Raw genomic sequence first — 72089 nt, forward strand, 5'->3', positions numbered from 1 at the left:
GCTATGTTCACGTGGAGCCAAGTTATGTATCCCCTGCCTGCCTTCCAACCTGGCACAGCAGTCAGCACTAGGGTGCAGCTGGGAGGAGTGGGGGACCCGCTCTGCCTCCTGTCCTGCCTTTCCCAGAGGCCAGATGCTGAGGATGGGGCTTGCAGAAAATCTTCCTGCCTGCTGTCTGGCAACAAACCTTTCTGCAAAGCACTGCAACCATGATAGCTCATGCGTGCACAGTTCACAGAATCACAGAATGACTGGGTGGGAAGAGACCTCCAAGACCACCGAGTCCAACCCATGCCCTAACACCTCAGCTAAACCATGGCACTGAGTGCCACATCCCCTCTTTTTTTAAAACACATCCAGGGATGGTGACATGAGTCCATCCTCATTCCTCGGGGTCTCATACAAGTTCTGTTTTTGGCTTACCCCTTCTCTTTTCTTCACCGTTTAAGAGTATAATGTATGATATTTACCTTTCTCCTCTCTTCCTATAGGCAGTTGTGAGGCCAATGGCTGAAACCACTAGTTAAGATAAAAATACTTGGAGATAAAAAACTTACCACACGCATTAACTATTCTTAAATAGGCTGGATATGTATTTTGCAAGCCTCGTGACATTGATTATTTATAACTAATGACTATTTGACAGTTTAGAAATATGAAAGACAATTTGCTCCCTATGTTCAGGGACTTTGAGTTCACGTGAGTCAATCTCAATCTGAAGTCTAAAAAAGGTCACTTTGCAATCTGTAAGCAGCTTTAAAGCCTTCATGGGCCTTAAAGCATCAGGCTTAGCCAGTGGGGAAAAAACTTTCCTGGAACAAGGTAGCTCTGACAGCAGAGCTGTTTAGAAAAGGGAAAGAGCTGATAAGAGCCAGTTCCTGCTCTTGATGCAGGTAGAGGAAGAAGAGCAGGTTTTCTAGAGGCAAAGCATACATTCCTCATTTGTTACTGCTTCAGCTAATAATTCTCACATTTATTTATTCCAGGCTCATCTTCACTTGATCAAATGCAAAGCATGACATTGCCTTATGGATACATGAAATAGTCAAACCTGTGAGTAGTCCTAGCTCCACAGAGCCTTGTAGTCTGTCCTGTCTCTGTCATTGTGGTCTACGTTTCCTACCATTCAGCCACCAGCACCTGTTTGCTGCTGCTTTTCACTCAGCCTAAACACGCTACAGAAATTCTTTAAATTCAGATTTTCATTCCATCCAAACCTCCAGTATCCACCCATGCATAAAGGTGAGAGCCCAGTTTTCTCCTGTAACACAGAAAATGCCAGAAACACATTGAGATGTCTCTCAACACACATGAACCCCCTTCCTTTTCCCCATACTGAAAAGTGCAAGCATTTCACTTTTGTACAGAAGGTGCCTGAAAACACAGTCCCTCCCCAGGACCAGCTGCCCTGTGGAAAATGTGGGCAGACACCCCTTTTGCAATCAATGCAAAAAGTTACTGCCTCCTGACTTCCCGCAGCAGCAGCTCTCCACGTGCTCAAAGTAAGCTTCCCCTTGCTCTGTTTGGGTTGAAGCAGCAGGAGTGGTTCCATGAGATGCTCAGCTGCAGGATGAGCCCCAAGGCCAAGGCTGGGGTGAATGGCAAGTCATGGGGCAAAGCTGGAGGCAGGTCAGTCTCCTTGGATCAGCACTTGGCTCCAGGGTGAAAAAGCTCATCCCTGTTCATTTGACATAACCACCTTGGCTTATACATCTCCTACTAGTTCCCTTCAAGTGGGGTTTCTCACCATGCTGCCTTGCATATATAAGATGATTTGAGACAAAATGTCACCTTGCCACCTCCCTCCTGGTTACCCATCCTTCCTTTAAATGCCTTGCCTGGTTGCAAAGCTGGTGCCAGGTGTCAGCATTGTACTGTGACTAATGTTCATTTTCTTGCACAACAGAATGCTCGGCTTCTTGTTACCCAACTTTGGTCTTTCTGGCATCTTCTCATTTTCCCATTTATTTCATACATCCATTGCGAGTGATTAGCTCTTAGAAGTAGGATTTGCTAGTCTGGTTTCCTCAGCAAATAGGGTGATCATGTTCTGTACATCCTCACATAACTGTTGAACACACCAGTTGATTTAATTTGGCTGCTGGAGAGTGGGCTCAAAGCAAATTGAATTCCTGCAAGTTCTGTGCAAGCAAGCAGCCACCTGGAGCAGAGAGGAACCCTGGAGTCACATGCCAGAAAGAAAAGTAGCAGATACATTTTATCTTAGTAGATACCAAAAAATTCATAAGAGAGATACAGTAGTTAGGCACCAAAAAAAGTGCCTCAGTTTGTACTTCCAAATAATCATGAGAGACAAACCCTTAAGAAACCTGGACTCTTCTAGTGTTTATTAAGTTACTTATAGGTTGTTTACACTGTGATTGGGACAATAGTTTTAGATCCCTGAAAGGGACTTTTAATGTGTTACTACAGACCATGTAAAAAATAACTGTAATAATACTGATAAAGGCAGACAAAGGAAATCTAATCACCAAAGGTTCATCTGGCAACTGCAGGGCACAAAATCTCACCCCACAGTTTTGGGTAGGTTTTTTTTTTTTTGGGGGGGGGGGGGTTGGTTTTTGTTTTGTTTTGTTTTTTGGGGTTTTTTTGGGGTTTTTTTTGCTGGCAGCAGATTTTTAGCCCTCACCCCCTCCATTCCCCTTCCATGGACAACCTTAAAATTAGTCAGATGATGTGTAGACATGTGCAATCCCACAAGAACTGAGCTGGCTTGAAAATAGCAAGTGCTGCATCTAAACCTGGCTCCAGGTTTCCAGCTCCTGACTGCTTACACAGCAAAGAAGATAAGGACAGTACTGAAATCAGTGTGATGTTTTGCATAGTGACACATGCCTGCCCAGAAGTGGACAAAAGGGAGGATTTAATCACAGATTATCTCTTTTTTTTTTTTCTATAAAAATGCACTTCTCCATTGTAAGGCAATTCCATAAAAATGAAAATGAATAAAAATGAAAAGGCTTGTGCAGCAGTTTGCTGACAGGTTTCATGCAGTAGTGCCATGTTACAGAGATAAACATCAGTGCTTAGCTTACAGATTGTCTCAACACCTGGCAGGCTGTTATAGAGACAGGTTTAATAATTAATTGCTATTTCTCTGAGACAATGTACCCTGGATCTCTTAAGGTGCATATTGCACACCAGGTAACAGGAGGAGTAGGCAAAAGAGACAAAAGCATTAGAAAAGATAAAAAAACTGAGATCAAATAACATTATTCCTCATGTCATGGTGGAAATGGGTCTATACTCAGCTGATCCTGCATGGAGGTTGCCTGGAGGTGTTTTGATATACTTGAGGTCAAAATACTTGTATTCCAAAGCTGCTTTTAAGTAAATGATTCTCATACAGCTGGTGGCAGGAAAGAAGATGGAAACAGATAAATTTCTTGATATGACTGTGCTGGGTTTATGTCATGTCACCATGCACAGCTGAAGATATTGAGGAGTTTTATAACCAGAAAAATATGATATCTGGAAATGATGTTGAAAGGTCCTCACAGGTTTTCTATATGTAGTATATATTTTTCTTATCTATGTTTAGCAGTACATTTTTCTGTGCAAGCTATAAACCCAGTGAAATTGAATGCTACAGTGAAGGGAGAAATAAGGAAAAATATTAACCTGCTGGGATCCTTAATGGCCATGACCAAAACCACAAACCTGGACTGTATTCTGGCAGCAGATGAGCACTTACACCAATTTCTATCTGTGCCCCAGGCACCTCCCCATGTCAGTTGCCATCACTTACTACATACTGGGGACCTGTGTGTTAACATAGGGGTACTGAGAGCAAAAGTAATGGCAGCTGATGGCACAGAGCTGCACGTTCTGGAAGCAGTGAAACTCCAGTACAGAGTGTAATCTCATCATACAAGCTTATTTGACCAAATGTGTATGCTTACTGATGTGAACATTCTCATCTTAATGAAATTGATGAAATGAGGGAAATTATGAACACATCTAAGGTGTCTACAAGGACAGGACTAACTGTTGATGCCTGCTGTGCTGGGTTTAGGCTGCCAGTGATCAGTGTGTCTTTTGTCATTAGGCAAATCCCATTGACATCCTGGGCAAGATGCAAATCCTCTCTTTCCCCAGGTTTTTATTGCTGAGGAGGATCTTGATTTCAGTGAGTCAGATAAGTGTTCTTTTGTGAACATGTCGGCTCAGATGGCTTTGAAAAATATGTTTCCTTATGAATTGAAGCTGGCTCTCAAGCTTCTTTGGTAAGCATAGTGCACAAATTGAAATACTAATCATGGATCTGTGTAGTTAAACTACTTGTACAGATGGGTCTGATGCTGTTGGTTGCATTTTCCCATTGCTACTGCAAAAGGAATGAACTCCTGAGCTGGAACAGGGGTTTAATAGACGAAATTATTTGGGATTGAAACGTCCTCTCTAAGAGACGGTTGCTGAGGAGAAGCTCTGTTGGCAAGCTTCTTCTTGGTTTGTGTCCAGATCCTCAAGTCATCCAAAACCAACTGAAGAGTACTTTTATGCTACCTGAGTTTCTTATTTCTTACCCTGTGCTTCATAATCATTTCTGGAAGTGTTCATCAGTTAATGTGCAAAGAAAAACCATCTTAAGCTGAAAACCAGCATTTATAAAATACCTTTGTTAAATCTGTTTTCCATAAGACTTTTGAACTAATTTATTTTGCCTGGCATAGAGATTTTAAAATATGTAATGGCAAGTTGTATGTGAAGAAGCAGTAGAAGCAAGATTGAAGTGTGTTTGTGGAGGTCAGGGAGTCAGTCTCCTAGTTTAGAAAAGCAGCAAATAGGTTGTGTGATTTCATAGTGCATGGGGTTTTAAGCAAGTTCTGGAACATGCAATTGTGAAAATTTGTAAAAAATCGAACCCATTTCAATTTTGGTTCCATCTCAATTAACAGATTTTTTCTATCTCGCCCTTAGCTAAAAGAGCTGGCACTCTTACTATCCACCACTTTTCCAGCACTAGTGATAACAATCAGCATTTGCTGAGTACTTTACATATTTCTCCTGCTGGAAAAATATTAGCTCATTAAATCTTACAGTATTTCTGCAATAAGAGCAGTCATTGGAATTGGCTTTGCTTTATGGGCAAGAATATGGGAGAATGGAGAGTTTAAGTGACCTAACCATAGCAAATTAGTGGCAAAATTTGGATGGTGCTCTTGATTTCTGTATATTCTCTAAAAACTCATGAAAATTATATTCCTTACTCATTCAGCTGAATATCTGAATAGCTGAATAATCTTGAGCTTTCTCTCTCTCTCTCTCTCAAAAAAAAAAAAAAAAAGAGGAGGATTCATGTGGACTTGGATCTCATGGGTAGTGGGATACCAAGTTTCTGGAACTGATGTTTTTTTCTTCAAAACCCTTTGACACGAACTGTGAGGCACTGGAAGAATGTTAAAGCTGTTGAGTTTTCTAATGTCTAATTTTGCTAACTCTTGAACGTAGTAGTAAATCCACACCAGAAGGAGTTATGGGTCTTTGCATATCAGTGTTTGTAAAGCACACTATTCCTGATGGAGCAATGGGGGCAGCTGCTCCGTGGTGTGGCTGCTTTCCCATTGAGTCACACAGTGTATGTGCTGTGCCCAGTGGTGCTAACAGCATGGGAAGGGGAGTATGGACCTCCTCAGTCCTGGCAAATCCACCCCTCTACACTGAGCCTCGTGGATGGGAGCACTTAGGACAAACCAGCTTGGTGTTCATTCATTGCCCTCACCATTCCTACCAGATGGTGGCTTTGTGTCATACATGTCCTTGGGAGGTGGCTTTTAATAGGTGCCAGACTCAAAGCAAAGGCTAGATTGGATTTTGTGTTGTCACTCATCTGACTCAGCCATTGGCATGTGACTACTCATCTCCCTTAACTAAATTACAGTTGCCCTGGGTGGGCTCCTCCTTGCATCCTGAAACAACTGGTAACTATATTGAAACAAAAAAATGCTTCAAAGTGTGGGGGTAACCTTTTCCAACTACCCAGCTTAATGTTTTCTGTGAAACACTAACTTTTAAAGTTTAATTGCTACTCCAAGGCTATCTGTATTTCACATGGAGGCCTGTGCAATGATTCACTTTTTACTTGGTTGTTGCTGGTAAGAAAGGAATCTCTTTAGAATTTTATTTCCTCTGTGGAGTTTTCTAGGAACTGGAGGTTGGGTGAATAATTTTATTGGGACAGTAAATTCTAAAGGAGAGACTATGTCATTCTTCAACAGTACTGCTTTCTGAGATGACAGCACAATAAATTACAGGTGTACAGCAAATTCCTAAATGCAATCAGGTGTACAGCAAATTCCTAAATGCAATCAGTTGACTCATTGTGCTGGGTGGATGGAATAAGAGCAGTGGCAAAGGGTTGGGTCACTGAAGTCACGTGGAAGCTTCACCACTGCCTTAAGTCAGGACTGGGTGATCTACTTTTGAAGAACAGTTGAAACTAAAAGCTCCCACTGAAAAAAAAATTTTCTTTTGTCAAAGAACTCTCTGATTTTGACAAAGAACTCTTCCAACCTACTGTATTTATAAAGTTTACCTCGCATGATCAAGCCATTCGCCTGTTAAATTTTTCATTCCTTTAGTGATAGGACAAGGGAAAATGGCTTTAAACTGAAAGAGGGCAGATTTAGATTGGATTTTAGGAAGAAATTATTTATTATGAGGGTGGAGAGGTACTGGAACAGGTTGCCCAGAGAAGCTATGGATGCCCAGTCCCTCAAGTATTCAGAGTAAGGTTGGATGAGGCTCTGAGCAACTTGGTTTAGTGGAAGGTGTCCCTGCCCATGGCAGGGGTCTGGAACTCAATGATGTTTAAGGTCCCTCCCAAACCAAACCATTCTGTGATTCAGACTTGAATAATGGTCAGTGTCTGAGGCTTCAAAGAAAAGAAGGGAAAAAAGATTTTTAAAAGCCAAAAAAGATAGCACAAGAGATCCCAAATGTTTGCTACTTATGTAATGATAGGGAGAGGAAAATTCTGTTCTGACCCTTGATTTTTTAATTCCATATTCAAGATTTGCTTATTCCTACATTTGAGACCAAAATTGAGACCATGTATTCTTGCATAATAAAATTATGTAGCCTCTTCCATTGCCTTTCTGTGCCCTCTACCCCAGCAGCTATTATTGATGGAATATTTCATCAGGGATGCTTGGGAGCTGCTTCGTAGCAGAGGAAGCAGGAGCTGGAGTCGGTAATCACACTATGTCCCACTGCATTTATCCCCTGTCATACATTAATTCATGGATATTAAGTCCAGCAAGGACTGTTATGATCATCTATGCTGAACTTCTCCTTATGTTGTATAATTTAACCTTTTTTTCCTGAACTGGACTGAACAACCTGTGACTGCACAATTATGCATTTTTAGAAACACCATTAATCTTGATTTAATCATTTCACATCATCAAGAATTCTGAAAAACTCCCCCGCCCCCCCCCCCCCCAGCTTTGGAAAGCTATTCATGGGATTTTTCTAAATGTAACCAGGAGATAATTACTGTGCCCAGAGTGATGCTGGAAGTTATTAGTTAAGTCCAGGGAACAGAACCAGGTAAGCACACTCCCAGCCTGTGCCATCAGTATAAAAAAATCCTTCCACTCCAACGTCCATAGGATGTTCTCAATCAAATTGCATTACACAACTTGTCTTTCTTAAACCACTGGGTGTTAGTTTAATTAAGTGCTCCTGTATGTGAGCCTTCACTCTGGGGTCTTTTACTGTCCTGGACTGTGTTCTGAGGTGAAAAGATGTTCTTTAGAGAACTGACACCTAGTGCAAGACTAGGGTTCAGAAATACTTAACTGGTTTTGCTGTCCTTTAAGGGGCTGAACAATTAAGTAGCTGTGCTGCAGTCTTCTTTAACATGAGGCATTTTGAAAGAGGCAGGGGACACAGCTGCTGGCTTCTAGGCTTGACTCCCTAGCTTGTACTATTTATACTTTTGACAGAATGTCCTGGGTTGAAGTATATTCTATCACCATCTTCATGAACTGTTGAAACCAGGTGAGGCAGTGCTCCCTGCCTCCTCCACTCTGGCTTATCTTCTGTTAATGGGCCATCAGCACCTTTGCTACACAGCTCACAGATAACCCCCTCCTGGACTACCTCCTGTTAATGGGCCCATCAGGCCTTATCACATGACTCACCATCCCATTGTGAGATGCTCCGCCCAGAGGGAGAAACCAAGCATTCCAGCCTGGATATAAGCTGAGACTCTGAACACCAGAGTGGCGCTTACCCACTGGATTCCCAGAGGACCCGAGCTACCAGACCTTTCTACAGGATCACTCCTTCAGGAAGACCACCTCATCTGGACTGCTTCCATCACTACGCTCAAGTTGTATTCTGACTCTGTCAGTGGTCTTTTGTATTATTGCATCGACTTTATTTTACTTTCTTTCCTTTTTTTTTTTTCTATTAAATTGTATCTCTGACTTAGAGCCTCTCATTTGTTTTGCCTTCAAACTACTACACAGAATTAACCATCATAAGGCAAGTTGAATGCAGGGCAGGTACTGATCAGAAAACAAATCTATTGGAACTCTCTCTTAATCAAGCAGATTTCCACTGTTTCTTATGCAAATCCATCATAATTCAGCCCATTGGCTGTGCTTTCTAATCAAATGTAAACAAACAGACACACTCCTCTCTGTCCTTTTAAGGGGATATAATGTGTGTTCTTAAGAATTTGGGCCACAGGTTTTGAAGAGAAAATCTGCTTAGTGGCCTAGATATTCATAAAGCTGCTCGCAAATATAAAGAGATGGAGATGAGTGACAGATGTGCAGATGCAGTTAGGAGGAATTGTTACAGGCATGAGAGTTGTTTGTCACTGAGTGTGTTCCCCTGTTCACTCAACCCACATGCAGTGTGCACTCTGTAGGGTTTCATGGGGAGTGAATGAATTTATTCTGAAGCCCAAGTAACAAGTGTTACAGGGTGAAGCTCTTTGATACCAAAGCTAACAAGAAAAGGAAGGGAGAAGGAATGCAAGGAAGAGGTATCAAAGTCTCCATGTATTTATTATAATCCTGGCTTGAGAACCACTGATCTGGAGCCTTCCCTAACCCTGCCACTGAGGTCTCCTTGACATAGCTACAGAAGCAGCCAACATGTTATGGTTGTGAGCACTTAGTTTCTCAGACCCTGAGGCAGTTCTGGTGTCTTAAGGCAGGTATAGTATTTTAGCAATTTAACAAAACCAAAAAAAAACCCACAACGTTAAAGCAAACTAACAAAAACCCAGCCAACCAACCCCCCTAACCCCCCCCCAAAAACAACCCCAACCCCCCCCAAAACCAACCAAATAAAGAAAACACAAAATAAGCAAACAAAAAAAAAACCCACAACCAAACCCCAAAAACCCCTAAACAACTTAACTCATGATTTTACTGATTAATTACTGGTTAAAAGTCTTTGTCCAAAGCACCACCTGAGGCGCTCATTGTAAACCCCAAATGTTTTTCACACTTACGTGTTTGAGACTAGACTAGCCCACCATCTTTTATACATGGGGAAGGTTCTTTAATTAATTTTTTAACCTCACTGTTTGAACATTGAAATATGCATTATTTCTTTATGCTAGCTTTATCTTCTGGTAATGACACTGGCATAGTCTTTTCACAGTTCTTGAGTGTTTGCTGCAGATAAACCTATTCTGAACCTTTTTTTTCCTTCTTGGCTTCTTTATGGTTACTTATTAGGTTAAATCAGAAGAGAAAAAAATCTTTCCCATACTTAATGGACTTTGATGAGCCATAAATTTAGACTCACATCATGCTTTCAATGTACTGAGCATGAGGACTGATATGGGCAAGGGACTGTGAGCCACAAGTTTCCTTTGCCTGGATTAATACTGATAGTAACACAGAGATCACTACTGAAAAAATAAACATTCTTAAAAGTAAGCCATCATACAAAATGCATTATCCCTATAAAATAACACTAAAATAACATGCATTATCCCTATAAAATAACACTAATTCAGTCACATCAGACTGTATGAAATGGGTTTTTTTTCAGAGACTGCCTCTAGACTATAAAAAATTCACTGTATTTATCTGATTACAGTTCTCTCTAGGAGCAAGTAATTTATTGTATTGTAAATCTGGCCACCTACCAGCAATGAAAGCCTGTACTTAGAGGAGCTCAGCTGGCATGATAGTTCTGACTAGGGTAGAGTATTGGCCTTCCTTGGAATTAGACCATATGATCAAATTTTATTTTTGTTTCATCTGATGAAGCAATATAGAGCACAAAGATTGTGAAGCAAGTATGTTTAGTAATTTAACAAGCTGCAAATTTATTGCAGGATTTGATCCAAACCCCACTGTAGTCCATGGAGAGGATTGGTTTCTCAAACACAGCTTGAATGAGAGAGGGAGAAATAAAACCAGCGGAGAACTTTAGGAAAAGAAGAGCAAAGCAAAAAAAGCAGAATAAAGTCATGGGCCAATCAGTGCCACAGTGTCACAGCTTTCCCTCTTAAATCCCAATGTATGGTGGACACTATTTATATTATTTTTTTCATGTATTCTCTATGGCAAGGCCACAGCTGGGAGCTTACCTGTTTCTGGAAGAGAAGCCCCCTGCACTAAGAGCTTGGCCAGCTGGGTGTAAGGTTCTCCTGTCCACACCAAACCATGACAGAAAGATTTGCTTTTGCCCTACCTCAGACTTCCCTTGATAGGCAACAAGGGAATAGGGATGCCTCTGCCTCCCTTTGGGCCTGCCCCTATCAGTCCCCTCCCAGGATTGTAGGCTCTTCACTTGTCTGCTGTTGTGCCACAAAACCTCCCTTTTGTCCTCTTCTCATTGAGGATTCAGTCATGGCTCAGAAACAGAGACCAACCTCTTTCTCTAGGTGTTCAGAACTAATCTTAACTTAATCTGTTTCCATGAAAAAAATAACTTCCTTGAATGAGACTGAATAAAAATTAATGTGAATTCTTATCTGATAAAGTACCTTTTTTTTTTTTTTTTTTTTTTTTTTTTTTTTTTTTTTTTTTTATGGAATTATTCTTCAAGTCTTTGCATGTTCTCCATTTCCCTTTTTAGCTGAAATTCAATCCAGGTCAAATAATTTTAACCTCTGTTACAATCACCAAACTTTTAATTCACTGAACTTTCTTGCTTGAAGCCAAAGCTAGTTTTGTGTTTCAGTCCATTTTATTTGCTGCTCCAGTCAAATGTACCAGATCTTCTTCAAGTACACAAAACATTTATTTGGTCCACTGTGAAGCCAGTCATTAACGGTCAGGGAATTGCTCATTGACAAGATGGGTGTTGGCGAGAGAAAATGCTATTGGGAAAAGCAGAATGTTACTTTGTTACTTGAGCAAATCCCTTTTCAGGAGGTCAGGCTGCTAAGCCGCTGGAAAAGTGGGGTATTCAGCAACAGAGAAGCTTTTGTGGGAGCTATGTGTGATCTGCCAATTTCACATCAAAGTCAGTTGATCAATAGGTCCCTGTGCCTCTCCCCCAAAGAAATATTTCTTTGCTGGAAAAAGAACCAAGTAAATGATGAAAAAATGCATGTTGCTGTGGCTGGGATGAGATGCCTTGTGGTTTTATATTATGTTTTGTGAGTTAAGGGCTCTTGGCAGGTGAGAAGATGTGTGGCTCCACATAAATCTGAAATTGCAGCTGCAAAGATGGAAAAGGGACATTGGAACATCTCATTTAGGAATACCAAAGGGTAAACATGGTGCTGTTTTGCCAGGCTGACCTGTGCTGCTCAGGTTGATAACAGTGCAGACCACGAGCCAGCCATGAGACACGGCCCCCGTGTCGGGACTGTCGTTAACCCAGGCACTCTATGAGGAGATGCAAATCTTCCACTTGCCCAGGCTCTTTCCCTAGTTTGTCTTCAGGTGCCCTACAGCTCTGAAAACACAGCTCCACCTCTGTGGGTGTGTGTGCTTCAGAGGTGTGCCATAAATGGGAAGTTCAGCCAGGGCCTCATTCACGTGGGTTTTGTGTCCCCTCCTCTCTCCCACACTGGAGCAGAGCTGAGCCACTGGGGCGTTATGGCTCGCATGCAGAAGCTCAGGGCAGGGAAATGGGAGGTTATGTATTCATGTTTGGAGGAGACTGGGGTTTTTTAAATCTGTTGTTCAAACACTCAGTAAACATTCATAAACCTCATATTCTCAAAATTATTTATTATTACTTTTTATTAATTATAGGAACTGCCGTTGCTTTGCCACATGGGAAGTAAACAACTGCTTTGACTAACTAAATATTTAAATCAGGTTGGAGAAGGTTTTCGTTAATTTCATTAATTACACTGGCTGTTTATTGCTGTTTGTGTGATGCAAAAAAGCAGAAATGGCTGTTCTTAAGCATGAGACTGCAGCCATGCTGCTTCCTTCGAGACAGCTAAAAAAGGTGTTCTGCCCATGTCTTGAAATATGTAATGACAGGTGTACTTTTTATAAGTTAGAGTTCTTAGAGTTTAACACCACTAATACCTGGTATACCATTTTCTGGGGACACATACCTTCCACTGCAGCAGAATGAGTTATGTGATTTAGAGAGGCAAGTTAAACGTTTGGGGTGAAATGAGAATTCTAAATGTACTGTGAATGTACTATGGTATGTCCTGTTCTTATCTATCAAAGGTTGAAAAGGACAGAAATATCAGAATTTGAGACTGGATTAATGAATGCACAGAAAAGAAGGAAAGAAAAATCCCTTACCCAACTCTGAAAGTAGTTTCCCAGCAAAAATACCATAAGGCACTCTCAAAAATCTAAACCCATGTGTTTAACTCCAATCTGCTGTAAAATTAATGAAATCTGGTATAGTAAGAGGGTAGAAAAAAAAATCCAATGCATTGTATATTGATTGATTGCAAGTAATTTGAGAAACATATTTTATAACTTTAAAAGATGAGAGAATTAATCCACAGATCTAGACAGATATAAGAAGTATATGTAATGCCCACAAAAAATCTGGCTTCCATCAATGTATGTAAACCCTATTGGGCCAGCTCCTCAGCAGCATAAACGATGGTAATCACTCTAAAATCAATGACCCAAACTCTGACAATTTGGACTGGCTACAGGTCTGCCTGTACTCAATTTTCATATGATAAATACAGAAAGGGCAATGGTAAGACTGCTTGCCATGCAGAGCAATTGCTTATCAACCCCGATCAAAAGGGATAATTCTCAGATCAGAGTCAGATGATTAATCTGTGCACATTGTTCAGTCCAGGGTCTTTGTATTGTGGTCAGCAGCCCATGAAAAACCTGAGTGGGATGGAATGCCACCTCCTCTCCCCTTGGCTGCCAGGCAGTAACAACTTTCTGTCACTACTCACCCAGTCCAGATTCACTCAGTGGCCTGGAGCTAAAAGATGTCTAACAACTAATGAATCTTTGGAATTGCATAGTTCCTACTTCTACACTTGAATTATACAATTAAGGCTATTTACCGAAATTACACAGTATTCTTTGAAGACTAAAGTTTCTGCTTTTCACAAGCATATTTTTTTATGTCCTCTCTTGGAAAATTGCGGGTGGATTATGTAACTGTTATGGGTGTTTATTATTATCTGTACTGGGAAATCAATTGGTGCTGCAGAGGATAACAGCAAACACTTAGAGCACAGAGGAGATAATACTCTCCTGTGGTGATACAGATGACGATGATAGATGGTAAATAGCTGGTCAGAGAAAAGCCTACTGTTAGCCTGGCAGGGTTGACCTTAAAAGGCCATGTAGGCTTATATATATTTTGTTTTCAGCCTGCCAGCAAGGCAAAAGTGATGGGTGCAATACACATGAAGGCTGTGTGCCAGCAACAAAATTGCATTTGCATCACTTTTGTTTGTGTTTAGAAAAAATGCTTTTGGGTCTGTTTGCTTGAGTAGTGAAGCAAGAATTTCATTATTTCAATGTGAGGCTCTGGCCTGAAGTGGATTATTAGCCACTAGTCCTTCCCTGGTTTTGCAGGCAAAAAAATAATACAAAAATATATCTAAGTGTTTGACTTTCTCATGGTCCTCTGAAAACCTCTGAAAACTCTGTCTATTTAGTATCCCATGATTGAAGGCACATTCCAATACTCTACTGCACTCCTGGTTCCTGGTTCAGCCTTTCAGTTTGTCCTTTCTGTAGCATTAAGTGCTGGTGGCAGGGATCTCTCCAAGGATTACCATCACATAAAGTCTTACAGAGGTCATGGTGACACAACAGACTCTTTGCCAGACACAGTACAAACGCATCATGAGCTGCAATACCTGCCTGGAGTGAGGCACAAACCCTATCTGTGGCCAGCAGGAAGCCCCCGGTGCTTTCTGTAATAAAGATACAATGCCTAGTTTAATTCCAGCTTGGCTATTTATGTTGTCCAGTCACATTTGCCGGTGGTATCACCAGGATACAGCATTGTGCATTTCCTTCTTTGACTGCTGCTTAACAAACTGTTCAGCTGTCACACTGTTAGCTGGTACTGACAGCATGGTCATGGGCATTCTCATGTCTGGGAAAGAGCTGATTGAACTGGTCCACATCAAACTACAGAATTAATTGCACCTCAGAGAAAAATTAGGTTTCTCTTTTACTTAGTGTAGGCCTAAATCTACCTCCTCTGAATTCAGTAATAAACTGTGACTGATTCTGGGGCAAATCTGGCTCCAGTCCTTCATTAGCAGATGGACTTTGGATATCAGTGAGTGAAACTTGCACTGTATAAGATAGTATTGATCTTCTATGGGGCCTAATAAATAAGTTTCTGTTACTTCTTCAGGTTTTAGCCTTGCCAATTATCAAAACTTGTCATTGTTTTCTGAAGGGCAGCATTACCATTGTTGGGGAAAGCTAGCAACATTCATGTGAAAGAAAAATAATTAAAATGCGGTAGACTATTAGAAATGCAAGGCCAAATTACTACTGTCTGCTGGGGAAAATTAATTTGAATGTGCCTAATGGCATCCTTTAGAAAGTGATACTCAGCTAAGAAGATATATTGTCATTTGTATTGATAATCTGCTATATTAATGCTTGAAAATAGTTTAACTTTGGCAATAAAAACATGTTAAGGGGTCTGCATTTAAAGATCCAGTGGAGTATCAAAGTGACAGACATTTCTTTTCCATTGAGATTTCAGATATTCTTAGAGATCATGGTACCAAAAAAATGGCAAATGAATATGAAAGCCTAAAAGGAAGAATGCTTAACACTCTTAATTGAGATGACAACCAAAGTAACAGATGTCAGAATAAATATGTTATAATGCTAGTGAAAAATAAACTGAAATAAAGCAGATTTCATTCTGGCCTTATTAAAATTTGATATAGTTTAAGGCAAGTTGAACAGTCCCTGTCCAACCATAGCTATGAAAAAGTCAAATTAGATTATACCACTCTGGATATGGGGTTAGCTCATATAGTGCTGAATGGGATTTAACTTCATCTCTGATAACTGTTCAGTTGTGGTCAGCACATTCTAACAAATTCACCTTGATTTTCCATAACTGTATTTAAAGCAAGGTAACATCTGGCTGGGTAGACAAGGTTTTAGTTTGCACTTGAAAGCTTTGTGTTTTGTAGGGTGATTTTTATGACATAACTACTTCAACAAAAGCCCTTGCATAGACACAATAGCACCAGGGGGAAAAAAAAAAAGAAAAAAGAAGTGGTGGTTTTGATGTTATGGCTTATATCATTTGCCAGACTGGAATGGAACTTATAGGCAAAAAGCCTCTAATTATGTAGGAGGAGTTTACTGGCAGAACTCTACCAGCACAATAAAACTTTCAAGTGTAAATGGGAGCTAAGTGCTTATTTAAGTCAGTGTGTCTTCCAACCACTTAACAAAGCATAATTTGTTTTCCAAAACCTCCCCTTCCCCAGCCACACAGTGGGTCTGACTCTTACCCAGTTCAGAAGTCAGCAGAAGGACACTAGCCCACCTGAGAGGGAGGATCAGGCCTGATCTTTTAGAGAAAGGCTGCATTAATGGGATTCTCCCACTAGCAGAGGGTGGTATAATGAGATAAGCAACACCCTGGGAAGTACAAAAACATGCAAAAAATTAGTCCTGCTTGTCCTTGTCCTACTTACTTACACATTTACGTGACTTTCCACCCTCCTGCATAACTCATGCCAGCTCAAACTTCCTTACTAATGGGTGCACAGGTGCAGCTGGGATTTTAGAGACATTACAGGACACCAGGCAGGCTGTGCCCTGAATGGAGCAGGTTCTCCCTTGCCCCATACAGCTGCTGGCTCTGGCTGCCATAACCAGCTGCAGGAGATTCTTTTCTTGTCTGTGGATGGGCTGCTGTGCCTCGACTGCATCTGTGTGATGCTGTGTGAGGAAGCCTTACCAGCTCAGGTTGTCAATAGCTTGGCTCATTCTTCCAATTCACAGAGCAGATGTACCCAGGAAGGCTGGCCGGGAGGTCAGATTTAAAGGATTACAGCAACTGAGCAGTGCTGTACCTGCCTGTTCTATTTCTGACTGTTGACATCACTAATTTAGTAAGTCCTGCCTGTACCCTTTCCACTCTTCCCCCATCCAAAAAAACCCAACATCAAATCAGACATGGAAACACCTATTTTGTACTTTCTCTTGCATTTGGGTTGAAAAGGGTAAAGAAAAAAAAAAAAAAAAAGAAAGAGAGAGAAAACTGTAAGATCGCATTCCAGAAATATTTTGAAAATCCACAGGCTTAATGAGAGAAAAGAACTAAATGCATGAATGTTGTCACTGGCAAGCCATCTGGAACATGCAAGTGAAAAATGCTTTCAAAATCTTAAAAGTAAATGATCATGCAAAAGCATGGATAGTCTGCACTTGAGGCAAAAGGTGTTTAATTAGAATGGGAATAGTCTTTGTTCTAAGTAATTAAAGGTAAAATTCCAGAGTAGATGAGAGAAATCCAAACTCCTTAAACATTTGACAGTTTTAAAGAGAAATCTTCAAGGGTTCAGGCATAAACCCACACAAGGAGAGGCAGAGGAGGAGCGGGCCAGACTGCTTAGGCAGCTCTACTGAGGTATTGCAAGGGCTGAGAAGTCAGTCCCTGTCCATGTAGGGTGATTCAAAGCACTCAAGTCAGGCATACAGACATTCCCAGCAACCACAGAGTAGAATAAGCAGCCTCCAAATGGTGATGAAAAATCCCATGTGCTCATCAGCCAGCTGCCTTGAATTAGTCAGGCACCTCAGCTTTGGTCCTTACTCTCGGAGCTGTTAATGGATTTTATAGTAGATGGCATCTACTTTACATAGGACACAAATAATCCTGGCATCAGGGACAAGCAATACAGCCAAAGGAATGATAAATTCAAGGAACCTCATGAAACAGAGGTGTTGGAGTACCAGTACTGCCTGTGCTTGGACCACACCTGGTTGCTCAGAAACAGGACTGCAAGCACATGGAGGATGTCACAAATCTGAGATTCACCAACCAAAGCCCTCATTTGGAGGTTGGTAGGACAACTATGGGCATTATGGTTTTGGAATTTGGCATGGCCAGAAGGAACTGTCAAAGGAGTGAGGCACCACCATAATTTTGGAGGTCTAACTAAAAAGATGCACATACTACACTGACTGTTTAACATGAAAAAAGGTTTTATATGGCATGGTCCAATTTTCTAAGTAAAAAAAAAAACCAGCAACAACAAAAAAATAAACTGGAAAAAATGCTTAATGTACTGTGAGCTGAAAATGTTCTTTTTCTTTTTCATTTGTTCTGCATACACCAAAGTTAGGTATTAGTAGTATAATCTTTTGATTCCAATTGTTTCAAATAAAATCCACACTTTGCAACAAGTTTTGCTGAATGAATGTCATGACTAAGCTTTGAATAATTCGGGTTCTATTACATTTTTAATAGCATTTTCCAGTTTAGTGCTTTCTCCTTCTCTGTAATGGTTGCCATTACAAGTTTATAAGCAGATTTCCCAGCAAGAGGATTTGTTATCACTCAGAGCTTTCCTATGGAGACACTCATCAATATCAGCAACCATTTTTTGAATTATGACACAATTATACAGCTATGAAATGCACTGCACTTCTCCTCATTAACAAGATCAGTCATTAAATTTATTTTTTTTTAATTTTTGGATATAAGAGGACACTGTCAAAAGCTGTATTTTTTCTCAGTGTTGGCCAAGACAAAAGCTTTCAGATTCTATTCCAAATTCTGACTAGCACATGTGAACAAACTCATCATCTGCTTTGAAGCCTGAACCATTTTCTAGCTACATATTTTAAAAGGGCTTTCCAGAAGTGGAAGTAGGATTACCCAGGACTATGTTGTGCAAGCAAACCATCTAAAGCAGGTATCAAATGGTATGAAAAATACACAGATGGTTACCAGGAATCTTTCTTTCCTGGTGGAACAGAAGAGCTAATTTATACACTAGCAAACAGAAAGTAATTGCTCTCGGAAGAAAAAAAGACAAATGTGTTATTGTTATTGAGTGTTATTGAAGATACTACGGCCATGTTTCTGACTCTCAAGAAGGAGTTAAAACTACCCAGGTGTGGCTGAAATCCTGTTATTTAACCAGCCAATTACAGTTTACTTAGATCAGAAAGCACTCTTACTTTAATGGATGAGCACATGAGATTTTAACTCTGTCACACTAATTTTTCTGGTCATTTAATTGGAAAAAAGATGCTCAAGGTTCCTGGGGACAATCCCGAAAAAAGGAGCTCAGCTTTGAATGAGGGATTTACACTGCTTAGCTCTGACACTCAGCTTGTGCAGAGTGTTGTTTTTAGAGCATCAAACTCTGCAAGGACTACACATACCACAGGTGCCACAACTGCCTGCACTGTAGTACATACCTATCATGTCCAGTGCACAAACAGAAGTGTCCTACCCAGCCCTGCTGTGTTAAACACAGGGAAAGTTCTTGGGGAAAAGTAACAGCTTTTTTGCTGGTTTGTTGTTTACTGTGTTGGTTTGGGTTGGGTTGGGGTTTTTTTGCTAGCAATGTCAGTGCTCTTCCTTTTTTTTCTATGTATCTCAATGCTTTCTTGTTGCCTCAGTGTTTTGGTTTCTGAATGTCCTCATTCAATGACCCAGCTGCTTCTGTTCCCAGGTACAAACTTTTTTTTGGGATCCCTACAGGGGCAGAGGACTACAATGCTTGTCACATGTTTGGCTTTGGATCTTACACAAAATGGAGCACTGCCCTTTTTTCTTTTACCCCCATGAAAGTCATGGAAGTGTTTGTAAGAAAATGTTTTCTCTTCCACTTGTGATAGAGACTTAGTAGATCAGCTGAAATTGCCTGGATGTTCTAAACTTATAAGCATCATCCCACCAGAGATGTGTTCTTGAATGTTAAATTTAGGCTAATTGGAGGCATATCCTTTAATTTAGCAAGCTGAGGTTACTAATACAGATCAAGAGCTAAAAATTAACAGTGGAGTTGATGTATGCTAAATGCCTAAGTGATATCTTAACCTATAATTATACAAGTTCTGTTAATAGTGAATAATTTAAATCTTCAGGGATTTCAATAGTCTAATGGGCTGTAGTTTTTTCCAATTTACATTATGGTTGCTAGGTTTCATTAAAATGAGCAAAAGGCTGCATAGCGTAGCAGAAGAAAATTGGTGTTTGAAGTTATCACCCAGAAATCAAAACATGAAATTTAAATTAGAAGGTGTCCAAGCAACACAATGACACCAAAGCCTCGCACTGATAATGAAAGTAGGAAGACAGGGAGTTTGCAGGAATTATTAAAGGAAGACAGCACTACTAGCAACACGCTCCGGAACAGCGATACCTTAAATTCTGCACTACTGTATGCAAGGAGTTCAAAACATATTACAAACCTCTATTAAGCCTTGCTACATTCTTCTGAATTATTTAAATTTTGTTATCACTGATTTGCAGGTGGCAGGCTGAGACAGGATAAGACACAAGGCTTATCTGGAGTCCTGGGATGACTCAGTAGGATGCAGGAGCTGTAGCTGGGGGCTGTAGCCTCCCTGCTAGCCTACTGATGCTACAGCTACCCCACACCATCGCTCTGGGGGGCTGCTCAGACAGCCCCCTCCTCCACCAGCCACTGCCAGTTTCCGCCTCATACTACAGACTTCAGTCTTCAGCTGGACTGAGACACGTGTCTCTGGGAGGTTGCTGTACACCAGATCACCCAGAGAAACATGGGTTAAAGCTACTGCTTTCCAGAGAGCCAGAGGGAGCTGTTAATCATCTGGATCACTGCAGACACCTGACCTGCAGTGCAGTCCCACAAACACATCAGCACGGTGCAAGGATGGCAAATCACAGTGGGGAGGGAGAGCAGGAGCTTGGAATGACCACCTCAGCCAGAGCTGGGACCAGGGAAAGCACAGCATGGCCAGCCATGGCCACGTGTGTTGCTGTGTACCTGGGATACACTTTTGGGAGACCATGGTGTACAATCCCAAACCCAAATGACAGCTATGGCCTCCTCTGAATCAAGTCTAGCCAGGTTTGAGAGTAAGGCCAGGTTTTGCTGACTCAAGGCTTAAACCTGTCAGTGTGACTCATTGCTGAGGTCTCACCTATCTCCTGTCCTTCTGAGCCATACTGTATGCAAGTGAACTATTTTTGGAACAACAGGGTTAAATTAGATTACTTAACAGATAATAAAAATGCTGCATAATTTAGTAGGAATGGGAAGTGCTAGTTACAAATTGGTAGAAGTCAAGCTGTCTGACACATTTTGATATCTAAATTTGACTTTAAATTCCTTTATAATTCTTCTGGAGTGTACTTTAAATATAGAGTGTCTCTGCTTCTTATGAGCAGATTAACAACTAAAATAAGTGCTCTTTTCTACCTAACGATTAGCTATTTCCTTAATGTTTAGTTAGTTGTTCATGCTGCTTTTCAAAATTCAGGCTCAAATTCCCCATTTGTATATAATTTCAGTTTCTGAATCTACATTTAAATATCTGAATTTCTCTAAAGAGACAGAAGTACAGAGTGGTTTTGTTTGGTCTTTTTTTTTTTTATAATTTAAACACTTTGAAGCTCTGCAGTTTCTATGTTAGAGAATAAGCCGTGGGATAAAGAGTTATAATTAAATAGTTATTTCTTTATAAAATAGGTCTTTCCAACAATTTCTTTTTATTTTCTTCTGAATCAAAGTAACCTCTTACATCTCAGTCTGAAATAGACATATCCATTTTGCAACATATTGCTAAATATCTCTAATTTACATAAGAAGCAACAGCCAAACTTCACATACATTATGTTAGTTAAATTGTTATTATTAATATTATTATGTAATTACATAATGGAGAAATAGCAAATTCAAACTCTTAAAATGCTGATCATAAAGTATATTAAATTATAGCATTGCCTCAACTGCAGGGCAGGTGTGCTCAGTGACACACCCTCCATCATGCAGAGGATGGGAAAAACTGGAGCACAACACAGCTCTTCTCCAGGAAACTGAAGGAGATATTGCAGGCCTTTGCTGCATCCTGAACCAGGACTAGAACCCCTTTGGGGCTCATGGCTGTAGGTCTAAGGAGAAGCAATACCTAGTGATTCACCGTAAATACGTATTTCACCAAGTCGTGAATTAATGTGTTTTTGTGGGAACGTTCCTCCTGAAACTGCAGGTAAAAAGAAATCCTTCCCAAACCTGTTTTTATGTGCAGCAGAGAACAGAAAGACAGCAGGGGCAGATTTGGCTCAGGAACGCATGGTGCATCCATCAGTGACTGTGATGCCCAAAACCCCCCCCTTAGCCTTACCCTGCAAGCTATGAGTACTCTTGAGCAAACCACATCAGCCTCTCAGCAGTCCAACAGAACAGTGAGAACCTGTAAGAGTCACATACTTGAATAAATCACTGGCTGGAAAACACTTTAGGATTGACAGATGCCTTGTTACTAGAGTGATGTTAAGCAATAACAACACAAATCAATAAAAATCATCAAATAATTAAGAATCTTCATTCACTTAACACCCACCGCAACTGCCATTAGCAAGAAGTTTGAGGGCTGTTCATAAATCCCTTTAACAAATTATAAATTCCCCATAGTGCACTCAGATGCCCCAGCTATGGTGATTTATGCTGCATCCACTGCAATCCTGTCCCTGTGCTGTTAACTGTAATGGTTTCACATTTAAAAATTGTGTCCTGGGAATATGGCTGAGGACACAGCACACTGGAGACACATTAGCGAGAAGAGACGTAGACAGACAGAGCATGCAGGAGACCAGACTGTGACTCACCACATAACCCGGAGCAACTTATTTACCTTCTCATTTTAAGTGTAACCCTCAGTTTAAGAAATGTGTGTCAAAATTTAATCACTTCATGGACTGTTATGTAGTCTGATTAATGATATTTAGAGAGCACTTGGAGATCCCTGGATAAAGGATGGGCTTGTAGTCAATCTGTTATTTCTGCCTTCAGAGCTTTCATTTCTTGTGTCAGGTCCCAGAGTTTAAGGGGTTCTTTCTAACTCTCTGCATGCACTTTGTGAAACTGGCTGCTGGTGTCAAATGCCAGCATATTCACAGGGTGTAAACCATCCGTTTTTGCTGAAACTAAATATTCTCATGTTTACTGAGGAAAATAGATGCAGACACTTTCAGTTCTTGCAGCTGTTCCTTCCTGGGAAAGAGTAGAAGATTTTTTCCTCTCCAAAGCAGAGGAATAGTAAGCTTGATTGACATCCTGCAAACTGCAGATCTTGCAGGCCCAAATTATTTTCCTTGTTTTGCTTCAGAAGTCCTTCCCCCTTCCTCGCTTGGGGAGTAACACCTCAGCAAGTGTTGTGTATTTCTCAGAGTTTGTGGGCAGTAGGACAGGCTGTCACGGGAACTGAGATTGTATCACATGCTAATAAATATAATTTAGAGAAAATAAATCAAAACAATGCTTCTCACACTTTTAAATAGTTCTGACACAGAGAGATGAAGTAACCTGTGATGGATAACCCTGGTTATGCTTCACCTTGTCCTTAATTTGCATGAAGCTCTTGGGAGGCTCTCTCCTGCCTTCCAGGTTCTCTAACCCACCTAGGAGCAGTTGGGATAGGGCAGGGAGAGCTGCTCTTTTTTTAAAACTAAGATTTTCAACATAGGTCTTACTTACTGTATCTATTCTCATTTTTTAACTGTTTCAGCATTGGTTTTGGACATAAACAATCTGTTTTCTGGGAACACCTAGACCTGCCCTGCCCTGCCTTTTAAATATGCATAAAAGGCAATGATGGCATAACTACATTCACAGAAATCAAGGGTCGGTATTAATCTACAAAACAATCTTGTTCGTCAAAAAATACTATTGCCAAAGCAATGATGAGTATGGCATTTGCGTCTCAATCAAAGATCTTATGATGTATTTCAACCAAAAACTATATTAAGGGAGACAGACCACTGAATGATTGGGGCATTCATTGGACACAGACACAGACTCGAGTGCCTGGGCCAGTGGGTGTTTAGCTGTTAATACAAAGCATTGCAGTTCCAAGCAGAGATACCAAGAGAATCAGTATGTATGCAGGAGTTCAGAGAAGAGTTTTTCACATCCTTGCTATGTGCCTCCAAATGCAAACCACTGGCTAGTTTGGGACTCTCCTCCTTAGTTTGTGAGAAAGGTTGAGAAAATCTTGGGTTTAGTTCAGTGTAGAAGAATAATTATTTTATTTTTACATCTTAAAACGTTATAACAAAAACAAACTATTTAAGCAGTTTTAGTGCAAATACTGAGAAACAAAAAAGGGTCATAAAGTACTACAGAGTGGGATCTGTTGGTTTTTCTTCTTCTTCTATCTCTTAATCTAAGCTTTTTTGACAAAATAGGGATAAATTATCAGCAGATTTTCTTTATTTTGAGATTGCCCTAATACATTTTCTTATCATTCCTGACTAAAGAGATGGGATCTATAAATATTTTTGTAAACAAACTCTCCTAAGGAAATACACTGTCAACTGGATCACTAATTTCTGTTTCAAGTAAGCAACTGGAAAAGGGCACTGAGGAGGCAGCAGTGGTTTAGCTATTGCCACTCAGGGAGGATATGCTCCTAATTACACACTGGAAAACTAACCACATGGCTCCTACTGGCCTCTCCCTCCCATCCACATAAGAGCTGCAGTCAGCCCTGAGTTACAGTCTGCCAAGGTGAAAAAGTGCATTAGAAACGAGCTATAGTGATGGGATAATGCTGGAAAATACTGCCATGTACAGTCTACCTGGTAACTGACAACAGACCTAGGAGGGCAATGAATGGTTTTTGAAAGTTACAAAGTTATTTATGTAGTAAATAACATAAAAGTGTACATAGTGCACTAAATTTAATGTGCAGTGAGTAGCAGAAGTTCTGTCTGAACCAACATAAGGTTACCAGGAAAGAGTAGGTAACAGCAGAGACGCTGAGTCAGTGCTCTGTAGCTGGGGAAGCAACTCTCAAACTCCCAGCAACAGCGGCCTAAGTAAGAACTCGTGTCTACACAGTCATAGTTTAGGGAATGACATTCACTAACACATAGTTGTTTTGCCATTTTCTTTGGAAATGTCTGTCTTTCAGATCTGACAAACTGTGCAGAAGAGCACTGCAAATTAAAGGACACCTTGAGACAGCACGTGGATAAGGAGAGGAATGTTGACACATGGAGTATTTAGGGTAAATGACACCGAGACCAAGTAGGGGAAAGTTAAGAGCAAAGCCATCTTGGTGGACATGAGAGGAATCTCAAAATAACTGAAAGACAATTTAGAAAGGTGAGCATTATTAATGAGATTTTGTCAAGGCATCAGTCCAGTTTCCCCTTGTACTTGAATCACCAGTTAGCTCTCTTTGGTGCATGGTATAATGCCAAAAAATTACTGAACATCTACCTTTGATCAAAGAAAATGTTTTCATTAATTATTTCTTTCCATATTGCAGAGGACAATGAGCCTCATTCTCTGATCTTTTAGTTCTCTTTTCTGTACTTGGATTATGCCAATAGGACATGCTAAGTTTTAACCCACTGAGAGAGAAACCCACGTTTTTGTGTTCCTGCTCAAGCTACAAAGAAAGGGGAGTGCAAACTTTACAGGGTTATGCAGCACAGTGAGGGGACCTTCCACCCAATTGACAACCCAGGTACAGCTGGGCAGTAGCTGTCACCCAGGCACGTTCCAAATAAAACAAGACACTGGCACAGAATCTACATGGAAAGAAATGAGCTATTTTTTTTTTTTTCAGCTTGTTCTTTTTCATAGCATCTCTGCTAATACTAAATTATTTTGTTGTTATGATATGCTGCTGAATTGTTTCTGGAACGTGCTGACATGCCTAGTAAAAACAGTTGTTAGGGGATTGTTTTGCTCAGTGTACCTGAAAGTTTATCATCCTGTGGAGTTTGGGAAGATGTCTTAATTATATTTTTATGCCACGGTGAAAACTAATTTCATATCCCCATTTAATTATCAATGCAGAATGTTCTGCGATAATATATTCTTATGTCTGAACCTGATGTTGTGATGGCTTAAAATAGCCTCCGGGGCAGTTCAGTTGTGTGAAACGAAACTGGGACAATTCCTAAAAGCTCAAGAGGGACTGCAGATCTATTAGTTTTGGCAGCAATAAAGTAGCTGGGATAAGGATGAACTTTTTTAAAGTGGAATAATTACTTTTCCTAGTTTAAGCAAAAATGAAAGAAAAACATTTTAGGATTTTTTTTTAAATTTAGATTTCCAATACTAGCAGAATTTGAAAAATAAGAAAGGGTAGTTGTATGTGCTATCATGAGCAGATGAGTTGAAATTTTATTTTCATATGTCCTGCCTACCTGTGTAGGCATTTCAAAAGAGTGTTCTTTCACCTGTCTCAACACCTAGCATCATCTGATACCTAATCATGGCCCCACCTTGTCCTAATTGCTTTTGTTTTGCTCATACTCATTTTCTTCTAATCAAGGGATAAAAAATTGGGTTTCGACATTATATAAGGTGGCAGGATTTTGGTGGCTTGTAGAGACTGACGGAAAAATTCAAGTTCAAGCTCCCAGAGGTAAGTTTCTACATCAACATCTATATTTAGTCATATAAAGGAGAGGTCTGGTTTTTTCTAAAACATCTGCACTTTGTTACTTTGTCAACATACATGCAGTTATCTGCTCTCCCAGTTCACAGGGAGTTTTCACCACCTACATTTTAAAGCACTTCTCTGTCCATCCAAGGCAAGCATCTGCTGACAGAAGTATGTAAACATGTCTTTAGAGAGCTCATCTAAAAAAAAAAAAAGTTCCTGAAATCACCAAAAAAGTACTGTTAGCAGGTCCAGCCGCAGTGAAACACGAACCGCAGAGATTTCTCTGACAACTGCGTTACAAGAGCGCTGTAAGGAGCACAGCTCGTCACACCAGTTATGACAGGGGTTTTTTAATTCTTTTTAACAAACTGGGAGATCGCACAGGAGCGGTGCCAGCAGGCGGAGGGGTGACCCTCGGGCGGCTCCCGGGGCCGGTTTTCCTGCCTGCTGTCCGCGCTCAGCGCTGCCGACGCCGCCGCGACACGGCGGGCAGCGGGGCACGGCCGGGCCGCCCCGCGCCTGCGCCACCCAGCCCGCCGCGCCTGCGCGCTGCCGGGGCGCGGAGCGGCGGCGGCGGGCGAGGCGGCACATGCGCCCTGGCGGCTGCTGAGGAGGGGAGGAGGCGCGGGGAGGAGCGGTGGCCGCGTTCTCCCATTTAGCTGCGAGGGAGCCGGAGAAGCCGGGCGGCCGCCGGGGACCGCCGGAGGGGGGGTGGGGGGAGCCACTGTCGCTGCGGCCGCCGCTCCCCTGCTCCTCCTCCTCCGTGGAGCGCCCTCCACCCCGCCCTCTCCCCGCCCGGGACTGAGTCTGTTGGCCACAAAATGGCGGACGGGGAGCTGAACGTGGACAGCCTCATCACCCGGCTGCTGGAAGGTGAGCGGGACACCGCGGGGAGCCGGAGGGCACCGCCGCCGCTCCCCGCGCGAAGAGCCGGGGCTGCCGGCGCCGTGCGGGGCCAGCGGGGCCAGCGCCTTCCCTGCGCCGATGGCCCGGGGTGGCGGCTGGGAGCGGGCTCGGCTCGGCTCGGCTCGGCGCGTCCCGCCGGTGCCCCGAGCCCCGGCCCTGCGGCCCCGCCGAGGGAGGGAGGAGGGGCTGGTGTGCGCGGGGGGTGCCCGCCCTGTCTGGCTGCCTTCCTATTTATTAGGGAAAAAAAAAAAAAAAAAAAAAAGCCTCGTTTTCCATCTTCCCTTCTTCACCCCGCTGCAGCTGCCTGGCTGAGGGGCGAGCTGGGGACGCCTCGCTCGCTGAGCTCTTGAGCGGCCTTTTCCCCCCGCCCCTCCGGTCGGGTTATAGTCGCAGTCCTCCGTGTGTAAAATTCCGTCTGCGCGCCGCGCTAGGTGTGGGGCTGTGTGTACGTGAGTGTCGCTGGGAGCAGAGGGATTTAGTGCGCTGACATTCCTCAGCCTGCTTGCGGGGCAGTCTCCAGAAGTGGCTCTCATGGGTGGCTGATAAAGGCTGTGAAGGGTTTTCTGTGTATTAAATAGTGAGTCTGTCCTTTAGAGTAAGGAAGAAGCTCACTTATTGCCTGCTTTTGGAGAAGCTGAGGAATTATTGCTAGCGCTTTCTTTTTATTTAAGTTATGTCATGAATGTTTAGTCTTCTTAGGCCTCTCTTTCCATTAATCTTTCATTCCACATTCAACAAATACCTGGTATGCTGGAGATGAGAGTACTTGCATGGGTATGCGCAGTTCATTTATTTGGTTGCTGTACTCCTTAGATAGTTGGATCACATTGCAGAAGGCTTATAGAAAGGAATTTATGGAGCATGTATAGTCCGGGAAGTGAAATAAGTTTTGCAAAGCTGTGTTTTGTTCAGCCGAGTTCCTACAAAGCAGGAGGTTTGGGGCTTTAAGGACTTCTTAGTAGCTGCTGTCTCATCTTTTTTCGATATGAAAATTAAGAGCAGCAAAATCAGTATTTAAAAATACATAAAATGTATTTCACGTGAAAATACATGAAGTCTTTGAACGGTTGTTTATGTTTGTGATTTAAAGTGTGCAGTGTAATATGGTATGAAGAAACAAGTATCAGTTGAAGTTTCTCTTAGATCGCTAATGCAGATAAATCTCCCTTTTTCTAGATGTTGAAACACAGATTAATAGGTAGGTTTTTAAGACAAGCTAAATAATAACCTAGTAAATGTTGACATTTTAGGGGAGATTTTTTCGGGGGGGACACTAGGATACGTGTATATTTATGGTTCTGGGGCTTTTGAGACACTTTAGGTAATATATTTGAAAGATACTTGTTCCACAATAGTGTAGTAATTTAAATATAGATTGCTTTAAGAGGAGGGGATTCTGCAGTGTTTTGGCATGCAACCTGTTGGATCGTTCTGTTCCCTCTTAAATGTCAGTCTGCTTTTCTTTCTTTTTCCTGAAGACTTTTAAAATACGTCTTCCACACAGTTTACATACGCCATACATACTTGCATTATAACTTTGTAGCTTTTTGGGTTGTGATTCTAGCCTTGTGTTTCAGCAGCCTGACCTGTGCTTTTTGTCTTCCATAGCACTTGAACCTTTAGGGATATATGTACGTGCAACTTCTGAACCAAGCCTTGCTTGTCATTTTTCTTTTCTGTTTCTGAGTCTGTTTTTAATTCTGAGCAGAGATTATGAAGATTCTTAAGGGGAATGGGGTGCTTGCTTTCTGCACGTCATCTGCTAACATTAGAGGAGTGCCTTGTAAAACATCTTGTATCTGTAACAGACTAGGTCATTCTTACAGGTTTTCTTTGAAAAAAATGACAGCAATTAAAGGAATGCATTGTGTGTCAAAAATTTTGCTTTCTTTTTAACACCTTTTATTTGTTGCACTGCTAGCCTGTAGCATTCTAACCTGTGGTTACTGCTGTTTAGCAGTGTTCCACAATGAAGCGTGCTTCTTTTTTTTGGTTTGTTTTTTTTTTGGGTACAATTGGCAGCTGACATTCTGGAGCTCCTGCTGTTGCTTAGCTGACCTGTTCTGGTAAAGCGAGTGTGAATCCCTCCCCGCGCTGGTTGTGCAGAAAAATTTCTGTTAACTCCTATCTCCAGCTGAATTGTTCAAAGCCAAGTTGTTTGCCTCCATTGCTCACACTTCAACTTTGACGGAAAAGGAGAAGGAAACATGGCTTTTGTGGTGTGAGTGTCAGCACAGTGAAATAATAAAAGTACATTTTCATTAAATGTTGTCATGCAGTACATATTTAGTCCTTTTGGTCGCTTTAAGTGAAATGTATGGCTTTAACAGCCTACAGTTGTTTCTCAGTGGCTGCTGCGTGTAATTTTTCAGGGGTGGCAAATACGTATCAAAAGCCACAGCAGTAGGAAACTTACTGCTGTCACTGGGTTGCTGGGTGGTGGCACCTGTTTCTAGGCTGTGATATTAACTGTCAGGAGTTCTTGCTCCTACTTTAATTAGGCTACTCTGACTGTTTTTATCTTTGTTGCTTCTGGGTTATATGACACATTAACTTGCCTTTTGATTGGTATTACCTGCTTAAATTGTCTTGCTTTCTTTGTGTTTAATTGTGATTTTGGTTTCTTTTTGAAATATCACTATGAAGTGGCCTACAGCTGGTCTGCTTGGGAGAATTCAAGAACATCTTCCCAGTCCCCAGGGAGTGTTGCCCACATGTTTATCTGGAATGTATACTTTCTTACTTTGAAGATCTTTTGAGTGCTGAAAGCCAGGCCGATTAACTCTTGAGTAAAATTTAGAGATAGTTTTCACAGACTCACCTGAGCAAGGATGTAATGGATGTTAATAGTCTTCTAGGACATTAGCTTTTAATTTCCATGTTCTTTTGCATATACCAAGTTCTTATCCTCTTTTCATTGCTTAAGTGGTGAATTTAGGAATGCTGAGATCTCATTTGGAATTGACTTTCTCTTGCAATGTGTCTAGTACTTGGCCACTAGTTAGTGATACCTTATAAAGAGCTACTGTTTGGAAATGGTCAGAAGGTAAAAACTCAAGTATGTACATAAAGTCTGAACATAGCAACGTTTTCTTTTCGTTTATGTCCGTCTGCCAGATTTAAATTGTCATTCCTGTTCTTTACTGGAAGAATGAGGGGGATGCTGGCGCTCTGACACGTGTGCCTCACTATCTTGGAGACACTTGGAGTTTTATTGTCTGTTGGGAGTGAATGTGCAGAGATTTACAAGTCATTTAAATACAGAATTCCACAGCTTTGCTAAAAGACTCTTAGAGTGATCCGTGACCGTGGAAGTGAATAAGCTAAATGCATTGAAAGAGTGTTTCCTTCTTGTGCTGGTGTGCAGAATCACAGGTCAGCCTTAGCTGTGTTACAGTACACGAAGATGGTGGTCTTATTTTTGCTTCAATGTGTGCACTTATTTCATGTTTTGGTTTTTTTTTTTTCCTTCCTACCATCCTAGCTATGCCATCTGGTGGATAGATTTTTTTTTCCCAGTCTGCTCTAGCTGTGGACAGCACAGGAATAGGCACCCGTGAGACTGCCATGAGCACATCAGGTGTGGACTACAGAACCATAACGTGGTTTGGGTTGGAAGGAGCTTGTCAAGGTCACCTGGTACAACCCCTCTCCAGGGAGAGGGATGGCTTCAACTAGATCAGGTTGCTTAGAGCCCTGTCCAGTGTGATCTTAAATGTTTCCAGGAATGGAGCATCCACCACCTCTCTGGGCAACCTGTTCAGTGTTTTATCACTGTCACTGGGAAAGAATTTCATCCATATATCTAGTCTTAACCTCTTTTTTTTTATTTTTAGTATAAATCCGTTCCTTTTGTCTGATCGCAGCAAGCCCTATTAGAAACTCTGTCCCCTTTTTTATAAGCCCTCTTTAAGTATTGGAAAGCTGTGATTCAAGAGTCTCCTTGAATCCTACTGTCCAATGTGAACAGAGAAGTTTTTTCTCCATGTAGTTTTTTTCTCGGGGGCACTGCAACTGAATTGCTACTTGTGTTTTGCCTCATCTGGGAATACCATGTATCCCTCTGTGGGAAATGCCCTGAAATTTGCAACAATGCTGAGCTAAATGGTTGCACCAGGTCTACATTTAAGCCAAATTCTGAGCTAATTTAAATTTAGTGATGTGTGGAAAAGGTTGCCTCTATATCAAAGCAAAGATACTGGAATAGGTGTAACCTTGACTTGTAAAGAGTGCTGTGAATGGTGTTAAGTAAGGTTTCCATATTTCTGTCAGGGTGTTGGGCTTCCTGTTTCTGTTCTGTCTCTTAAAATTTCTGGATATAAGGCAGCCCAGCTGGAATGAATTTCTGCTCTTTTAAATTGATAGGTGTCTGTCTTAGTAAACACTAGGGAGTTTACCATAGGGAACAGAGGAAGTACTTGGGGAAACCTAGACACAGTAACCTTGGGTACAAGATGACTTTAAAGTGGCTTCATTTATATTGCTGTGCAAACAAATTTGCCTTGTCTAGGCAAGACACCTTACTTGCCCAAATCTAGCTGTCCTAATTAAAGTTAACAATTTGAATCAATCTGGCTGAACTTAATGTGGATCTTTTCTAAACAAATGTATTTTTGGTGAGGCGGAGGGCTACTAGTTCTGGTAGTACCAATGCACCAGTGAAGCTGGGAAATAGTTATCCAAGAAGAGACTTACTGGACCACCAGTAGATGTAGGGAATTGTCATTGCTTCAATGTTCAGCTGAAAGGGTGATTTTTATGATTGCTTTGATAAGGCTGATTGCATGGTGTTCTTGCTGTGTCATGTGATGTCTTCTAAGAAAGCTGCATGCTTCATTTTCTTGTGATTTTGGGGGTCTTACAAGTTGTGATTAAACAGAAATTTGAATATTGCTTGGCTTTATAAATGGAAGTTGTATTTTAAATTCTTAGGAAATAATTGAGATTTTTCCTTATTAGTTTTAAATGATATAGAGCATACTGGTCAAATGTGCTTGGTCAATACCATTTCTTATTTTGTAACTGTCCTAACTAATTAATATATCCAACCAGCTGGATGGAGTGGTTTTATGGTATGATAGTAGTGCTTGCAGGTCCAGGCTCTGTAACTAATGCTGAAAAAGAGAGGCAGTTGTAGAGAAATAAAATAGACCTTAATGATCTGTTGCAAAACAAAATAAACAAACTGTGGAGGTGAATCCTGAACAAACAAGAGTTATTACCTGACTTGGTGTGAAATCATTGGATGATTTGCTACTAGAAAAATAAGAATAACTTTAAAAGGAGTTGCTTGCAAAGGATTTTTTTCTTTTAATATTCTTAGTCTTTAAAAAGAGGAAGAAAATAGGCAGTTTTGGTATGCTTCTAGGAGAGCTAGGTATTAACCAGAGAGGAGGGAGGGAAGAATGAAGTTTGTTTCTGGGTTTGTGCGGCAGTGCAGATATCAGCCACTTCATCTTTAGCTTTATAAGTGCATGAGGAATGGAATGGTTGGCTTGGAAAGCTGCACAGGAGGCCAAGAGCCCGGCATCAGGCCGTGTGCTGGGGCTCTTGCTTCTGTCGGGCTCTTTGGCCACTTGAAGGCTCCATGTTTCAGTAACTGTTCCATTTAGATACTCTGCGGCACAGGTTTTACTTGAGTCATTCAGTGTCTTGCTCACTGCACAGCTTACTCGGAGTATAAGAGGAGAAAAACATTGTTCTTATTTAAGATAAGTGTTAAGTGTTAAAATTTCTCTTAAATGCTTATTAGTTAGCACCAAAAGTAGTAATGTGACTTTTTAAAAAAGAAACTACAGTGCTAAACCATAGGCTGTGGTGAGGGCAGCATGCTCTGTTTGGCTGTTACTCACCGAGGTCGGAAGCAGAACTCGGTGAAGGGGGAGGTGTGAGGGAATGCACTCTTCACTACAGCCTGACGTGCCTCTGCAGATAATGGGTATCTGGTTTATAATCTGGACATTGAAATGAACCGTCTGTTATGTGATTTGTCTTAGTACATTGATTAGGACATCTTAGTTTCACAGTATCATCTTTTCTGGGGTTTGGGGGGGGATTTTGCGTTTGTTTTTTTGTTGGGTTGGTTGGGGTTTTTTTATACCAAGCTTGATAAAGCTTTTGATACAAGACTTTTTGTGTATATATCCCATGTAACTGTACTGATGTGCAGGAGTTACAGTCAGCTTTTTGTATCATAACTTCAGTAACTTCTCTTCTTGGTACTTCTCCGAAGTTATGAAGTAACTTTGTAATTTATCTTTGCATTCTTTGAATTTTAGGAATTTTATTAGCACTGCTTTAGAGGAAAAGAGAGTCAGCCTTTGAGAAGGAAGATGAAATTCTTTGTTTCATGAAATTTTTATGCTAGGTTAGCTTTCCAAGTAGGCTAGGACTGGAATTACTATCACTGTATAGTGGAGCATTGTGAGAGGCTTCCACCTTGGGTTTTGCTGGTTGCTTGATTTTTAGGTTCAAGTGTACTTAAGCAAACAGTAAATACAGAACATGTAATCTTGTCCTTCAGCATTGAATTCAGCAATTCTTGGAGCCATATATGATACAGAATGACTGAGACATGAGTTAGGTTATGGAACTTCCGTGTAAGGAAGCAGGTGGTCCATGAAAAGCCAAAGGAATGGGTAAAGGTTGTGTGTTTCCATGGGCTTACTGGAGCATCCCCTGAAGCAATTTTACATGGTCATTTCTAATAAAGCCTCTTCTCCATGAGTATTCATTTTGCTGGATTGTATGTGTTTAAAGAATGTAAATTCAGGTTTAGGTAGATCACCACCACTTCATTGTTAAGGGTTTTTTTTTTTTTCCGATTAAAGGCTTGGGCAGTCTCCTACTTTGCAGTGAATTTGTGACTGATGTTAAATAAGCCTGCTAAAATGAGTTCACAAGCAATCACTGTTCTTCAGCAAAATACTTAATATCAAGGTCATCTAGTGAAGGCAGTTTTAGAAAGACTTTAAGTTACTTGGATATAAAAGCACAGTTTTTCAGGGGGAAAAAACCTCCCTGGAAGACTGATTATTCTATTTTTAGTGAGAAATTTGGGTGGTGTGCCCTAGGAAAGGTGCAGGCATTTGCTGGGTACGCTGCAGAAAGCTGTATGTTCAGCGATATGTTCTTGCTGAATTGAGCAAAGCTCTAACAGGTTCATTTATATTTATTGTTGTCCACCAGTGTAACTCGTGAATGAGAGCTATTCTAAGCTGAGTTCTGTAACAGCAGTTCTGAAAACTTAAAACTTGTGTTGCTGGCTTAACTCTCTGTTTTGCTGCAAAGCAGGAAGTGGTTGCTTCTGGATGGCAGCTGAACAAGTTAAATAACAGAAGATATTCTGAGGGAGTAGAAGTTTTGCTTTTAAAATTGAGAGTTGCTTTTAAAATCCAGTATAGGATTCTTGACTTCAACTCATGAAAGTATGTAATTTGGATTTAAAAAATACTGAGAGCAGATAACTTCAGAGCATATTTCCAAAATCAACCCGGGGTCTGCTTGTTTTTTTCCCCAAGTCATAGGTAATGCCACCTTTGGCTTTCAAATCTGTTCTGCTCCTACTATTGACAGGCTGTTCAACATTTGCCAAATTCTCCAAAGTACTTCTAAGTACGGAGAAAAAAAAAGTTAAATGTTGGAGTTGTAAATCACCAGTGATTAAACATCCCATAGAATGTGGGGGGAGGGTAAGCTCAAGGGAATTGCTTGTGTGCAATTTGTAAAATTGCATGCTTGCAATATTGTGTTGTAGTTTGGGGTTTTTTTTAGATCTGCTCTGGCAAGATTGATTTCTAAAGACATAATTTCAGACATAAGCTTGGCTAGAGCTACTGTGGAAAGAAGCAGCTTCTTATTCTTTCACTAGCCCTGTCTCAGGTTCGTAGGGGATGTGTTCTTCAGCTTGGGGAACTATTTAGATTACATTTTTGATTTGTTCTAGGAAGAAAATATCAGTTCGCTGATGCAGTTTACTGTGTGGCCATATAAATGAATGTCTGCAAAAAAAAAAAAAAAAAAAAAAACCGAGTGAAGGGAGAGTGCTTATTAGCAATAATGCTGACCCAATTTTTAATGATACCTAGGGAGAAGTCCCTGGGTTTTGATGTTATGATAAAACTGGGAGTGTTATGTCCAGTAAATGGGACACTGCGGTCTTGGAAACCTACACCAGGTAAATGCTCAGGGTAGCTGTACATACCACAGCTGACTTAGTAATTGAAGAAACGATTAGTGATGCCACAAAATGAGCAGCTTAGTTGCTTAGAGAAGCACACCAGAGGCAGTGTGACAGGACAGGTTAAATACATTTTTTCTATTTCATGAAAGGCTATGGAAAAAAGCGATGCAAGTGGAACTTGGAACAGCCAATTCTTGACCCACTTTCCTTTTCCTTTCCAGTATTGCCTTACATAATCTACTACTCTCTGGCATGAGTGTGGAGGGATTAAAAAAATTATTTTTTGCTGAAGTTTTTCTTACCTGCCACTTTGCAGCTTATGTCCTGGATTGCTAATTACTGTTACTGAACTTCCTAAGGTTGCTTCCCAATGATTGTGTAGATGCAGAGATTATTCTAATATCAATTAGAGTAGCTTTTGGGTGACTGTAGGATCTGTTGTGCTAAATTAAGTCTCAGTGTTCAGTGCATATATTTGCTTCTATTTTTTTTTTTTTTCTGTGCTGTGTCACTCTGCTTGACACTCACTGGAGGGAAGGCTTGTTCTGTCAAAGCACTATGCGCGTGAGTTTGTGTATTACAACAGGAATTGCTGTCCCTACTATCTCTATTGAAAGGCTAATTTATGTAAATCAAAGCTTGTTTGCACCATCTGCATTTTAGATGAAAGAGAATTAATTTACCTTTAATGTTGATATGGTATTTCTGCTCTGGGTAACTGACAGCTGTTAAAAATAATGGTGTTCCCAGTACTATGAAAGGCTGTTTGTGAGCTACACATTTTGCAATGTGTGAAGCTATGACTTGAGTGCTTAGCTATAGTAATTCGTAAATGAGTCAGAAAAATATCTCTTACACTCTTGATCTGGTTCTTAGAACCTCCCCTTCAATCTGTTCTTGGGGATTTGGCTTTTGAAAAACGAAGTGCAGTGTTGTTTACAGTCCATACAAAGCTCAGCTGAGTCAAGGGAACTTGAACAAAATTCTGGTTGTAATGTAAGCTGCTGAAATAAGTGCTTAGTCTTACTTGTGTGCTTGTACCACAGCTGTGGCATGTCTGTTCCAGATGACTACTTGGCAAACCTTTCAATGTCTTTGTGAATCCAGTGGAGTGCTGAGCCTTTCAGGGTCACAGGACAGCAGCCTCTCATTTCTCAATATGTAGTACCCTTGTTGCTGATCAGGGCACTGTGGAAGAAAACTGCTTTTATCTTAGCTAGTATTGATGATTATTCCCCGTGAAACCCCAGGAATTGTGTTACTTCAAATGTAACTGAAGCCACGTGTTTACTCTGGAGCTGCAGGCTGTTTGGGTGGAGGGTGCTTCTGTGAAGGTGCCGTGGCTCAGATCTGCACCCCTCCCAAAGGATGGAAGTGATCATCAGGTGAGTGCTGTCTTCTCTCCTGAGAGTGATAGACCTGTCTGAGTTGTAGAAGTGTTTCTTAACCTGGGCAATCTGAAGTGAGGTAATAAGTTACTTAGCTGATTTGTCTGTTGAGGGCTTGCAGCATTTGGGCTCCTCTGTTAGAAGTAAAGAACTACCATTGAATCACTGACTGGCAGTTCATTATGAAGTCAGGAGTGCATGTTCTGTTTTCTTCCTTCTTATGAAAAAATCCAGCACCAGTCAAAGCATCAATGTTCCAAGTGGAAACCTCTGTGTCAGTTTCAAAGAGAGCTGAAGGCTGGTGGTGTAAGAAAAACTGATTGGGTCTAAGTTAAGTATTATGGGTGCCCTAGTTTTGAACTGTTATCTCAGTTTTGGTCTCAGTGCTTGGTCTGGTGCTGCTTCTGGTTTCATTAATGTTGTATATGGTGGGCCTTCCTGGGTTACAGTTCCAAAACTAGAGGGGATATAATAAGTGTGCAGTTCCACTCCTTGGTTTTGATCTGTATGAAGTGGCATCATTCTGGTATTGCAAAACATCATGTGAGTTAAGTACAGAAGAGAATGTCATTGCTTATGGTTAAAAGAATGCACTGTCTGTAGTGAGAAGACATAACTGGAAAGCTGGTTGTGCTGCATGGTGCTTTGGTGTGACTTTGTTGCAAGCTGTGGGTCTAAAATAGAGCAATTGTTTAATTAAAATTATAGCCATTGTAATATGAAGACTCTGCTTGTGTATAGTGGCAGTGTATTGTGCCTATCAGAAGGAGTTCCAGGTCTCTGAAGGGGATCATAAGCTATTGGAACACAAGCATTTGAAATTAGGATTATTGGAACATTTTGATACCTTGCAAATTGGATGGTCAAGTCCTATGCAAATCTGTTAGGCCTGAGTTTTTGCTTGGTTGTTGTTGGGTTTTTTTGTTTGTTTGTTTGTTTTTTTGCTAATAATGGGGCTGAAGATGTATCTGCTAGAACATCACTCATTTGTTTGAGGTGTGATGAAATGGAAGCATGTAGGGATATATTGTTTGCAAGTCACATTGATTGTTTCTGGTGTCTGCCTTTGTATTCTTCTAATATGTAAGTGAACATTGTAATGCAGGAGGGATAGTAACATAAAGTGTTGCTAAAATGCTGTTTGCTTTCTCAAGTAGAGTTGAAATCTTAATTAGCAAGAGGAATGTGACTGACCATGTCGTAAATATCACCTGGTAGTGATTCATAGTGTCACTGAAAGAAGTCCTGTATGACACAGCTGCTGTCTTGTGAGGTTCTAATGAGCTAAGTATTTCCAGTATATCCTCAGCTTCAGATAGGCTATTCCTCCTGCTCTTTTGGCACTCAAACTAGCTGTCCCAGGATCTAATTTCACATCTCTTCCCTGCTTTTGAAAAGTGCTCCTTGGTTCTGCCTTCTCACACGTTCCCATGACTGCTTCGTAACCTCTGTTTAACAAGTGTCTGGTGTTTATTAAAAATAAATATTTATAGCACAGTGTTGACATGGTCAGATGTGCAGTTGCACTGGGACAAGGGTGCAGTGATGACCAGAGCAGAGCACTTGGAGTTTAACACCGTGGACTGTAGTACTAGGTGACCTAGGACAAACCGTCCCTCACAGCCTTTCTTCCCCACTGCACGGTGTATATAATGGTAGAAGTAATGGTACTGGCCTCCTATATATAGTTGGTTTTCTAGGAACTAAGCAGAAATAAAAGGAAAAGGGGCTATGTTAATAAAAAAAAAAAAATACAAGCTTACTCTTCTGTTTTGGAGTGGGAATGCAGGTGATCTAGGAATTTGCTTTATGTGAGGAACTAGTTTTTGCTCTTCTGTTCACTAATTTATTAGACTAATTGAAGCTGCAGTTAAAATTTTTATGAAGCGATGTCTTACTGTGCATGAATTTGAAAGCATTTGGATTTGAGCTGCAAAAGTTTCATATTACCTTCCCTTGTAGGTACTACCATGGTTTAATGCTGAATGTTGCTTTCATCTAAAACAGATGGCAGCACAGGATGTTTGCCTGTTGCAGACACTGATAGATTCTGGCTTGTTAATTTGAACTCTGAAGTTTGGTTTATGCTGAGATGCAAGACTGAACTGGATTGGCCAAAGTGACAACACATTTGTTCTATTTTGCTGCCTCATTAAAGACACACTAAAGCCTCTGACAGAGGAATCATACAGATACTTGTAGAAAGAAGCAGCTCCAGATAAACTTGCCAGAGGATATTGCTTGGAGTGCAATGACATGCAAATGCTTTTGATTTTATGCTAAATATAGGTCTGAGTACCTGACTTGCAGGTTTTGTGAATTCAATTTCATTCTAATTAGAATGTTCTTGGCTGTAAAGGTTTCAGTAATTTAGGAGCCATTATATATGAAAGTTTCATCAAACTTTTGTAGCTTTTAGTGTGATGTTCCTAATATGGCAGTTTCAGTTTATTTAAATATAGTCACGTCTATGATTTTTTTTTTTGTTTGTACTTAACTAGTGCTGTTGAACTTAACGGTCCTAAAGAAGTTTACCTGCTGCTAATGTGGAAATGGTTTCAGGTTTTCTGTTCTTGAGATTTTTCATGTCTTTTATGAATACTCTACCATAAAGGAGTTGTTAAACACTTCTTTAAATTGCTGTTTATTCAGTTATGGACAAAAGCACAGCTTGAAGTTCTCTTCTGGAACTTGATTCAACAGGGATGCACATGGTTCTTTAAGCACAGATTACCACAGTATCAGAAATTAATTTTACAATTCATTGGACAGCATAATTCCAAGGTATTTGGTACGTACATAGAACGTGATGCTGGCTTTTTGTCAAATATAGGTTTTAAATACAGATCATCTGCATTTAGCTATTGCTGTACATCTGTGGTAGTTACCTTCAACTGTTCAATATCTCATTTCAGTGAGAGGATGTCGTCCTGGGAAGATTGTGCAAATGACCGAAGCAGAAGTTCGGGGCTTGTGCATAAAGTCACGGGAAATATTTCTTAGCCAGCCAATTCTTCTGGAACTAGAGGCACCTCTGAAAATCTGTGGTATGTAAGCTTTATGTATGTGGTTTGTTCAGGTGTTTTAATCCAGTTCTGTGCTAGGGGGGATTGGAAGAATACTGAGTCGGGCAAATGAGCTTGAGTTGGGATTAGGGGGAGATCTTCAAAATCTTCAATGTGGCTTTCAGTTTTGATTGGATTAAGTGAAGAAGCAGCAGCTAGCACTTGGTACATTGCTGATGCTCCTCATGCTATTTTGAAGCAAGTTTCCTTGGCAATAAGGGCTGCTTGTGCCCTCATCTAGTGCAAATTTTGCAACCTGTTCTTGCTTGCACAGAACTGGTGCTCTTCTGATCACTATTTCAGAAAGCAGTTAGCCGCTTTTAAAAGATCCACATGGTACAGTTGCTCACTTCAAAGCATAAACAAAACAAAGACCTGGTGAGATGAAACACTTGAAAAATTGAAGGCATAGTTAGTCTTTCAATTGAGAAAGTAAAACTGAATGCAAACTTAAATTAGGCTTAGTTACCATGTAACAAATTCCTTGAGCTTTACAGCATGTTTTAACAAACATCTGTATTACTGTGAAACATAAATAAAACATGTGGTTTTGCCTCACTAAGCCTTTATAAGACACTAGACTTCTTCCAAAGTACACTCTAACTACAAGCTTGTAAAAAAATGTTTAAAAGGTATTGTAAATAAAGGATTGTAATCATCCTTCAACTTGCTTATTAAAAATAGGCAGTGTCTTTGAAAGCATAAAATTCCTTGAATTAATGTGTCATCATATTAAAGGGGAAACAATCTTTGTTACTACTTACATGTTGAAACATAGATTAGCTTTTCCCTGGCAGATGCAATGTCTGCAGTGTTTCTTACATTAAGAGAGGATATTGCCAATTAAAAAAACCCGAACCCCAAAATAAAACAGCCAAACCCACAAACAAACCACTAATGGCAAAGTCATTTTTAAGTGACTAATTGCTTGGTAGGGTGGGGAGGAAAAACCTGCCCAGCTTGCTAATGACATAAAGTTCAAGGTAAAATGCAACTTTATCACGTCTTTTCTTTAGACTTTTCACTGTAGTGTAGTCTTATTGTGTTCCTTGGTGAAGAAAACGTGGCAACTTAGATTGTACATAAGTCAAGGTCTGCAAAGAATAATTGGCCTACTTCAAAGTTAGCTCTTCCTCATCTGCTTAGATCAAGGCTGTTGAAAGGACTGTTAGGTGTGCAATAATAGGTGTAGCTAATGCACAGTTAAATAAGGCATTTGTTATCTTAAAGCGGATTCCAAATGCAGGGAAAGTACCAGGAAGTGTCAGGTGCATCTAAATTTAATATTGGAACAATTGTCAAAGCTGCATTTAGATAAAAGTGAAGGAAAGATGATTGCTTTCACCAAAAGCAAAATATGCAGGTGGTACTGCTTTGAACTATTACTTTTGTGTGTTCAGGCAATGCCTGAGGAACCATTATAGGATTGTCTTGTCTTACAATCAAGTCAGTTCAAAATAAGCTCTACATCTCGACTGACTGTGTTTTAATGTAAGATGAAAGATGCTCTTATGTAAATGTCCATTTTAGAATAGATGTGGTTTTTAATGGAAGTCTTTATATCTGGTAGACTTTAACTTGTGCTTACCTGAAGCTGTGTTTTAAAATGCTAAGTACCCTGAATGGAATGGTAAATGCCTTGGTCCCTTTATAAAATTGTTTATTTAAAATGTTTTTACCCATTAAGTGCATTTGCATCTGGTGCACATGTATAACTGAAAGTAGTTATAGACAACACATAATAATATTTTCTGTAGTGTGTTTCCATGGTAGTTAATTCTATGAGTGCTGAAGTCTGGGGATTTGATAACATGGTTGTGGAGTACTAGATTCAGCATAGAAATGATTTGTTGAGGAGTTTTCTGCTTTCTTCAGGTTGTGACCGGAAGACTTCTAAATATCAATTAGAATACAAATCATTCTTGTTGCAGCATGTGTGGAAGAGATTTTAGCCAATCTGGTGGAGCTTCAGGTTGTGACTGAAATAGGGTAGTAGATACTGATCACCTTTATTAGAAGAAAATTGGAAAGTGATTCTTCTGCCTGAGTGAGAAATAGCAATGGGAGAATGCTGCCTAAAGGAGGAAGTATTGCATTTTTCATGTAAAGTTTAGAGGAATATAATATAGCATGTACTCTTCTTACCAGTGTATGCTTTAAGAATTGAACCAGAGAGCTTACAGGTTTGGGAACCTTTTTCCTTTTTTACAATGAAAAAAGTTGTGTGACTTGTTCTTTTTTCTCTTTTGAGGCCATAGTAGCTTGTGCTCTACTGGAAAATAACTCTGTTCAGCAAAGTCGGGATTTTGTCACTAAACAAGCAGCAATAGTGAAAAGACATTTATGTAATGGTTAGTGTACAGGACCAGGAGGTACTGAATCTAAATAGTATACAGCTTGTACTGAAGGCTTTTGGCTTATCTGTTTTGCATCCAGTCACTCTGGTAATGAGTTTTCCGGTCAGCTGGAATGCACTGTATGTGTCCTGCAAGTTACTGCGGAGCAGCTTTGGGATCTTCACCTGTGTGGACAGCTCAGGGATAGTTTAGCTTTGGCTGCTCTGATGTGATACACTGTGGTGGTGTAAATGCCACACAGCTGTTCTGTGGAAAGCCTAGTTGGTTTTAAAGCTGGCAGTGTGAAGAGTAACATGACAGGTATTTTTCCTAAGAACAAGCTGCAGGGTTGAGTATCTTGTAAGGGATGGTAATCTTTGAGTCTCTGTTGCATGCATCAAAGGAGGAGTTAGTCTAAATGCTGAGGGATGGGATTCTTAGTACAGCAATGTTATGGGAATTGACCTTTGAAATAAGTGTACTTTGCCAGCACAGTGTTCAGTTTCTCACCAATCTGTTTGGATTCTTTCCTGATCTGTTTTTGCAGTAAATAGTGTGACTTTTTCGTGATACATTTGCTTCCTGGTCATATACCTGTTCAATTAGAGATTTTCTTTCTGACCTTGTTTTAATTTAAATGAGTTAAAGCTTGTTTAGAAAGCTTATGTTTTATTGTGAAGACTTTTGTAGCTTTTGGGTTTCAGATTGGCTTCATAGCTGACATAGGAGTTCTGCAGATACAGTGGCTTATTTATATCCTGTGAGTATTTCAGCTTTAATACTACCATGATTCTTACCTTTGTGAGGTATAGTGCCAGTTTTTAAAGGTAGTATTTATGCCTTTTTAATATCACTGAATTAAAACTAATTAGCTGGCCTAAGTTCTTGACTTGTGTAAGTCTTTATGTTGTTGCACTAATGGTAAACTTTTCTTTTTTTTTTAAAATACAGGTGATATCCATGGTCAGTATACAGACTTGCTTCGATTATTTGAATATGGAGGATTCCCACCAGAAGCTAATTATCTTTTCCTTGGAGATTATGTAGACCGAGGCAAACAGTCTCTGGAAACAATTTGCCTATTACTGGCATATAAAATCAAGTACCCAGAAAACTTCTTTCTCCTAAGAGGAAATCATGAGTGTGCTAGCATCAATCGAATCTATGGATTTTATGATGAATGTAAGCAAAATCTATTACTTTTGAAAGATTACAACTGACTTAATACTGGGGTTTGGAAACATTTGTAGTGGTGACTCTTGTATTGCAAGGGTTTCAATATTCTGTGAATCTGCTTTGAAACTTTCTAAAAATACTTTCTAAGCCAAGGTTAAAGTCACTGTGGAGCATTACTATTTTTTCTTCTGCTGTCCTTGAAATGCTGTTGTAAGAGTAAAAGATTGCGACCCAAGTGTGCTAACAGAAATAAAACCCTGTGAAGAAAGTTTGCTAACATTTTTGCTTAGGCTCTGATATATATATTACAGGTTGGCTTTTAAAACCAGCTTTCTCTTCCTAATGGCACACACTGTTTTTGTAGGCAAGCGGAGATTTAACATTAAGCTGTGGAAGACCTTCACAGACTGTTTTAACTGTCTGCCTATTGCAGCCATTGTGGATGAGAAGATCTTCTGTTGTCATGGAGGTAAGCTGATGGCTGCTTTTAAAGGCTGTATCTAAATTGATTTTGAGTAATGCTATACCAAGTGGAGAGTGGCTGTGTGTACGTGATATTCAGCTGGAGATATTTAACCTTGTGTTGTCTGTAAAAGTCGTGCTTTTCTGTGCACTTGTCAATAGACCTCATTCTTACCTGATACACGTGGGCCTCTTGTGCCTGACGGGGAAGTGCATCTGTAAGTTTCCCCATCGGTGTATCCCTCTCTGAAGGTTACTTAATGCTAGAATTATTGCCTGCTTTGCCACATGACTTGTTGCTGTTACTATATATCACTGCAGCCTTCCTAACATTGGCATCCTTAGCAGTGAAGAATGGCTTTCACAAGCAACTTCGGCTCTGTGCTCTTGGCCACTTGAGCTGTTTCACAACACTTTGGTGGGAGGAGCCTCTGAGGTCACACAGTCAAGCCTGCAGCTTGAAGCAAGACATTTGTTAACACTGGAACAGGTTGGACATGGCTTGCATGGACTCCATAAAGCCTTTGTTGCTAGGCAGTCTACATTCTGTGGGCACCTGTCCCAGTGCTGCCTGTTGGTGTACTGAAAAAAGTGTTTGGTGTTGATCTGACCAAGGGATGTGACTTGTCTGATTATTGGAACTTAGTTGGGCTCTCTCTCTCCTTTGTTGAACAGGCCGAGCCATGATTTCACAGGCAGTGATGCTTAACAGGTCTTCAGAAGCTTGCAGTGTCAAACAGTTGACAAGAATTTCAATTATTTGTAGTAAGAGCCATCCTGCCTTTTGCAGCTGTATTTGCAACTGCCTCCATTAATAAGCAACTTAATGCCTTTCACTGAGTGGTCCAGAAATGGTTTGGTAGGTGTCACACCTGTGTTCCCAGTGAGATGGAAATTAGTGGAAATGAAAGATTAATTTCTAGTTGCAACATCTAGTTTGAACACCTCCATTTGTAATTGGAAACAGTGTGTGGCCCTGAGTAGACTCTGCCAGACTTCATGAGGTTCTAATGATGGCTGCCATCCTGCCTTTATTAATTACAGGTATCAATTCAAGAGCTATGCCTATATGGAATGTGCTTTAAAAATGATCTGTTGTATTCTTGCATCTTGTATTGAAAGCTTCTCCCTTCAGTGCTTGCTAGAATAAGCTCTTGGGGTCTCGCACATAACATGGTCTGAGATATTAAGTCCCTGTAAAAACATAGTTAATACAGTAAAATACACTTGGGTCTGCCAGTCTCTGGGTAGCACTGACCTGGCAAAATACCTGTTAGATTACAGCTCATCTTTTATTCTCAAGCCGTGTGGTCATGGTCTCTTCTTTTTAAGAAGTGGTGTCTATCTTACAAGCTGGATCTCATAGTCTTAAGAATGTGAGATACAAAGTTCCTTCTGCACCTAGTTAGCCAAGTATCAGTGGCTAAATACCCATAAAATAAATTTGTCTCCAAAACAGCTCATGAAAGAATTACTGTTTTACAATCAACATATGTTTTTGAATTTCTTTTTTTTTTTGGGGGGGGGGGAAAAAGAGTGAATGGTAACAACATACTGGAGTGTTTCAGGCAAACAATTAAGGTTAGCTGGAAGATAATCAAAGCAGCTTAGCAGGTAGAGCAGAACACTATGACAAAACTGGTAGCTTTGTGTGTGTGCATTTGAGACCTGAACTATGAGAAAGAAGCCTCAAGAGCTATTTTTCAAGAAAAAAGATTTCAAGTTTCATGTAAATGGGGGGGCACATGTGAATTAAAAGTTTTCCCACTTGACTAAAAACCAGGTTATTTTGTGTATAGTATGCTTTAAGGATCTTCTTTTGAAAAGCAGCATTTGCTTTGGTATTCATTGCTAATTGCCCCTTGAATTGTTAGGGCTTAGTCTGTAACTGAAATTATTGTCACTCTGAACTGATCTGCAGCTGTGAAACAAAGTGAAAAAATTACTATTGTGCTGTGTGTTCCTAATAAATGGAAGTGGACGTTCAGCACAGAAATAAGTTTTGCCCTTTTTCCACTCTTCTCCAGTCCTATCCAAACTGCATTCCAGATCCAATGAAGTAATGGACTGTCAACGCCTTTTCATGATGTTACTACTCTAATAGACACTGAGGCAGCAACACAAACCATTCAACTCTGCTGGAGGTTGAAGCTAGCATGTAGATATAAAGGTAGGTGCCTTTTTTACTATATTGCGCATTTTTGCATAGTTTATTTTTAAAATATTGTCCTCTGGGATATAATAAAACTTTGCAAAACCGCATAACATAGTAAAACAAAAGGCACCTAACTTCAACCCCAGTAGGCCACCCACAATAGCTTAATGTCCTGAGTCATCTCTTTTACCTAATGGTGGGCATTTGTTTTGACTTATCCATCTTACAATATAACTCAAACCTCTTGACTATTCCTGTCTCTAAATGTTCGTGCTACTGAAAGGATCTTGCATTGCATCTTTTCCATCACTGCTCTCTCTTCCCACATTCTTCATACATGTTGTAATTTGTCCTTTTTTTAAGGCTGTCCTCTCAATTAACTTCTGACTTTTCTCTTTATCTCACTTCATTAAAGCTTATTCCATAACCATTCCTGACTTCTCCCTTTCTCTCTGCATTGTATTCTGTACAGCATTGGTCCTCTTATCTATGACACCACTCTCTAGCTCTAATCTTTATAGAGAACTTACATGATTAGCCTAAGTTTCTATAAATGAAGTCCATAATGTAGTGTCATATTGATAGAATACATTGGTCTTATCACACTGGATTTAACCTCTGAGATGTGAGTTGTGTTTGTACATAAAATACTGCATTTATATAGTATTTTCAGACTCTGGAATTCTGTTTTTCTTGTGACATTAATGACAATGAACTGGATGTTGATGTTTAACTGTACTTGATTTACGTAGTATTCAAAGATTACACTATAAAGATTAGTACCTATCACAATTACTTTACCAATTCCACCCAGTCAGAGAGTGGTTCAAATCAAACTTGATGAGTGCTAGGAGTAATGATAGTTCTTTGTTTTCTCTTAGGGGGGAGGTGCTCTTATGCTTCAAAAAGATAGCATCCTGAGTATACAGAAAGTTTTTTTTTCTGTGCTTAGCTGTGGTGACAAGACAATTTAATTGTGTACTTTTTAGTGCTCTGTAGGTTTCAGCAATCACTTTAGTGGCAGCAGCTTTACAGTGAGCTTTAGCCTGCGTTTGCATTCTTATAGCTTAACACTGATCATGTGGGACTTTTCTCTGTAGGTATGAATTTGAGACATTAGCCATTTCTTTTTGTGCAGGGGGAGTTAGGAGAATATTTGGGAAAATACATGGTTACAAAGAAGTCTGCAAACCTGCAGGCAATTCTGTAGGGTTTTGGTATTTTACAGTAGTGTAGAATAGCACAAAAACTGACAGCCACAGGGTTGAGACATTGTTTGTAGTAACATTTCCTTTTAAAGAATCATAGAGTGCTTTGAGTTGGAAGGAACCTTAAAAATCACTGAGTTCCAACGACCCTGCAAGGCATCTTCCACTGGACCAGGATGCTCAGTCCCATCCAGCCTGGCCTTGAACACTTCCAGGGTCTAAAGATACATTTTGGGTGCAACTTGAAATGCTGAGAGCTGTAACTTCATAGAAAGCCCCAAACTGGTTGTGCTTTTTTCACTGAGACTGCCCATTACAATCTCTGGATGGGGTGCCGATTGCTAATGGAATGTGTGTGCAAATAGATCAGATCTGGGGAAGGGGATGTGGTAGATTTGTCAAAGTTTAAAAGCTGATTGTCTACTTGAATTTATGTTATTATTCCTGTATTGTTGTGTTTATAGACTTTATTAATACCCCCTTTAAGTAGTTTACTGTCAGATTTCTGCCATCCTTTACAACCTCAAGGCAACAGTGTGAAAACTGTTTTAGCAATCTGATGTTGATAGAAGGCTTTTACCATACAACTGCTTCAAGAAAAATAATCTAAAATCTTCATACTTGAAGAAAAGTTCCTCAAGTCTGTATCAAATGCTTTGGTTCCTGTCAAATGTCATTGTTCTTGTAACATATACATTGCCACTGTGCAAACTCTAATGTTAGCTGAAATTATTTTACCTGCTGAAATGACATGTAAAATGACCTTTCCAATGACAGCTTTCTTCTGTCCTGTTCAGAGTTCTGGACTGAATCAAATTGATATGGTTTGTTAATATGAAATGTGTTTCATCACAAATTAGGTCTTCATGTTCTATTTTCAAATTTACAGCTTTCTTAATTAGGTACCTTGGCCTAAGTAATTTAAGACACTTAGGACCCTTATTTAAAGATGAATTAAGATGCTAGAGCATCGAGCAGGCTCTCTTTCATGCCTCTATGCCCCAAGCAGAGGAGCTTTAGGGTGTGTAAACTCCTCAAAGGGTGGCTTTGGATTTCCATGCTTTAATTGTAGTTGCACGTTAATGGCTAAACTATGTAAGATAGCTGGATCTGTACTAAGTGGGGTTTTGGTTTTTATTTTTGAGTAATCAAAGTACTGTGATTTTATAATTGACTTAAACAGCTGAGCTACAGTAGATGACAACCTCCGTGGCTAAAGGGATGAGGGCCCCTTGGTAATTTCACTTGCATTATTCTCTGTCCCTCTATTCAACTTAATTGTCTTATAGCAAACCACCTTCTGTTTATGTTGCAGTGGAAACAATGGATGCTGTGTGCCTTTGAACCTCAAATCTTGTGTTCTCTGGAACCCTTTCTACAGGTAAAATGCGTATATGAGTCACTTGTTTTCTTGTACTTTTACAGGACTGTCTCCAGATCTCCAGTCAATGGAGCAGATCCGGAGAATTATGAGACCTACAGATGTTCCTGACACAGGTGAGTGACCTGGAATTTACTGTAAATAGGTCTTAATGATGAAACAGGTTTAAACAATTTCTGTGCAGGCAGTGTGATCATTTAATGCAACCTCTGTTCATAGTACAACATTCCTGTATAGGATGTGAGCCTTGTTCCTCATGATGGCTGTGTTATCTGTTATGTTAAAGGTTGTTGTATGTGGTGGTGGTGTTTGTCATAGCAGAGTAGAGTATGTTTATTTTGATACGTGTTCTTGGATACGTTATTCACAAGTTTCCCTTAAAACATCTTAGAAATCTAATGAAAGATAAAGGAAACTGAAGAGCCAGTTCCCTTTGCCTTGGTTAGGTACACACAAACCTTTTAGTCTATCAAAGAACTTAATTGTTCAAAGTGAAATTTGAATTCTCTCTGTTTGTCTCCTTCCTCATTAAATTTGAAAAATACAGCTCTTACTTCACTGCAGTTGGGATTTCAATTGAATCTATCAACGTACTAGTTGTGAAATTTTCTTCTAAAAGGTTATCGTTCTGTTTATAAATGTCGGATGCAAATTGCTAGTGCTTTCCGTACAATATTCTTTTGAATGGTTTAATCATTCTTGCTCAGTGTCTCATTTATTACTGATTTTTTTACTAGTGGATTGAACAGACTGTTGAGCAGTACAATGGGATAGTTTTTGAAGTGTTGATTTAAACAGTGGTGTGAAATTAATGTTCAGAAGAGATACAAGATCTAAACCTTTTTTTGAACATAAATTAAAATTAAACTTTGAAGCAGAAGAATTCTGTTTCCTGTAATGTTCCTTAATGTTGATGCATGGGAGTAATTCAGGGACTAATGTTAATACATCTACTGTCCCTTAAACAACACCACTTCTGTGCAAGCCTGTACATACACTCCTGACACTAAGATGTATTATAGACTGGTGAGTGATTGTTTCTGTAGTATAAATTACTACACTGTTTGTCCTTTTATGCTACTTATTCACTCAATGCATAACCAAATAAATGTCAGCACAAACGAGTCAATCTTTGCATGTATCAGCATTCCCAGAAAAGATGGTTTTATTTCAGCAGGCAAATAAAACTGCTTGAGCCACCCCCACTTCAGGAATGCCCTTACAGAACATAGCTCTTGTTTCCATGGACACTCCACTGAAATAATCTCTCTTCTTAGTACCTCCTAAAAATAAATATGGAGATTTTTTGTAGAAGGCTTTTGTTTTGTGTAGTGTTTTGTAGTGTTAATTTTGCTTTCAGAAGCAATAGCTGTGTGTGTACAGTCAGAGCTAAAATGAAGCGTCCTACCAGAGGCACGTGCGCTGTGGTACAGTGACAAAGGTCTTCATCTTTTGGACCTATTTAAGGAAAGCAGTTTTAAATAATGGAAGTAAATTTTGTGGGAAATTAAAAACAAACTGAAGTAGTCTCACTTCCATGAAAGTTTCAAGCCCTTCAAAGCGATCTCGTTGTGGAGGGGTGTCACTTGAGGAATGTTTGTGTCGATACAGAAGTTTTGGTAGATCATCATTTGGCTGTGCTAGGATTAGGATAATTATGATGGTTTCTTCTAGCCTGATGAAAAAAGCCTTTGCAACTTCAACTGCAGTTTAAAGACCTCTTAGGACAGATTTGCCTATTTTTCTGTATGACCCTAAAGATTATTTGATTCTGGGCAGAGAATAGAAGAGGCAGTACTTGCTAAACAGCTGAGACAAGCAGCCTCTGTGACTTGCTGGAAATTCATGGTAAGAAGCCATTAGGGATTGCAGGGCAATTACTGTTTTGAAAAACAAAGTTACTCAATATAGAAGTAAATTTCAGTAAAGTTAAGTTTCTGTCATGCACTGTCTCTATTCAATAGTTTGTTTCTGGATAGAAATATTATCTAAAATGCAGTTGTACTTGTTCTGTTCTTTCTCTTCTAAAAACAAATAAAATTTTGGCCTGTTGTTAGAGAGGAGCTGTGTCTGGCGCCGAAGACCATTTGATAAATGTATGTAAATAAAAAATGGTCTAGTTGCACAATAGGTTTCAGACATTGGTTTGCTTGATTACAGCTTGAAGGATCTTTTGTTTAAGAAATAACATCTTCAATAGTTTGTTTAGCAAGTAACCAAATGTAAATGTAAATCAAACTTCTGAATGGCAGATGAAGGAGCCTGCTGACATGTCTTTCAGATTGTGAGACAATGCTGTTAAGTATTTATATGCCTATAGGTCATCACAGGTAAAGAAAGTACAATTTTATGGAAGGCTATGAAATGCCTTTCAAACGTTTGGGGGTTTGTTTGTGTGTATTTGGGTTGGCCTGGTTCTTTCTCATGCTAATTATTTATGGAAAGTTCTATATGTGTAAAGGCATTGCAGTTGATCTAGAGAAATCTTTTTTAGTACCTGGTGTTAACTCCAGAGTTAGATGACCTTTTGTTGGCAGCAAAAAAAAAGATCTTGACCAGTGCTCAAATGCCAGAGAGGCTTATTGTTCTAGTTTAGATTCCAGACTGGCTGTCACGAGGCTTTTTGAAACAGTCAGCAGGGGTCCAAGTAAATTGACAGTGCTGTGTGAAACGATATTATCTGTGTTTTGCTGTGTTACATTTTGATTTAGTCATCTAAGGCTCCTCATGAATGGTAGGAAAGGTAAGAAACAAAGCTGTTCGTGCTCAGAAATTTACGCTACAAAATTGCTTGCTGCATTTTTGACTGGCCTTGCATAGGACTTTTAAATTTACTGCAGCTTTCAAACTAAGCTTTCTTGATGAGCTGTGAAATGATGGTTGCCTTTTAATACACATGCACTTTAATATTTTTGAGCTCCTCAAATGTTCACTGTGAACACACTGGATATTACAATAAAAGATATTACAATAAAAACAATAAATAAATTATTTCAGAGAACTATTTGGCTCTGACTTTTTCATATCAAGGCATTTTTAGTGGTGGGCGGAGGAAACAATCTCTAGATTTAGGAATGGTCCTCTTTGTCTGAGTTGCAGTTTAAGTATTGTATTTGTTGTTAAGGCTCATTTTCTTCAAGACAGTTGCTCTGGTAAAAAAATAGGACTGTTTTACTTCATAAAATACCTCCTAAGACTGGCATTTTCACTCATATTATCTTTTGAAGGTTTGCTCTGTGACCTGCTGTGGTCTGACCCAGACAAAGATGTGCAAGGTTGGGGTGAAAATGATCGTGGGGTCTCTTTCACTTTTGGTGCTGATGTGGTCAGTAAATTTCTGAATCGTCATGATCTGGATTTGATCTGTCGAGCTCATCAGGTATGAATTTTGCTGCTGCTGCTGCTTCTTAAAACCTCTCCTGCTTCTCATCAGTAGTGTATATTTGGAACTTAATTTGCACTGTGTTATTTCTAGAAAAAAACTTTCTAACAAAGGGCCTATAAAGGCTGTGTGTTCTTCTGTTGACTCATGTTTAACTGTGTGTCTAATGTCAGTGGAGTAGAATACTAACACTGGATTTCTCCATTGATGTCTTCCTTTTGTACTGTCTTATTAAATGTTAGACTGATGTATGTGAACATCAGTGGTAAAGTTTCCAGGTTTGAAGGGTGAGAGTGACTTGAATTTCAGATTTTCACTGAAGTTTGAGTTCTTTAGTTTCAGCAGTAGATAATTCCCTGGCAGTTCTGGCTTAAACTGCCTCTGTTTTGCTTCATGGAAATACTAAATGTATTTTGACTATCTCTGCAAACAAGTCTGTACATTAAAACTTTCACTATTTGCCAGTATTTTGGTTCAGCTATCTAGCCTAAGTTGGCATTGATTGTTTTTCTTTCTGCACATTTCAGTCAGGCTGTTTTTGCATTGTCAATCTCAAGCACACTTTTTTTATTGGGTTACTTTAAGCAAGAGTGCTAGTTAGGTGGATATCAAGTTTCAATTTCCTGTATAACATTTCCGTTTCATTATTTAGTCAATTTTAGAAGCTCCCTCCTGCTGTGAAACAAAAATAGGCTCTTTATTCTGTGTCACTGTTAGGCTTGGGTACACTATTAAAACACTGAAGAATTTTTGTTTGTGATTTTACTGCTAAAACATTAGAGACGATTTAGTGTTGAGTCCACATGCTGACTGGATTTCTTAACTGCTGATGGAGATTGCTGCAAATTTCCTATATTCATATAGTCAGTTCTTTATAGAAGAAGGATGATACTTTATAAAAGCAAGCAGTTGTGTGTACTAGTTGTACTACATTCTAACATGAAGATTTTATTTTGGGAAAGAGGGAACATTCTTAGCTGATGCATCACACTGCTTCCACGATTTTAAAGGCGCATCGTTCTCTTGGGCAGCATCTGGCAGAATCACTCTTTTTTTTATACTTTCGATGCTCTAAAATCACCTACACTTGAGGTGTGTGCAGTCAACACCAATTTAAGCAAAACTTAATTGTTTCAAGTTGCAAGGAGGGTGATATCCAGACCTTGTGTGCACCAAACTAATTAGGTCAAGCATCCACGGTCTGTGTATAAAGCATAAAATGCTGGAAATCCTTACACTGGCAGTGTGTAATTTGACTTCAACTATGAAAATGTTAAACAGTCAAGTTGATGTGTGTTGGACATTTGAAGTGTCAGACATGGGGTATGCTACCTGGCCTGCCATTCAGTGTCCGGTAAGACAAAATAAGTCAACTTGTCCTATCTGAAAGTCAAGATATAAAATAGCTTTTTGATGAATTCCTGCATCTTTCTGTTAGAAAGTCCAGTTTGCCTCAAGATGTGTTTTTTTTTCCTTCAAAATTTCTTATGTAAGCAGTTTTGATTTCTCTGGTGTTGACAGGTGGTTGAAGATGGGTACGAGTTCTTTGCTAAACGGCAGTTGGTCACCCTATTCTCAGCTCCAAATTATTGTGGAGAGTTTGACAATGCAGGGGGCATGATGAGTGTGGATGAAACTCTGATGTGTTCCTTTCAGGTATGGTATATTTGTGCATTAAGATGACTGTAGGTGTTGGGCTGTATGGACCACGTTAATGTGCTTGTTGACGTGCTGGTGGTTAGTGTAAAGCAATATTCTTGGGCTACAGAGAGGACTGTGCAGGAGGCTGGCATTTGTGAACAACTGTGAACCAACTGTTCTCTAGAAAACTGGGATTTGGTGTTTTCCAAACCATTGCATATTAAGTTATTCATTCTATTCAAAAGCTCATTTCAAAATTTAAAGTTTAATGGGATGATTTTTTTTGTCATACCTAGTGATTGGAGTGCACAATTATGCAAACTAATGGTTATAGGGATCCTTTTAATATGGCTGCTGTAATCAGATTTTAGTCCCTATTCTTTCCTGGATGTGTTTTCAGTCCCTTTTCTTTCCCCTTCCCACCTCAACATGGTGGTAGAACTAGAGGGATTTAGAGTTTCTATTCTTGTTGCATGTAGAACTAAGAAATTTGTAGGGTTGTGATGTGATTTCCACCCCCCCCGCCCCATCCTCATCCCTCTTGTTCCTGCTGAACAATGTTTCATGTGGGCTTAACAGTATTTGAAATGTTCTTAGTTGTTGCTGACTCAAAGGAACTTCTTTATTTTCTCTAAGATATTGAAACCATCTGAAAAGAAAGCAAAGTACCAGTATGGTGGACTGAATTCTGGGCGTCCAGTCACTCCACCTCGCACAGCTAATCCACCGAAGAAGAGGTGAAGAAAGGAAATAATGTAGAAAACACCATCAGATCTGTCAAGGACAAAACTCCATATTACAGTATATAATAAGTGTGCACTGTAAAACCATCCAGCCATTTGACACCCTTTATGATGTCACACGTTTAACTTAAAGAGACGGGTAAAGGATCTTTATTAATTTTTTCTAGTAGAAAGATGTGCGACACTGTATTGTAACAAGTATAGCTCCAAGTTCTAATATCCAGTATAGAGAGGAAAAAAAAATTAGGAAAAAACTATTTCAACTACATATTTACATTTACCACGGTTTTTAAAGTTGACCAACATCCCAGTTAAAACTTGGTGTAATAGTTAAACCAGATGAGAGCATGATGTTCCATTTGTGTAATGTGGTCTTATTGTTGCTTGATTGCTTTTACTTTGGTTATTTTGTAGCTAGAATGATGCGAATATGGTATCTAGTCTTATTTCCTGGCTCTTTGAAATTGATATGAGGAAGGGGCTTTCTAGAACAGCCATTGATCTCTTATCCTCCCCCTAATCCCGTTTTTCCATCATCATGCCGTGTGCCCCATTATAATGCAAACTTTATAGTACAGTAGCAATTAAAAGGCAAACTGAGTCCCAAATGCCCAGACTGGACAGCTTGGCAGCCAACGTACATCAAGACAGGAAAACCTGTCCTGATCTTTTAACTTAAACTGCCACACAATGGATTTATGCACTACACTGTTTTAAATTATTGACATTACACTGTGCGATGGCACGTCATTTAACGTAGATAGGACAAAAATGGTATTGCCTATTAGTTGGTAACTTGATTAAGTGGTACCTTGGCTTTAGTTTTATTAGCATGAAACACCTTTGGCATGCTTAGCTTCCAGGTAACTTCCTACCTGCATCAAAATTCATCTTACATAGTTCCACAGAACATGAAGATCCTTATTTGCTAAGCCTTTGAAACCTGACATTCTTTTTCAGAAGAGGGTGTGTTTAAATATATGTTCGTCAACTTACAATAAGCTAGATGGTGGGTGGTGAGCTGAAAATGCTACAGGAATGTCCAGCTTTATAGTAAGGCTTACATCACTAAAGAAAGATTCTATCATTTGGATTTTCATGATCAAATTTCATATACTATTGTATAGACTTCTGCTTTGTAGTGTACTCTAGTAGCAATAATTTCTGTACGTGATCAAGAGTTACGCGGTATTTCTTTTCAGTTCTCTCCTTTATTAAAAGAGTTAACATTGGCAAATGGCAAGATACAGAGAAGATACAAAATATATAGTAGGATAAATGAAAGGCACAGATTTGTGATGCTTTAGGATGCAATACTTATTGGACACAACTACTAAAGCTTTTACTGAATACTTTCAAATTTGTAAGATTCTTTGGGGGAAGGCTACAGATTTATACCGTTCTAAATGTGCATCAGTAGATGTAAAACTCTTGACTTCAGTATTGTCTTTGAAAATGTTAAATTGAGGATTCTAGTAACTTGTTTTATGAACTGGCACATTATATAATACAAGAGATATATTGATTTCTGACACAGTGAGCAAGTTCTTTATAATGGATTTAAGTCTCTTTTCTAATTCCATTTTGTTTTAAATGCATATTTTAAATGTAGGTTTTTTCATTTAGTAAAAGTTGTCTAATTCATTTGAATGAAGTCTGACTGGTTATTTTAACATACCTGTTACTCAAAATGTGTGGAGTTGGTTGTTTTTTAAAAAAAAGGAAATCTTAGAATATATCTGTTACTGATTTATACTGGGTTGGTCTGTGGTTTTGAACAATGGTTTATTTTACCCCACTTTGAAGTAAACACCAGTTTCAATGCTTAGAATAAAATGTCAAATTAGATTTCTTTTGATGTTGTTCAAAGACACTTGTTCTTTAAAGTCAGTGATGAGAGCTTGTGTGAGGGTAACTGCAGTTTGTGACAAGGTAATTAATGAAATCTAATCCATAGGCATTGACATGGTAGCTTCCTGCTCTAAGTCATTGCTTACTTGTGGTTTACTTTAGCAAGTTTTGAAAATGCTGGGTTTTACCAAGTGCCAGCCTCTGTGTTACCAAACATCTGGATTAACACTTTTCCATTTTTTCTTTAGTTTCTGGAACAATGTCTTCTGTATCATAAAATGTCCAGGTGTAAAGCTGTATGTTATGTGAGTACCTAACATGCTCGCTTGTGTTACAGATGCTATGTCTAAAGAAAAATAAAGTCTTTGGGCCTTCTTCTGTGTCCTAAAGAAGTAGGAAATTTTTAGTTTATTTAACGGCACTAGTAAGCCACATTGGGTGCTGGTATTCTGAAGAATTGCTGTTTTTATATAGCAGCAGTCATTTGGAAATTATTTGAATGCTGTTGTGCTTTCTGGAGAGTTGGGGTGCCTGCTAACATCCCTCATCATCTATATGGTGGAAAACACACATGATGTAGTAATCTTACCCCTACAGATATGACTGATATTCCATATTAGAAGCAAGTCAGATACATAACAGAATTCCCCACTTCAGCTTACATTTACAGGGTTAATAGAGATCGCTGTTTTTAATATTGTCTTTTTTGGGAGAAGTAGGAAAGATAACCTCAGTCTAATTCTACTCAGATAAAATTATCTTTCCTTCCATGGGAATTGCTAGTGGTCTAATGGCTAATAATTTTTTTTTTTTTTACATAAACATCTTGTTTGTACAAACTTTAAATACTGTGAAATAGCTCGTATAGTGTGCTGGGAATAAACAGGAGGGTTCACAAATGGGCTGTTGAGAGGCATATAAAACATTTACACCATTTGAGCTGTGTTTTTGCATGTTCTCCCACACACACCTTTATCTGACAGTAACACTCATTCCATGTTTATTGTAGAGTACACATGGCACACAACCTCTGGTCTTGTTCCTTTCCAGTTGATGGGCATTTTGAATTTCTCAAATGCTAATTTAAAATATGCTGCAAGGGGTGCTGCTTTGGTCTCTTTTGTGTTGATTGATGCAAGATTCTTGTTTTGCATCGCTTTTTTTTGTATGGTTTATAGTGCTCAGTGTTTTCTATCCATGGATAATTGCTTTAAAGGTGGAAAAAGTTTCATATATTTGTGGTTGTGCTGCTCTAATACCTTGAACACTATTTCTGATCTGATGTATTTCCAAACACTGCTGTAGAAATAGTCTCACTAAAAACACTGTGAGGGTCTTAAACTAGTGGATTGGGTTTGGTTTGCTGAATCTAAACACACAGGAATACCTGTGGCCATTGAAGTCTCAGTTGGTCATTTTGCTTCTAAGCTAATTGCAAGTGTCCTGCTCGGGTGTCACCAAGTTTCAAGATCCTGTTACGAAGACAATCTCCGTTTGTACTGGGCTCTCTGTTGAGAGGGAATTCAATAGGTAGGTGTGACACAGCTTGTAGCATCCCAGTGCTGTGCATTGCTGTGTACCTACTTGCCTGGGAAAACTCTTCGAAATTCTTCAGATCTGCAGAAGGAAGTTGCTTTTAATGTCAGTAACCTACATCCCTGTTGTAAGCTTGTTTGATCATAGAAACCCACCTTGCTGTGTTTCTACCAAAGTCAGAATTGATGAGCAGAAAAGTGTCTTATATGAAAAAGTGTTTCTGTCTGTGGCTTATCTTTGAATAAGTCTAAGTGGAAACTGTAAGATTGAATTGCTGGACCTCTGTATGATTAGTTTGGGGCTGGGAGACACTTTTTTTTTTTTTTTTTTTTGCTCTCTACTAGTACAAATATAAAAGACACTATTGCTGTCGAATATGGTTGAACTGAAGGTGAGCTTGAGAATAACTGTTCTGGATAGCTGGAATCTTCAGAATTTTTAGATGACAGACACAAATATTCCATGCGTGTCCTTTAACATAAAGCTCAGAGGTTAACAGAAAAGGGATTCTGCTTTGTAGAGGTTTATGTGGAAAACAATTGTAAAAGCCTAGTCTTTAACTGGGTATTGAACTTCTTCCTGGCAGACTAATAATTTTTGTGTCTGTGGCTAATGTTTCTGGGACTGTCCTTGCTGCCAGGTTGGTTAGAGATGAAGATGCCGTATACAAACTCGCCAGGTAATATTGCAGCCTAGCAAAGAGCAGAGACATTGGTACTGTCAGTGTGGTATTGCTTTTGAACTCCTTCGAATTGCAGCATGATTCATGATTGGTATGCATCTGCTTTGGAATGTACGTGAGGATAAATGCAAATATTTGACTTCAAATGAACTTGGGAAAAAAGCAACGACGAGAGAATGTCCTTATGCTGGGGCAGAGATGACAACAGCACAGTCAAATGTGTGAGTCCACATGGGCTAATACTCTTTACAGGACAGGGAGGGTTTTTTGATACAAGTCAGAGTTTGCAATAAAGTTCATGCACATAGCCATTCTTGTCAATAAAAATGAGCTCAGTGTATCAAAACCAGGGTTGGGACATTTAGGCAAAGCCCTGATTTTCTTCTGGTTTTGTTCTGTCACTTTTTTTACTGCTGCTAATTAGCAACAGAAGCTTTCAAGTTCACTCTCAGTGCAGCTCTGTACTTTTTTCACCTGGATCATAAGTGGGTTTTGATTGTCTTGTTCCAAAGGCTTACCAAGGTTTTGGGGACAGCATCTAACCACGTGGCTGCATGCTACTCAGGGGTTATAACCAAGCATTCTCACTGCATGCACCGGATGATCAAAGCTGAAGGAACGTCAGGCCATGTTGGGCTGAACACTGAAAAACCGTGTGGCTGGAACTTGGTGTTGGGTCAGCGAAGAAGTTACGCAGATAAGACACAGGTTTAGATACTTGTTTGGGTTTGCAAAATTCTAATCTATGGATTTCTGGGACTGGTAGTGCCAGAGCATCTTCCCTGCGGAACACTCAAGGTGTTGGGAAAACAGCTAAGCTGTCTGGTTACCTGTTTTGTATCTCATTATGCCTTGTTAAAATAAATAATAATGGGTAATGAGGACACTTCATTCTTTTTCCCAGTATCCTGTTTCAACTCATTAATCTCTGCATCTCTGTGTCCCAAGAAATGAGACTTCAAGAACAATTCAAAATAAGCATTTGCCACAATCTCGTGCCAGTACATGACTGCAATAATCTTTTCCGAGAAAAACTCATTGCTGCCTGAAACAGTCAGAACCAGATGGAGCTTTAAGCAGAGTACATGCACTGCCTGTGGCCTAGCATAGCCCCTTTCCTGGGTTCCACTGCCTTTGCTGACAGAATCTGCAGCCCGAGCTTCCTTTTATTCTGCTGCAGGCAAAGTCTTAGAAGCAGCCATATCAGAAGGCAGGTGATAACTAGACCCAGCTGCCAATAAAGAACAACAAAAACTCTTCCATCTCTTCAGCTGAAGATATAAGCTTTATGTGAAAGATAAAAAGCTCATAGGCTGAACTGTAGAAATGAGTGCCGCTGGAAAAAAAATCCTCTTTAAATAGGTTAGACATGCCCAGATGTTAAGTTTCAGTGTTTTAACTTCACCCGAGTTACTGTTAAAGGGAGGAGGTAAAACAAATAAGAAGGATTATAGTTTGTCTACTCTTACAGATGGTTCATATTCAGAAATAGTAAATTATATTTGCAGAAAGCAAAATAATTAAGCTAGTGGGGTTTTTTTTCTCAGTGGGGAGTTTTCCTTCCTCCTATTGGTTTAAAGATTTGACTCTTTAGGGTGCAAAGGAGGATGCTGTGGATGAATCCAATTAATTATTAAAAAGGCTTAACTAGAAAAGAATGGTTTCTGGAGTATAAAACTGGTGCAGCTCATGACATGAAGCAGAGGAGCGCACAACACTGATGAATGCAGAGGTCAACTCTGGCGAGTGAATATATTCCATTGTAAGTTTTTCTCCATTGTTTTGAAGTCACAAAATGTAATGTGAAAATAGTTACAAGTGTTTCATGTTCCTTCTGACATCCAAGCAGCATTTCTAAGGTTGCCCATGTAACTCACTGTCTTGTCAAGTTTCTGGGCGTGTATAAATGAGTAGTTTTCCATTTACCTATCCCAGAATATTTTATTTTTATATATCAGGTTCCTGTTCCTGGGTGGCCATTTCCAACTTCAACGGAAGTTGCAAGGATGGAATGCATAACACTTTCATGGAATGCTGTGAGAGGAACATTGTAGGAGAATTGCATTTTAATAGGCATCTTAGCTGCACCTTAATTGCATCTGGTTTCCTGGAGACTGAGTTAAGAAAATGAGGTAGAAGACTTAAGGCCCTTTTCTTGAAGCAGTACTGGAGAACAAATATAATATTTAATTCGTTCCTACTCAAGGCTCGTACCTAAAGGTGCAATAAATGAGTGACATGGTAGGGTTAGGCTCTTGTCTTATCTTTGTCACCGAGAGTAAGAATACATGCTTTTTAACTTGGTCTGACTTGTTTATACTAATCCTGCTAACAATGATTTAGCATGGTTACTTAATTTTAAAAAAAAAAGTACCCAATCCAGTTGATGTAATTGTTTTTTCTTTCTCCAGTTGGTATGGCATGCAGATGCCATCTAGTGGTCGAAGGATAGTGCATGGAAAGCTGTTACTGCAACTGCAGAACTGACATTTATTCCATGTTTATCCTGTTCTTGTCTCATGTAAAAACCTTATTCCTTGATCAGTGTTGAAATAGGTGCATGGTGCATGGCTTTATAACAACTCAAGACCTTGATGCATTGAAACTATGCTTACCTCAGTTAGATGTACAAATTTATTTCCCGGAAGTTTTGAAGACTTTGTGAAATCTCTTAAATTATCTGAGGATTCTGAAGAGGGTAGTGAGGGGTGGAGAGAATCAGAGCTCCCGTGAAAAGTGTAGAAAAATTAGTCTTTGTCTTAGGTGAAGATTTCTGGATTTCTTCCCCCACCTGCAGAATCTTATTTTCAAGTCTAACCAAGTTTGGGGAGATTGTAGTTTATCTGCATTGTTTTCTAGTGATTGGAGAAGGACTGTTGGAGAATATGTTAGAAGAAGTATGAAGTATGTTTAGGTCTGGTATATATCAAAACTGCAGAAAAGAAAAATCTATTGGTTTTGGCTTTTATGTGGAATTTTAATTGAGAGATGCTATCAGAATAGGGCTGGTATTAAATTTTCACACCTTACCTAACCAAATACTGTATTATTTGTGTTTCTTTTAATTACATGGTTCTTCATTCTACTTATGGGCTTGGTATTATAGGCACGTACTGCTGAAAAGAGATTTGCGCAGTTTAGACCTGTGTTGAGGGAATCACTTGATGTTTAGCTAGGTTCCACTGGTTGTCTACCATGAGTTGCTCTTGAAAAGGTCTATCTACAACAGTTGAAGGCAATTTTGTGGCATTGAAGGGAGTCCTCCTGATCAATGTACTGCTTTGGATTGCAGAGCTTCTGCTCTTCTATGCAAATTAGGTCTTTTGGGTTTGTTTCATGCAACTGAAGTTTGTTCCTCGTGTATGCCCATGGTGTCAATGATCCAAACCACTGAGTCCCACTGAAGTCTGTTACTCTGCTGTCCCACAATCTGCACAGTATCCTTTCTGATCTTTTTGTCATGCTTTCTGTTGCTCTGATTGGGCAGAAGAGAAGAAAGGGACAATGGTGGCAAGGTCTCTTTGGTTTCCCAGGTGTTGCAGTGTGGTGGTACCTTAGGCTGCAGTGAAATACTCATTTCTCAGTCTGTCATGAGAGGAATGAAATCTTTGGTGGCTGGATAACCCAGCGGCAGTAGGAAGAGGCCGCGCACTTCAGTAGTCCCTGACTACCAGAAGATCAGCAGCTGGGGTATGGGGTACAGTTCAAAAAGGGTGAAGAAGCCTTCTTGAAGGCCAGGGCAACAAATAGTTTGAGATGTTACAGCATTTGTCTTTACTACAGTGACATTGAAGAGATCTCTTCAGAAGCATTCAGCTTCCTGTGCAGCTGAGATTCAACCCAAGTGAATTTACTGTTTTCCTATTCAGTTTGTTTGGGTAGAGGAGGAGGACAGGCATGTGAGACGTCAGCTAGAGCTACAACATGGGGCCTGAGTGTGTGAAGAGACAGTGAGTTGCTAATCTGAACAGGAGGGCTGCTTTAGGCCTTTAAAAGGAGTTTCATAGGTCTATGAGGTGTAGGAGAAATCTACCATGAAACAATTTTGCCTCAAAGTGCTTATTTCCTGCCGTATGAGGTCTGTCCAAGGAGTTATGTGGACTGCATGCGTGGATAAGGGGCCTGTGTAGCCTTCCTCAACTTCCAGAGACAATAGAGTGTCTTCCCCTCTCTGAGTGGTGTAGGGGATGAGCTGATGGCACTGCACACAATCCTGTGAGCAGTAGCAGTGACAAATACTGGTTGAGGTGTCAGTTTACTTGGAATGAAAAGGAGTTTACCTGCTGACACTGTAGTAATGTTTTTTCCCTTCCACATTCCAACAAGCATGGCAATTCCATGACAGCTGTTCCTTAATCAGGCTCTGGGAGCAACAGCATGAAGTTTGTTGTAGAGGAGATGCCTTGTACCACTGTGTGGTCACTTCAGGGTTAGAGGTTTGGATGTCAGGTACAGAGCTGCTATTTTGGTAGGCAGCTGCAATCATGGATTGGTTGTGGGCTAAGTGCCCCTGGGGTGGCAGGAGAAAAAGGGTGTGTTGTCCTGCTTGCTGACATGATTTTCCAAACATGTAGCAGCCCAGTGGGAGTTAGGTAGGCAAGTGAGTATTACAAGATGTCAAGCATTGGTTGCTGAGGGTAGGCCATGCTGGAAGGTGTGCTGTTCATAATTGCAATCTAAGGTACAAATGAGAAGGGAATAGTGAAGGAAAAGCTTGTAGACAGCCCTGGTCACAGCTGCCTACAACTTAGAGCAGGCCTGACAGCAGTTCTTGGACAGCCTGTGTGCCAGATTTGCTAAAGCTCAGAAGCAGGAGTCTCTGGGAAGGTGGTGGAAACACCAATATCTTCAGGCGGCATTTGATTTCCCTCTACAGTTCACACATTCTGGTTTTTGATAGTGAGTCATGAGCAGGAAGAAAGATGAGGCCAGCCTGATCCTTTGAGAAGCTTTCACATGCTTCTGGCCATCAGATACTCTCTCCAGTCAGCTGGATGAGTATGAGCTCATGTGTTGTGGAATCCTATACAGGATTACTCGTCCTTCAGCCTTCCTCAACACTGGTGTGTAGATTTGCCCCTTATCTTAATATACACTGTTAGTCCCCAGAGGACCATGTTCAACCCCTAAGAGAAGTTTGTATGAATCCATTCATCCCTATCTGTTTCTCTGTCCCTGAAGTTCTAGGCCCCACTGGCTCCCCAAGAGCCGTGTGTTTACCCACATGAGGATTATAGGCCACTTCTCATGGAATACAATTTAGACTTTGCTGAGCTGTTTTGGTTCAGCCCAGGTGTTGTGACCACTCACATTTTTGTTTCCACTTCAAATTACCTGGCTTGCTAACTTTTTTTTTTCTAGGGTACAGACTGAGCCATGTGTGAAACTAGAAGGGTGTGATAACTCCCAAAAGGAGGCTTCAATAAAGGCTGGGCTCAGAATAACTGGGTGCCTTCTGCCGAACTATTGGCTCAAGCATCTGTGTGGGATGAGAGTATAGCATGTACTTGATTTGCAATAAAATATATTCAGTTCTTTTAGTAGTAGGTGGTAGTTGAGAACAACAAATAGCTTTTGCCCTCAGGGCTCTGTAGTGTTGAACTGAGGAAATGAAGAAGCTCTGAAGCTTGTGGCCAGCATGTGAAGGTGTCATTGAGCATACCTTGTTGGGCACCTCTGGTAATCATGCAAGAGCTTGGCTGTCACATGCTTGTCAGGCATCAATTTATTCCCATACAATGTTGTGTATTCTTTTTGTAGGTGGCAATAGAGAAATTTTAATGGGCTAAGTATTTTTCACTCAGGTGAACTGCTTTTGCTGCCTTAAAAAAGAAAAACCTAAGTAAAATCGGGTAGTAGGTGCAGGAATTTGAGTTACGAGAACAGCCAGGTGGTGGCATCAGTGCACAGCAAATAAGCATTTGAACCTCACTTTAAGGGACCAGGGCTTGTTCAGTCACCCAGGTCTGTACAAGTGGACTTAGGTGAAGTGCAGCTTTTTAATGTAACTGATCAATAGCTAATTATTTGCAGGAATTTATGTTCAGCTATTTTAAGGGGTTTGGATGTGATAATTTTTGTACCCAATTGCTCAAACTGTATTTGTGTGCCAGTTTGTGCAGGTAGGTTTGTTGCAGGTTTGTTATGGAAATCCCTTCTGTCACTGGTTTTGGTGTTCTTGTCTTCGGACTGCAGAAGATTTTCGGGGGTGGGGGGGCTGAAGTTCATAACATTAATGCTTTAACATGAATGAATAATGCCTCATTCATTCCCATCCTGCTTTTATGTTAGCACAGTCTATAATCCACGAGTATCTGAACAATAAGTCTGCCTCACAGCCTTTTAAGGCAGATAAGTATGATGACAGAAAAAAAGAATCTAAGGAGTTTTTGACAATGGTGATAGTGAGAGTTAGAGTGAAGATGAGAGTTCTTGACTCAGGCTTGCAGCCAGGGTTAGATTCCTACTTAAAGACAGTGAAGGCAGTGTTCTGTGTACCGTACTGCCAACACTGGCCACTATTTCCTAAAAAGGGTTCTGGCTTTTTGCTTGGAACAAACCCAAAACTTTGGTTCTGCCTTAGTCTTTGTTTTATCGGATTTCTTTTTTATTTCTTCACTTTAACTTATTCAAAGAAAGGAAAAAAGCTTCACCCATATCAGACTCTGCTTTGTTGTGTTTTTGCTGTTCCACAAATAACGCTTGTAAGCAGTAAGTGAAGCAAACACTGCAGTTCCTCCTTCACAACAGTGTTGTCATATTGGCAGTAGCACTGACCTGCTTTGGTGTTAATGTGCAATGTTTAAATTGCCTTATATTGTTGGCTGCTCATCTCTCTTTGCTGATTGCTGCTAGATACCAGCCTTGTCTTTTTGTACTTGGAACTGATGCCTGCAATTCTTAGAATCGATTCAACAGAGGAATAAGCATTGTGAGACAAGAAAAAAATACCAGCTTTATTATTAGCACATCCCAGAGGATGACCTAAGTAGTGCTGGGCTGATGGTTGGGTATGCTGCAGTGGTCTTGCATGTGGCTTTGAGAGATAATTTCTACGAAAAATGAGGATGAAGGCATCTCTCTGCATTCTTCCTGTTGGAACCATTTGCTAGTACCTGTGGAAGATCCCATGTCAACATGTTGTCCATGAGGTAGGAGTTGGACTTCTGCAACTTCACAAGTGCTTCTTGCTATTCCTGTCCACAGATTTCAAGTGTCTGTAATTCTTTAAAACTCAGTTATGCATTTGTTTTGCACATGTCCCATTTCTTAAAAACCCAGCATGTATTCTTAAATTTACATAATATGAGCCTGTGATATTAGAAGACATTGTACAACTGTCCATGTAGGAGACAGTACACGCTGCCATGTATAACTTAAAAGAGAAACAAGAGCAGGTGAAACAAGGGGAAAGCACTGGAATGACACATGTGCTGCTTTGAAGCAGGCATCTGAGCCTACTGCTAACTTTTACTGGAAACCACTCAATTCCTTTCTGAAATAATATTTGAAAATCAACTGGTTTCAGCCATTTTCCTATAGGAAAAGCAGAAGTGGTGTGCTGCAGTTGATATTTATGTTGTCTCAGTATGACTGCCTTTTTTCTTTTCCAAGAAAGTTGTCTACATATGAGTTCACCTAGCTCTAGTGTTTCCATTCTGGGAGTACTAAGCACTGTAGGGTGGGAAGTAAGTTAGTTGTATAGTTTCATACTCACTTATGATGGTCTTTATGTATCCACTTTTTTCAGTCTGAAAAATCTGCCTTAATTTTAGTTGCTTCTGCTTCATGTTTATTATTTTGTGGCTTCTGCTGCTATCCTTTCTTACAGGTAGCTGTTTATGTGTGCATATATGCATTTTCAAGTATCCTCCAACTTCTTTGGTTAGGTGGCCAACCTAAACCCCCATAGACACCCAAGCTCATTAAAAGCAAAGCTAAAAGAAGCAGTAAATTGCAGGAAAGGTTAACATACTCTGGTAAGTAAGTTAACATGTTCTGTGCTGCTTTAGTAAGTGTTTTCCTGGTATCCAGGCTACCTATTTCATGGCTATTCAGCTGGAGGTGGTGATAGTTTGTAATACTGTTTTATAAACAGCACAGCTCAGTGTGAACAGCCCCAAGAAACAAATACATCTTTGAAATGTGTGAAGCTGCTGGCCAAAAGAGTAGACAAAGTGGCCTTTCATTCAAAGTTAGAGATAGGCCTGTACTCACTTAAATGTCAACTGCAGTTATTTAGGAAAATAGAATTTAGATGTGTCTTTTACTAGCTAAAAGAATTTTTTAGTTGAGCTGTGTAACCTATAACGAAGATAGTGATAGAATTTATAACGTGCTTCTTTCACCATTTTCTACAAAGCAAGACTTTATCTGGTACAATGATGACCTCTTATGCTTAAAATTAATATGTCCCAGGAATTCTGTGTCCTTCAGCAACAGTCACTTGTATAAGAATGTCTAGAAACAGAAAAAAAAATAACTGTTTTCAGTGGCAGGTCATCTGTATACCAAATACTTTTCTTGCTCCTGGCATGATGTTCATAAGGACTGTGGAGATGCTGCAGGGAGAGTGGAGCATTAAACCACAGGCCTGAACACCTGGAGTTCAGTCTATGTAGCCAGGACCTAGCATATTTTAAACCTTCTTGGCTTGCTCTTCCAAAGAGTTGAACTCTTGAATATGCTGCCCCCTCATGCTTCTGTTGCAACAGTTCACACTCTATTTCTGATGTGAGGTAATGTGAGACTGTCTTTTTTTAAAGAACTCCAAACTGCCACAGATTGGAGCACTAACTGCAGTCACGTACCATCTGTTGTTATCTCTTGGCCATACGGGCATGTTCCTGAATGTCCCCTGTGTCAATATCCCATGTGTGATAGGCAGAGAGGTTTAACTATTTGTTTATAAAGCACCAGTGTATTAATATATTTTTAAAGCAAGTGATTGTCTTGCATTAGAAGGAGATTGCCCTGAATCGCATGCTACTTTAACTTAAACTGCTGTTATAGCAGGTATTTTGGAGAAAAAAAAACAACTTATAATTTGCCAGACACATTAAATGTTCATTAAGTTTAAATTAATAAAACTCACAGAGTTACAGAATATAGCTGTATCCACAACCAATCTATTTCTGTAGTTACTGACTTTCTTGACATGCTATTTCACTAATAAGAGCAAATGTTCCATAAAAAGCAAGGAGCTTATGCTGATCCCTGTAATTACTCTTTAAACAGATGGAACATACATGTCCAGCTCATTTCAGAATGAAAAGCACAGCAGTTTTGCAGTTATGAGGATTTAGTCTCACTTCTGTGAAAAGGAATGGCAATAAAGATAATTTGTTAACTCCTCTTGATTCTTGCTGCACAGCAAGTGTGTTGTTGAAAGGACATGGAAAGCCTTGGAAAAGTAGCTAAATAGAAATGAATGCTGCACAAAGGGCCCTGGGCACTGAAAAGTGTTCTTTTTCAATGTCAGCCATTCCCAGTGTGAAGCTTTCGGTGCTCTGAAGGCTGTGCTGTGAGGCAGGCCATCCCTCGTGAGTCAGCTTTTCAGGCCAGAATCCCACATGGATCATTAGCAAGTAGTACCCAATAAAAAACCCTGGAAGGCAAAGGTTTCGGCTCACACTGTACAAAAGCCATCTATTTGGGATCAAGGTTTATCTACTACTGCATGGAATCAGCCTTTTATTGAACATAAAAGTCTCATTTGAAGCTTGTCTAATGATTAATATCTGCTGTCTTTTGTTGGATCCCAACAAAAAACCTGTCAGGTCATGTATTAATTGAGGCATGACAAGCAACTGATTTTCTCTGGATGATGGCAAAAAAAGCAACAATTTAAAGGACTACAGTTGCTAATTTGGAGCTAAACTGAAAGATAGGATCTGGATTTCTTTCTTTTGGCTTGTACTTTATCATTGGGATTTCTGAAAGCAGCTGGAACTTCTGCTAAACAGAAACAGACTCTGTCTGGCTTCAGCTGATGAGATGTTGCACTGCCTGTGCCAGCTGAGCCCTGTGTCCCAGAGGAAGAGTTCTGCCCTGTGGGAGGGCACATGGTGGTAATGCCTCCTGTCCTCCTGGCCCTGCCAGAGCAAAACCTAACTCTCTGTGGGAGTCCAGGAGAGGATGCCCAGAACCTCTGCACTCCTGTTGCCCTGGCAACAGCATCTTCCTTTCTGAGCTGCTTCTAGGCCACAGGTACTGTTGCATTACCCCAGGGCTGCAGCTACTCTTGCTATGATCTCCTTTCTCTGTTTCCAGGGATGCAGAACAGGTAGGCATAACCTTCCTGCTGAAAAGGTCAGTGTCCTCTTGCATATATTCACTTCCCACTGATTTTGGTGAGAAGGCACACCCAGAGAACAACTACCACTACTTAAGGGTTGGGTTTGATGATCTTAAAAGTCTTTTCCAATGTAAATGATTCTATGATTCTCCATAACCATGAAATAATAAACTAACCTTACCACTTGGTTCCTGTAATACCTACCTGTACATAATGAGTCTTCAGATCAAGCACTCACCTCAGTCCATTCCTGTTGTCTTGGGTATTTTGTCAAGTATTCACCAAAGAATGTCTGTAATGAGATGTAGCAAGTCCAGATAACAGAAATCTTCTGCCTTCTCACTCTTACAATACGTTCTTGTTGTAAGTTCATGCATTGCCAGATCTATTTCTGCAGTGTGGAAATGGTACATGTGGATGTTGTTTGTAAATGGCATTTTGGCATGGGTGAAAGTGTGTTAAGGTTTATGCTAAAAATTGAATAATAAAGCAGCTGTGTGATAGTGCTTGGCCCCAATCTCAGGCCCTCTCTAGTTTAGTCCTAAGGACATGCCTGTGAGTCCTGCAAGATTTAAAAAATGCATCCTGAAGGAAGCTGCATTATGTGACCATTGAAACCCCAGTGAAGCTCTTTCCAATAGCTCCTCTCATTGTGGTCATCCTGTTCAGTATCTAATTACTGTACAATTTGAATTCCAGGAAAGTTGCTCGAAAGCGTAATCCTATATTTATGGGGTGGGGGGGTGGGGGGGGGAAGGTGACCTGGAAGCCTCAGCAACTTGAAGTTTCATCTAGGTTTATCTCAAGACTGCTAGTAAGGGAGGGAGAGCTGCTAGCTGTCTCCTGAAAGGCAAGGGTGTCCTTTGAAGGGAAAATGATTTTGGACAGGTGATATGCAATAGAACTGAGCTAGTAGAAGTAAGAATTGCACTTGGAGACTGTATATCGTATTCTGTAACCCTCTGCTGACAGGGGAAGAGCAGTCTCTGCCTCTTTACCCCTCTGGAAAGTGTTTGAGATAAATTGCTCACATCTCCAGGGACTGTGTAAGATGCTGAAACCTGTGTAAGGGTATATGAGGAAGAGGAAGATGATGCCAAGGGAACCAATACAGCCTGAAGGAATTGAATTCTCACTCAAGCTGTCAACTGGCCACTCCCTTGTGAGACTGTTCTCTAAGGAGGAGGAAAGAAAACTCACAATAGACCTGACTATGTTCATGTTGCTGACCTGTCCCAGGGAGACGCTTATTATGCTAATGATGAAATAAGGCAATACTGCTTCCTCTCTCCTGATCTTTTCAGCAGAGAGCAGGTCTGCTTCATCTGTCTTTTGCTCATCAAGGGTTTTGGGACTTTGTTGGTGAAGAAGTATTGTAGCCTTGTGGACTTTGATTTTGCAGAATCTGCAGGAGGTAGTACCGATCAGTTGTTCAGATGGATTTATTTAATCAATCAGATTAACCTGTGGGAGCAAGAAGACAGGCCTTGCCTTCTGCTTGTGTAATCAACCTCTGTGAAATAATTTGTATGCTAAGACAAGTAGTACATTATATAAGATTTGACATAGTATATAATTTAAGATTTGCTGAGTCTGTATTCTTTTCTAGCGAGTAAAATATATGTCCAGAGACAAGGCTTTCTGCAAACATGAGAATTAATTGGAGATAAAAGTGAAACCAGAAACATTCTGACATATCTTGTCGTAATACCACCCCATGATTTCAGTAGTGCTTTTAAAGCCAAAATGCTTACTTATGTTAGGGTTCCACTGCTTTTTGCTTTATCTTTTGGTAGTTTTGCACTATTGAAAAGTACTGTAGAACAGTAGCTGTACTCTAGCCTTTCAGATCAATTTATTCAATCACATTCTTCAAGGATATATAACCCAGAAGGAAGCTTTTATATGGATTAGCAGTCCTTAGTCCTTTAAAACACTCATTTAGTGGAGAACCTATGTGTGTACCTAATTAAACACAGAGGTAGTTCCCTTTCAGTCATTAGGAATATTTGTGTATTGAGCTTCATGTGGCTTTCCCCAAAGTCACATCCTAGACTCCAGAAAAACTCTCTTCCAAACCTCTAGTTCAATTTTCAGAGCCTGTTATTCGCAGGTTTGGTTTTTTTTTTCCATGTGGGAAAAATACATTTTTAATCTCACCCAGAAAAATCCTTGAAGTGGGACTGTTTGCCAAGAAGGCAAAAAAGAGCCCTGAAGAAGGCTCTACTGTATTCTAAAGGGTTAACAGTGAGGAATGTAACAGGCATCCACCTGCATATCTCTATACTACAGACAAACACAGTTTGAGATCAGAATCAGATCTTTTAAAAGATCCAGCCCATTCCTTGAACATATTTACTCCAGTCATTTGATATTATTATGGAAACCTCACAGAATCACAAATCTTACTAGCATTTGTGCAGTTGCCTGCAGGCTCTGCTCTGCAGTTTTTTTCCCAGGATTTCCCATAACTCAAATGCCTCATTAGGTTACCGTTTGTCCTTTTCATGTAAGTTGAATGCAGACCTTAAGAAAAAGAAAGAAATTGAATGCCTCAGGCCATTTGAGAGCTGTAATTATGTCCTCCTTTCTTTGAAGGGATAGTAGCTCATACAGGAAACTTGATCCAAAGTTCAGAGAGGGTATTAGAAAGGCAATGAATCTTGTTAGCCTTGTATGAGGGTGTAGATATGTGCAGGTGTGGATTTATCTATGGATCAGTACCTTGCCCATGCAGTGTCCATGTGTTGCAGCCTTGACTTAGAATTCTGTTCTCCCTTAACTACCTCTGCTTGCAGACATACTGAAAAGACTTTAGGAATGAAATTACAAGAGGAGTAAATGTTGGTGTCCAAAACTGTTCACAGAAGAGGCTTTCAAGTCCACTACAGTGGTTTGAATGTCCAGTTCCTATTCCTTCTAAGAGAAGTATGTGCATACCCAAATGGCATTGAGAATCTTGGCCTCTGCTTGCATTTAGGTGTAGCCTCTCTATATGTGACAATATGTGTTACACATGCCGCCTTTCATGCGTGCATGTTGCCAAGCTACAATTGTCATGTTACAGTAGTGCTTCTTCCCATCATTGTGATGCCATTGGTTTTATTTTGGGAGGCGGAAGGGCTGTGGTGTCAAACTAAATAGATGCATCTTGTTTACTGCCCTTAAATATGTAGTGCTTTCTATAGAAAATGATATTGTTTGCATAAACAGTAGAGGCAGGAGAAGAAACATGATATATCTCAGCCAGCTTCAGTAAATTTAGTGTTGTTGGTGTTTTAGTACTAAAGGGAAAGAACACAGACAGAAATGAATTGTTCAAGTTTTGCTGTAGAAGTCTGTAGCTCTGTAGAAGTCTCCATAAGTTACAAAGCTTTCAAGGAACATCAAGAACTACTGGAAAAACAGCTGGAAGGAATTCTGTAAATGTGGATCAACTTGCAAATACACATCAGTACTGCATAGTGACCAGCTTTCTTTATTATTCATTACCTAAGTGATATTGCTGTCTTATATTAAGATGATGAATTAGACTTTTTCTCGTGTTTTAAAATATACATAAACCACTCGGGTTGTCCAGTCAAAGCAACCAATTTTGCTGCTAGGAAAATGTGGTGTGTTTCTGGTGCTGCAGTGATTGTGCAGTGCAAATGAAGCTTCAGGCA

The 72089-nt window shown here is 40.0% G+C and overlaps 1 protein-coding gene across 1 annotated transcript; it reads left to right on the forward strand.

The window, feature by feature from the left end:
- Nucleotides 1-26667: 26667 nt before the first annotated feature.
- Nucleotides 26668-55916, forward strand: PPP1CB (protein phosphatase 1 catalytic subunit beta). The gene is made up of 8 exons (XM_066178465.1): nucleotides 26668-26906; nucleotides 39425-39556; nucleotides 42862-43092; nucleotides 43451-43555; nucleotides 48337-48408; nucleotides 51520-51671; nucleotides 53196-53330; nucleotides 53952-55916. Exons 1-8 carry the CDS (start codon nucleotides 26855-26857, stop codon nucleotides 54054-54056), a joined length of 984 nt encoding a protein of 327 aa, XP_066034562.1. The 5' UTR covers nucleotides 26668-26854; the 3' UTR covers nucleotides 54057-55916.
- The last annotated feature ends 16173 nt before the right edge of the window (nucleotides 55917-72089 follow it).

Source organism: Chamaea fasciata, unplaced genomic scaffold (genome assembly GCF_029207755.1).
Source record: "Chamaea fasciata isolate MVZ Bird 193981 ecotype frontalis unplaced genomic scaffold, bChaFas1.0.hap1 SCAF_3, whole genome shotgun sequence".
Lineage (NCBI taxonomy): Eukaryota > Metazoa > Chordata > Aves > Passeriformes > Sylviidae > Chamaea > Chamaea fasciata.

What these genes read in the sequence shown, in the direction of transcription:
- PPP1CB (XM_066178465.1), top strand. Translation starts at nt 26,855, where the DNA reads ATGGCGGACGGGGAGCTGAACGTGGACAGCCTCATCACCCGGCTGCTG. An exon ending in CATCACCCGGCTGCTGGAAG is followed by an intron (nt 26,907 to 39,424) that starts GTGAGCGGGACA and finishes ATCTCATTTCAG; the next exon opens with TGAGAGGATGTCGTCCTGGG. An exon ending in GGCACCTCTGAAAATCTGTG is followed by an intron (nt 39,557 to 42,861) that starts GTATGTAAGCTT and finishes TTTAAAATACAG; the next exon opens with GTGATATCCATGGTCAGTAT.